This window comes from Dreissena polymorpha, chromosome 2 (assembly GCF_020536995.1).
Source record: "Dreissena polymorpha isolate Duluth1 chromosome 2, UMN_Dpol_1.0, whole genome shotgun sequence".
Classification (NCBI taxonomy): Eukaryota; Metazoa; Mollusca; class Bivalvia; order Myida; family Dreissenidae; genus Dreissena; species Dreissena polymorpha.
Genome location: NC_068356.1, coordinates 105186951 through 105259039, shown reverse-complemented (window position 1 = coordinate 105259039; position 72089 = coordinate 105186951). Strand labels below are relative to the sequence as shown.

At 33.4% G+C, this 72089-nt stretch overlaps 2 protein-coding genes across 2 annotated transcripts; both read right to left on the bottom strand.

The window, feature by feature from the left end:
- Positions 1 to 17451: 17451 nt before the first annotated feature.
- LOC127868369 (uncharacterized) lies at positions 17452 to 51096 on the bottom strand. Its single transcript, XM_052410085.1, has 47 exons — positions 50955 to 51096; positions 50541 to 50707; positions 50201 to 50351; positions 46949 to 47103; positions 46552 to 46699; positions 46261 to 46424; positions 45712 to 45877; positions 45403 to 45572; positions 44955 to 45105; positions 43913 to 44109; positions 43556 to 43706; positions 40968 to 41149; positions 40548 to 40698; positions 40141 to 40307; positions 39875 to 40031; positions 39547 to 39716; positions 39051 to 39264; positions 38489 to 38652; positions 38101 to 38310; positions 37223 to 37384; positions 37046 to 37060; positions 34092 to 34336; positions 33660 to 33906; positions 32732 to 32928; positions 32453 to 32541; positions 32100 to 32169; positions 31632 to 31817; positions 31006 to 31485; positions 30747 to 30887; positions 30341 to 30620; positions 30007 to 30194; positions 29640 to 29909; positions 29218 to 29332; positions 27753 to 27878; positions 27548 to 27580; positions 27291 to 27412; positions 26992 to 27056; positions 26046 to 26203; positions 25752 to 25877; positions 24804 to 24842; positions 24531 to 24652; positions 23648 to 23712; positions 23215 to 23372; positions 20268 to 20385; positions 19936 to 19955; positions 19140 to 19440; positions 17452 to 17926 (listed from the first exon to the last, which is right to left on the bottom strand). Exons 1-47 carry the CDS (start codon positions 51062 to 51064, stop codon positions 17836 to 17838), a joined length of 7374 nt encoding a protein of 2457 aa, XP_052266045.1. The 5' UTR covers positions 51065 to 51096; the 3' UTR covers positions 17452 to 17835.
- Positions 51097 to 54579: 3483 nt separating this feature from the next.
- On the bottom strand, positions 54580 to 66497 carry LOC127869961 (deleted in malignant brain tumors 1 protein-like). The gene is made up of 23 exons (XM_052412619.1): positions 66361 to 66497; positions 65907 to 66063; positions 65103 to 65266; positions 64459 to 64612; positions 64160 to 64308; positions 63793 to 63940; positions 63527 to 63693; positions 63137 to 63284; positions 62861 to 63021; positions 62302 to 62389; positions 61977 to 62057; positions 61540 to 61709; positions 61177 to 61354; positions 60830 to 60975; positions 59364 to 59511; positions 58875 to 59047; positions 57326 to 57479; positions 57042 to 57190; positions 56693 to 56840; positions 55760 to 55923; positions 55442 to 55592; positions 55177 to 55313; positions 54580 to 54602 (listed from the first exon to the last, which is right to left on the bottom strand). The coding sequence occupies exons 1-23, from the start codon at positions 66416 to 66418 to the stop codon at positions 54580 to 54582; spliced, it is 3216 nt and encodes a 1071-aa protein (XP_052268579.1). The 5' UTR covers positions 66419 to 66497.
- Positions 66498 to 72089: the final 5592 nt, after the last annotated feature.

Genomic DNA, 72089 nt, shown 5'->3' with positions numbered 1-72089 from the left:
TTGCTCTTTTTAATTTGTCACTTCATACACATGTGTATGGGGTCCATGTGAAGTTAACTGCAAGTTAAATCCCTTGGTATTTTATTGAGTGTTTTATTTTCGCCAATATGTAATTAAAAAAAAACGTTCGTGGCAACCTATATATACATTCATATATATTAACCGTAAACACTATAATATGATAAATAGTTTACGGGAGTGGTTAGGAATCGTTGTTAATCAACATTCTGATAAACGTGTACATGAATTGAGTTCAAATTTCATACATTGATGAACAGTATTTTAAAGTAGTTCAACAGCTCAAATACATCTTTTCGAGCCGTTTTTTGCGACATTTCTAAGGCCTTCGACAGAGTATGGCATGAAGGACTTATCCACAAGCTCCGACTTAGTGGTATCTCGGGCAATCTTCTATCTTGGTTAAAAGACTACCTACATGAGAGGACCCAGTGTGTTGTAATCTCTGGCTGCCAATCTGACCCATTACCCATAAACGCTGGTGTCCCTCAAGGGTCTATATTAGGGCCCCTCCTCTTTATCATTTATATAAATGACATTGTACGAGATATTCACTGTTCAATTCGCCTTGCAGACGACACCACGCTATATATCATCGTCGACAACCCTGTTGATGCGGCTAATCATCTTAACACTGATCTTGCAAAAATTCATTCCTGGGCTGATAAGTGGTTGGTAACCTTCAATCCATCCAGAACCGAATCTTTGGTTGTATCTAGAAAAATCAACCGCCCAATCCATCCCCCTCTCTTTTTCAACGACTGCCAAATCACTGAGGTTTCGTCTCACAAGCATCTTGGCTTAACTTTTTCTGATACATGTTCCTGGCATGACCATATTGAATCAGTCATGAAGAAAGCATGGCAAAGACTCAATGTAATGTGAACGTTCAAGTTTACGCTCGATAGAAAGTTCCTTCTATCGATTTACACAACATTTATTAGACCAATTCTTGAATACGCTGATATAGTCTGGGATAACATTAATACACAAGATGAAATAGAACTTGAGAAGATTCAACAGGAAGCAGCAAGGATAATCAGCGGGGGGACACGTTTGGCATCCTTGCAAAACCTATACAATGAAACTGCTCTCGAACCATTAAAAAATAGGAGAACAAAACATAAACTTACCCACTTCTATAAAATGTATAATTCACTAGCACCCCCATACTTGTGCACACTTATCCCCTCTAGCGTGGGAGAAAGATCTGCTTATCCACTTCGTAACTCTAACAACATTCGCAGTATCCAATGCAAATGACAACTTTTTACACGATCTTTCCTACCATCAACTATAAACTTATGGAACAATTTACCGGAATCGGTGAGAACGGCTCCTTCTCTCTCTGCTTTTAAAGCAAATCTTAGTCAAGATAAGAAAATAATTCCCCAGCATTTCTACGATAGGGAGCGGACATCTAATATTCTACATGCGCGTTTACGAATGCATTGTAGCAGTTTAAATGAACATTTGTACTCAAAAAACATTGTACAAAGTCCATATTGTCAATGCGGTGCGATTGAAGACACATATCACTTTTTCTTCAATTGCCCCATTTATGCAGAAAAAAGAGTTATCCTTTTTAACAATCTGTCTTGATTCTTACCCATAACTTTGCAAATTCTTCTTTTCGGTGTTAAAGACGGCTCATATGAAGTAAATTCATTACTATTCAAACATGTTCAGTCTTACATCCGAGATAGCCATAGATTCTAACCCATTTCTATCTCAGGAACAAACCATATTCTGCTAACGATGCCCCGTTCCCGCAACTGCTTCCTTTCTTACCGCAACTTCTCTAATTCTGAAACTCTACTCTTCCACTGCTATCCCTTTCCTTCTCCACTTATTAGCTCTTATGCTATCTACATTACTCTGTTATAATTTTTGTATTATAGTTTATATTATTTTTACATTTCTAACCAGTATGCAATAATCTATCACTGTATTATATTGTTCGTAATTTTGACATGTCTTTAAATAGTTGTTATACGTTTGGCTGTTTACACCATTACAGCAGCGCTTCTAACTGACAGAAGAGAGACATAGTATAAGCCTCGAGCTTCCTTCTCAATTCTGTCCAATTGTATTCTACAGCCTTTATGTAAAGCAATACTGAAATTCTACCTGCCTAGCATATTGCTCAAATATAATATGTATGTTTGTATTGTATTGCCTATATGTACTTTCAATGAACTAAATAAATAGTCTTTAAACCAAATACATCTTTCGTATTAACGCTTGTAACATATGAATAATGCTGAATGTATGGATATCTGAACCATGATAGCTTTAGATTTCGATAATTGTTTTTAATTTGTAAATTAAATTCGCGATTAAACAAACCTGACTTTATTCCATCAACCATGACATATGGTATAGTTTATATACACTGTGAGTTCTTTGCAGTAAAACTGTTTTATGTTGCGTTTGATGATATACTCAGTTTTTTTATTACCTTTAATCAATGTTATTACAATATAGCAATGCATAAACAAGTATTTATCTTGTCAACAGATTGTAAAGACCCAGAAGCGTGTAAGAAAATATCCCACTCCGTATGCGAGGTAATTGCCAACGTTGCGAATTGCAATTGCAAAAGAGGCTACAAACTAGAGGAAAATGAATGCAAAAGTAAGATTTGCTTATTCAATTTGTAATTATGATATTGTATTGAAAAGAAATATTAATACAATCATAAGATCATGAATTCAAGAAATGGTAAATTACATTATTTTATTCAAAATAACATGTGCAATTTAATTTTAAGTTATGCATTTACTTTATAATTAAAAGCGGTTGGCGCTTGAGAGATCAAAATAAAACCAAACCATCAAAAACGTTATATTTTAATCCGTGTTAATGTATTAGGTATTAGATTGATGGGAATACGGTCAGACAAAACGAAAATATTTACAGACTGTGTATTAAAACGATTAATAATACATGTTAAAAAAATCAAACCATCAACCGTTCTATTTCAGAAATCGACAATATTATCGATGAACAGACTGTGTATTAAAACGATTAATAAAACATGTTAAAAAATTAAACCATCAACCGTTCTATTTCAGAAATCGACAATATTATCGATTACACTCCGGGTAAGGAAATCATTCAGAATACTTTTTTTTATATAACGAATGTGGTTTGATGTAATTTGATCTCGTGAACATATATAAATCTTCTTGGAAAAATTGTCAAAACAATGTGTCAGTGACCATATAAATATATTCTTCGGTACTTTATAAAATTGTGCTTGACATGGTAGTTTAAGAATAATCGCGACACAATTATGTGAAGCAATATATTTCATACGGAAAATAGTTTAAACCAAATCTATATGTTATGTGGTAGGATACAGTTAATCTGTCAGATTTTTTGCAAGTGTCTTATCTTAAAGAATAGACATAGTGATAAGATAAGATAGATATCCTGATTTTCCATCTGAAATTTCATTCTTATAGTTTGACTTTGGTGAAATAATATGTTCTATGATTTATAAAGTCCCAGACGGCCATGCCAGCTTGGTTGTAGAGATAACTCTAAACTACAAATTTCCGGCCAATATAAATATCGAATCGGCATTCACCTACGAGCGGTATATAACGATATTGGTCGAAGAGGTACTTGCACCGTTTTTTAGTTATTGTTATATTATCACCTGAATATTACATGCATATGAATAACATAGAAAGAAACAAAGTATTACTCAAATATGTGTTTATTTAATTCTTTATACATTCAGAGCTCACAATAATATGTGCGTCACTTGCTTTTTTGCGGTGCGTACCTTATGTTCTGCTTTACTTACAGCTTTCAAGCTTCTACAAAAATGAACTGGGAAATCGACTTGACAAAGTGCAAATAAGAGACATTAAGTACGTATGAAATTACAAACCTCATATGCATGATGGTGTTTTGTTACAGCTATTGTTCTTAAAAGTATAATGTGATTTTAGTGTATATTTGTTTATAAACTAAATCAGATAAAGCATACACCATATTAGCAAAACAATATACCTGCAGGATTGGCAGTCTCATTGTTGATCACCGTGTGATATTTTTTAAAAACGAACATATTCTAAGCGATGTCACCCAAGCAGAAGTGAAACTGTTTCAATCCAACATCACAATAATGGATCAGACTGCTCGAATCATCAGTGTAGCCCTAGGGGAAGATAAAGGTATATTTGATCGTGTAAATGCATATGCATTACTTTCGTAACCGTCAAATATGTATACATGTTACAACATTGTCTTATTGTTTGTTATTTTTACCTAGTTCCACTTGACCAGGGCAATGACGCCAAATGTCGCGCGTTCACAAGTGTTAACCCGGGTCGACACGACGAAGAATGTATTATTGTTGAAGGTGTCCTTCGTTGCGTGTAAGTTCAAAATAATACTGCTGTTCTATAAGTTTCCTTGTAATGTGTATATGTAGTGACATATGTTGTTCATACCAAAGTTTACAAATGTCATGTGTATTAACATACCAAAAGGTATCATTTCTGAAAATTGTTATATAGTTTACCATAATACTTCAATTCTACTAACTTGCCATTATTCACTACGGTACCAATATGTGTCATACCACTTTATCGCAAGATTTTTGTTGCAGAAAAAAAAGACGACTGATTCTGGTGAGAAAATAGTTTTTAATATTCAATTTTGTGTGTATTTGCTATCGTTCTAATTCTGGTTAATTGTTCCGTAAAGTAAAGCACTGAAACTATCAAATGTGTTTTAACATACCATTAATGTTAGATAACTCATAAATACCATGCTAAACTATATATATGCTCCTTTAATTATACTCAAACTATTCTTACACAAATAATACACTGTTTTCAGAGGGAATTAAATTGTCCGTATTAGTCGCTTCTGTTGTTGGGTCACTTCTATTCCTGGTTATTGTGATTCTTGTTGGCGTAATTTGTAAGAAATATTCGCGGTCTTCAAAGTCAAAGATTGACACAACAAACCTGCAAGGCGTTGATCTTTGCAAAAAACCAAGACCCAAAATAACTGGCAGTGGGCTAGGATCTGAGTATAATATTGTAAAGCCGGACGCCCTAAAGAACAGGTGTTACAGCTTTAGTGTTAACTGTCGAATTAATAAGATTTAGTTATTGTATGTATGCCCTCCGTGCTTTGTTTTCATTTTAGAAAATAAAATGTCTTTCAGATTAAAACCCAATCGACTCAACTATATATTTATTAAACATCCAAATCATCGTAAATACACTGAGCATTTGATTGTACGTCTTTACATTGCACATTTATATAAACATATTCTTTATCTTTTTGAAAATCATGAACTGCAATGATTTATACGAAGTTATGATGTAATTTTAGACAATAATATTGTAAATACTAATGATGAGTGTTTAAAATAAACATAATAACCACGACATGTATATTGTGAAATTGCGTTTTCAGGAAGAAGTATCACGTGAAAACACGTATGGGAGCTTTCATGGCTACAGCGGCAGTGTTTCAAATGACAGATTTTTAAACACGGACAAGTAGCAGCAGACTTTTAAGCAACTATGAAACAAACCTTGAAATAAACATTAACTTCGAAGCCTTCTGTGTAAATGCGATGTGTATTATGGGTTTATTTAAGATCTGAATATGAAAATAATTGTATTTCGTGTACAATGAAGGACATAATACAGACAATATTACATAATTTTATGGAATCATTAATTGAATACAAATGTTTTATTTAACTTAATTTTTATCTGAATTTAATCAGGATTTTTTTAACTTTATTTTTATCTATATTTAATCAGGATTTTTTTAAATTTTATTTTTACCTATATTTTATCAGGATTTTTGACTTGTACATTTAACCTTTGATCGATGGGGTTATTACATAGTGTTGAATCATGGTGTTGTTATAAGATTTTTAATTTCACTAGATTTGTTTCTTCATAAATTATTTTAACAATCAATATAACCCTTCGCAGACAGCCCTTTGGAAGAGCAGAACTTTTTAAGTATTGGAAACCTTACTAACTAATGGAATATCCCAGTTATATGCATATATTTTTATTTTAATAGTGTGTACAAATATATATGTTATCATATTTTGGCTTTACTGTTCATTTTCCGTATATTTGTTACATTATGCTTAAACATGTTTCAAGTGATTTGTTATAAAAAGTATTTTCAAATAATCTAGATCAGACTTTGTAATTAATTATTTCATAATAAATTATCGTTCGGTATTAAACTTCTAAGCCGTATAAGACTTCCGATCATTTCAAGTAACGAGAACCCTATATTACACGAATATAAAAGTGATATGTTACCTCCATTATTTTCTATCAATAACTTTACCCACTGTGGCTATTTACGATTCTACTAAAACGTTTATGAATAACACAAGAAAAATATATTTAGAAGTTGGTTCAACAACCTAAAGGCAGTTAAAATTTGATACAATTGCAACTAAAGTTCGATTAACAGCCGTGAACTTGTTCATGTGAAAAAGACGTTTAGGAAATTCTTCACCATAAGAACGTATTTTTCGCTGACACACAAGCAACAGAAGAAAACTTGTTTAATTCTGAAGAAAAAAATATAAAGCATTGCCTTTTTCAAAATATCTAGTTATAAGTCAGATAAGTATATCCAATTAGGATAGTCATCATCATCAACAAATTCAAAGGAAGGACAACTTATGCCATGTTGGTGTTTTGACAATCATTTTTTTCATTTCGATTTACTGACTTGCTACCTTCAAAACCAAAATTGGTGTTCCACGATACAACAATATGGTCGCCAACGACTACGACAATAATCACCTTTAATAAGAATTAACACAACATACTACAACATTAATTTGAATATTACATGTGTGGATGAATGTATTATCAAACCATCGTTACGAGAAATACGACAATTTGGTTTCTGTTCTTTCTTCGCATCTTGTAAACCTTATGTATGTATTCATAGTAGCACATGAAGTGTAACAAGTGAAATTTAAGAAAATTTAAGCACACAAATGCTGTTGTCTCCCCGTAGAAAACCAGCTAAAAAACTAATCTCTAGTCGTAAGTTATTTTGAAAATAATTTATAATAAAAATAATGCAGAATGAAAATATAAACTTTGAGCGTAGAAATGTATGACTATCTGATAAATCTAATTAATAATACAAATAAACATACTTATTTTACCTCACACATTTGAAAGGGTACCCACGTTTTCACACATGACTATGCCATAACCATTCTGTAATTGAGAATGCTAGATAATGCATAAATCGCATAAAAATATTGTCTTTATATACAACTACCATAATGTGTTGACAAGCATGAATAACATATAGTATATCATTTAAAGACGAAAGTTATTGGGTCCGATATTGTTGACATTGATCAGTCCTAATTGCTCACCTACGAATTGATATTCAGAATAACATGGTTTACATACATAATAGTTCAATTGTGCAAATGTATGTTTAAATATGAGAAAATGGTGAATAGTTCATATTGAACTCATACCATAACAAATTAGCTGCAGGCAAACCTCGTGTTACCATCAGCTTATATTGACAACATTACGCTATTACAATTTAGCTGTTGTTTATGTTTTCAAAGGCAGTTGCAATATTGAGTTCAATTATGTATGGTGTTAAGTTCATGCTTTGTTTTAGATAAGTATTCAGATGTCAAAGAAAAACAAGCATTTCACAAGTTGTCAAGATACTTAAAGCGCTATGGCTGTCATTTCAGAGTCATACAAAAAAACGTATTTGAACTGCTCACATTATCTTTTGTGTTATTTTAATATCATAATAATTATGGTTTTTATGATACTTTAAGGGACAAAAATACAACAAGAATAAAATTAAAGAAAACAGGTACCCTCAACTGGCCTCGAACCGCTGACCCCTAGAGTAAACGTCTAACGCTTAGATCACTCGGCAATCTGTGCTGATACAATGTGTGATGTATTTGATACTTTATATAAGCAATCGTAGTGTCACAAAACATTAAGACATTAATGAATAATTTGGATAGTTATGTTGTTGTCTTTTTAATGTTATGATTATATTACGTCAAACTACCTGGTAAGAACATCTGCAGATAAACTAAACTAATTTTCTGCTGAAGAGAAGTAAGTTGTAGATCAGAAAATAGAACACAAAACAAATTAAAGTTGTATATGAGGTGTGTCATGACAAGAAATGACTTCTTTCGCCAATGTGTGAATGGTCGAAAAAGAATCATAGTAAATGAGTGACATTGAAAGTTGAATTAAAAGAGATACGTGGTATCACACCATATCAGCAATTTAATATGGATTTATCATAGTCTGCTTAAACAATTGTACATTAAGGTTGTTTAATGGCATCTGTTGACCCGAAAGGTATTTACATTTTCTGAGCATGTTTAATTAATGGTACATTGCCCAATGGTAATTATTATGCAAATACAATTTAAACCAATTTGATAAAAACAAATATACGTTGTATTACTCGTTCTGTATAAGTAGCCCAAAAGGCGATATATCGTTATAAATATATCGTGCGTCACCGCGACTGTCGCGCAAAATATCGTGCGTCGCCGCGACTGTCGCGCAAAATATCGTGTATCGCTTTGTGTGTCGTGTCTTGCGTTGAAAGGGCGACGCACGAAACACGGAGCGAATCACGGTATTTTACGCGACAGTAGCGGCGACGCACGATATTTTATGACTCAAATATCGCCCATATTATCCGAATCTCGGGTATCGCAGTTTTATTTCAAAACGCGACACAGGACGCACAAAGCGATACTCGATATTTTTCGCGACAGTCGCGGCGAGACGCGATATTTTTTTAACTGTTCAAATATCGCTGTAATAATATCGCCTGTCGACTGTCGCGTTTTTTTAAACGGTGTTACAGTAATATATAACCATTTATTATTGTTATAGCTGCCCTCGACACACTTAAAAAATATTATCCTAGCATGTGTAAACCGAGTACAAATTAATTAATTTTCATAATAATTTTGATATATATTGACAATGATATATGTTTCAATCTATTCAGAAATTTGAACAATTGAGTAAGATTTCTATCAATTTTAAGATAATATATCATTATAATCTGTATCACTTCCAATAGGATTGCAGATTTGTAGATAAAGATTAACTTCAAGTAAGATATCAATATGAAACCAGAAGATTTCTTTTCAGTACATGTGTAATCATCATGTATAGGTTATCCAGATTATTGACGAGCAACATTAATGTCCAGTCTATTGATACATTAATTAGACGGTATTTTGGTTGCTGGTATTGGTTTGCCTTTTAAATACCTTTTTTAATGCTTTATCAAATAAATTATCGGCATAAATAAAACTGCAAACAGTGCAAACAACAATTTTATAATTTTTATATTGGCTAACAAAAACGCTTTTGAAGGGCGCAACACGTTTGTTTCATATTGCTTAACAGGGTTCCAGATATAATATAAATGACTATTATATAATTATATTCAGATAAAGTTCACACTGTTACTTTTGTGCATGTCTAATATGAATTAAACAAAAAGCACGTAATGCACGTTGAACCGTAGAATCGAACAACTCAACCTAGCGAAACCAGTGTTACATTCAAAATCGTTATTCCAAGCGATTTTCCTATCATGAAATATACGTTTATATAAAATATTTATGTAAAATTAGATATTTATTTATGGCCAGATTTAAGTAAAAGAAGCGAATAGCTTGCTATATCAATAATATGCATTTTAATTTCTGATCAGACATAAACATTATTATAAAATAATTTATATCAAAAGATATATAAACGACATGATGCATATGCTTGATGGCGTAAAAATTTCCCCTTTTTGTCTCCACTGATTTTTTGAAAACGCGACAGTCGACAGGCGATATGATTACATAATAAGTTCATCTTCTGGACCCGCCTCTTAACTCGTACCTCAAAACGATAGTTTCCTCAAATCCTAATGTTCGTACATACTCTTTGAATAAATATTTTCATCAATGATATTATCAGGTGCTATCATGGGCGTATCCCTGTTTTGTATAGTTTTACCTATTTCTCAATCAGTTTTGCATGTTGACCATTTCTCAGTCCGTAATGTCCTGTTTTGAATATTGACCAAATACTTAATTCACAAAGCGTTGCATTGTATTAAATCACGTTAGTCCCCCCTTTAACACAGATGTGTATTTTTTGAAAGCTTATGTCTAAACTAGAATTTTTTTCCATTCAAAATATGTACCAACATGGCATATTTATATATTCGTGTTCCCCGCTGATTGCGGAGGGATATAGACTTGGTATTGTCCGTCCGTCCGTAAGTCAGTCAGTCTTTCATACCGTCAGTCCGTCCATCGGTCTGTCACAAAACGTGTCATAGCTATATATCAGAAACTATACAATATATCAACATGAAACTTCTTTGATGTATAGATATCAATGATGAAAAGTGCCACGCACATGAACATAACCCTACACTTTCTTAAATAAGAGTTATTGCCCTGTATTCTTTTTGTATGATGTAACTTGTACGGGCTATATCTCAGATACACTACAATACTTCAATAAGAAACTGCATGAGTGTATAGATATCAATGACGAGAATTGCAATGCATAAAACAATTACCCTACACTTAAATATTTTAGGATTTTACCATAAATCAAGGGATTTGCACCCATCCATTAAAGTATCTATAACGCTCAAAATCAACAAAAATTACGTAAAGTATGTCGTAAAATAAAGTTTACACCTAAACAATCAGTGTTCCGTATAGCAATAGCCACAATTTCAACGCTATATGTGGTTTGATTACATACATTTTTGTAGATACATAATGCGCGTTTGTATTTATTTGTGACACAATCAATTCGAATTTAATTTCCCGCGAATATATCTATTCATACGAGACACGCACACCATGTTAGTGTTCATGTGTCGTATGAATAGATATCGTTGCGGGAAATTGAAATGGGATTAAATATGCAAAACAAGAATAAAAACGAGCATTTTGTATCTACCAACATCTATTTTACCAGACCACATCTGGCGTTGAAATTTCGGCAATTGCCATAAGGAACTCTGATTTTTAATTGGTTAAGTTTACCACATCTGGCGTTGAAATTTCGGCAATTGCCATAAAGAACTCTGATTTTTAATTGATTAAGTTTATTCTACGAACAATTGTATGAAATTTTCGTTGATTTTGAGTAGTAATGTTACTATAAGTTACGACGAGTTTTACGTATACTTATTTTTAGTTTAATACATACAACCATTCTAAAATTTGACAATATCAAATAGGTCTTACATCGAATAGCTAACTGCAAAGAGATGATACCAGTCCAGCGAAATGTTACCGTGCCGTTGTCGTGGGGTCGCAAAAGAAGTCTACGTCATCAACTTTTGTAAAGAAAACATCGGCATTAACGACCGTACATAGACAGACATGACAAAAACGTATGGTGGTTTGAATTAGCTAGACGCCCATTCATAATACGCAAACCGGACGCTTTACACAAATCTAATAATTTAACACCGTGACTGTTAAGTGTTAACTGAAAGGTCCAATTAGGCCCGTCTAGTACTACAGTCGGGGCTATAATAAACATCGTCAACAATACAGTTAAACTTGTCATGGATGATAAAATAACATTTTTGCCCAACTCTACTATTAAAATCACCACATTAATACACTGATCCACATTTATCGTAAACGTTTAAATCAATTCCCAATATATTAAACAGATCAACATTAAAAGTATTATAATCGGGCGAGTCATCGCCCCATATATAAGCACCACATAAATATACATCTTTTTCCATGTTAAAAAATACATGATCTAATTTCACCCAAATAACAGAGTCAAAGTGATTTTTTACAATCTTTATACCATCTTTTAAACATTCTCTATAGTAAAGTATAACACCACCACTACTACGCCTAGCATTTTTATGTTGCAATTTTCTGTAAAAGTTATGTGAAATGTAACCATTAAGCTCAGTGTTACAGTTAACATTACACCATGATCCATATAGAAAACATATATCATTTTTGGCTAAAATATCAACAAAACATTTACATGATTTATGTCGCTTTTAAGTCCATGTATATTTCAGGATAAAATATAAAGTTTATCTCCCACGTAATCCTAGTCCCTGACGGGCTTGCCGTCAACGTACAGCGTGTCGTAGGAAATCCATGCCCGTTTTCCTTCTCGCTTGGCAGCCTTCACTTTAGGGAAAAGTCTGGCCCTCCGCGCTTGAACTTCCGAGGTAACTGCTCGTTCACATAAAATTCGTTCACATCGACTGTCTCCCTGGCGATCTTCATCTTCTCATGCAAAAAGTCCCGGAGCTTGCGTTCAGTTACTGCCGGGGTCTCGCATCCGGTGAAGTTGTCTTCCGGAATGCCAGAGAAGATGAGGTTGTTGCGCATCGACTGCGCCTTTAAATAGTTAACATCTTCACTGAGCTGCTGGCGTTGACGCTCCAGATCGTGCACGCGGGAGCTAACCTCACCGACTCCAATATCCGCCGCTTCCACCTTGTCTTCCAGGCGTGTAACTTCGTCCGTCTTTTTTGCCCGATCATCTAGAGCGACCCAAACCTTCTTCAGCTCACGTTAAAGTCAGTCACTTTCTTTTCCAGCACTTCGATGGAACCTAACTTCCGTTCCATGGCCTCTAGTCAGTCCGAAATACCTCTCATATTGTCTTTTAGGGCAATCATTAAGTCCCGGTTGGTGGGTTCCCGCCCTCCTTCGGCCACCTTGGATACTTCTTCCTGTCCGCCCGTACCGGTTAGAATAACGTTAGAAGCACTAGCCATATTAGGGTCTACACACTCCTCATACAGCACTGTATTTGCTCTACACAAAACCTCACTCACGGAAATATCACCAATCGAATCGTCAGACGGGCCTCTTGTCTTGGTCGCCTTACACTTTAAACTACTATCCGGACCATCCGAAATGCTACTACTGCTATTCAGCTGTTTTTTTTCTTTTGTTCCACTTTTGGTAAAATTCACAATACTTCATATCCAACTATTAGTATAACATTAACATGCACTCTGTAAGGTAATCCGATAGTTTTAATGCCAATTAACACCAAAAAAAACTTAATTTTATATTCCCGCTTTGAAAAACACACTTGTTCGCTCAATATCACGTGACCATAGACGGTATCAACGTTTGAAAGGGAATATTAATGTAATTTGAATATATATTTACTGAAGCAAAAGTGTTCTATATAGCAATATTATCAAAAAATACAATACCCGTGGTTTTTTATAAAAGAATGTCGAAAAGTGAATTTTTATATTCTTGATATATCTACCGCATTCATCCGCATAAGCAGCGCTTCTGTGTCTATCCGGGCAAAGGTTATTGGATATATATTTTAACCCTTTAAACAACGGAAACTTAAATAATAATCCAGCAGATTATTTTACAATCACGACGCTTTTGTTAATGGATAGACAGTAAAGAAAACGTGCCCATGTTTGCTATTAAAATTTATACCATAAACATCCTTACTCGTTAGTATTTCCAACTTGCAAGTGCAAGATGAACAATATTCGAAACAGTTACTTTACATTTGAAAGGCGTGTAACTGGATATACACGAGGATCAGGCTATCGCAGTTTTGATTTAGATACGATTAGTAAACCGGTTGGTCACTTAGCGGACAAGTTAAACACATACTTATCGATTAAGAGTGACACAACAGGGCAGGAGTAATATTACTCGAGTAAGTAGCAAAATACATTTATAAATTCTGACAATGTTTATATGGATATTTCATCTCCAACAGTGCTAGAATGTCTTATACATACTGTTTGTCTTTTCATAAGCAGTATTTGTATATATGTAAACGATTAACAGATGAAGAGACACACCAAACACGTGGTCATTCGAAAATATCAGGCTTTATTGTAGAAGCCAACTGGCGACGATACCGACCCTTTGCAAAAACAGTTTCTAAACACCCGCAAAACTAGACAGCTGTGTATCAGATGTAATGGTAGCAATTATTAACTAGTATGTATTTATACGCATGTCCTCGTTACTTTTATATCGACGTTGCCGTAGGTTGACATTATAAAATTGTTGGCAAAGATCGAACTGTGCTTGTACGTGGAGAAACCGAATAATAGGAACGACTATTTTATATTGTAAAGTGATTACGACAACGTAGAACAAGTACAAATACGCTTATCCTTGGATTCAGGGTATCTATCAGCAATAGATATAATGGATATAATTTCAACGAGGATGACCCTGGATCGGGAAAAAATCTCTGAATGTCAGATGTGCTCCACTAATTCTAAGACAGAATCATGGGTAACATTTGCGCTTAACAGAACAGAATAGAACAGATAATTTATTTGCGAATAAAGCATAAACTGCTCATCGTAAAAAAATAAAGCAATAACGTCAACACGAATACACATGAGGTTAAACAACAAAGCAAGAAACAGAGAAATAAAAGTAATAGTAAAAAAAAGACAACTTAATTGTTTTGCATTTTTTTTTAATATATGGGTTTCGTGAGAGTGTAGTATACTAGAGAAGGCTTGTTAAGTTTTAGCAAAATTATGTGAATGTTTAAATTCGTAATTAATTAAAAAGGAAATATACACATGTTAAAGTTTAGGGGAAAAAAGAAGATATTATCTTACGAAACTATATATTGTCATATTGTCGGTTCAAAGTTTAAATACTTTAATACAAAAATTAGCTCGACGCATCAGTATAGTTGTTCTAGTCTCGTTCAATATTTGTGAAAATTTAAACGTTCTTGGTATTTATGTGAAAAAGTGTATGTGTATTTCTTAAATCATATAAAGGACATATTAGAATAAAATGGAACTCATCTTCAATTTCATTTAGTGTACACAATTTAAATATTCTCTCATTTCTTGGAAAGTTTTGGTGCCTACTATTTTCTATAAATAGATCATAAGGACAATCTCAAAATTTCTATTATGTTTCTAAATTTCGATTTGCCAATTTTGTCTTAGTAAATGGATCTTTCGAAAATGGAGTTCAATTAGAGGTAAAGAGAGTATGTTGAAATGTCATACACATTAGTTCGCCATTTGAATCGTTTAATATATTGCGATTTATTATAAAAATAATATTAAATAAATAAATAAAGCTTTTATTGTAAAGAAAACATTACAAATATGTTAACGCTTTTTGTGTAGATTCATGGTGTTCGGCTAGATAACAATTTTTGTCGACGTTGACTCTTACACTCCACTTCTTGCAATACTCCAGCAAATCGTTAAGGGAAGATTGTAAGCCCTGTGCGGATTCTGACATTCCCACTGCAAAAAATAGAAGATAAATAGATAGTTTAGTGTAATAATTGAAAATTCATTTTACTTTTTGTTCAAGCCGATATGTTCCGTTGAAACTGTTTATTGAGTTATATTGTTGAATGCAGTTCATTTTAACTTTAATGTTATAATACTACATTTCATTAAGGATCATTGTTACGCAAGCTTCACTTAAGAGTTTAGTTGCCATAATGAATATTGTATATTTAAAAGCAAATGTTACCAAATTCGTACCCTGTATATTTCGCAGCAGTTTATATGTGACTGAACAGACGTCGTTGACATGATAAATGTCTCCGTTGGGTTGACGATTTATTGAAGCTTATTCAAATCAATAAGCTGTATCAATTATTCTTATTATTTGGTGTATTAATTAGCATATTTGTCCGATTTTCGCCCATCCGTCCGTTGGATATCCATTACCTTACCGGCGCATAAATTCCATACTTTGTTTCGCCCATGGTTTATTTCAGAATTACAAACTCTAATTTAGTTTCGTTAGAAAGTAAATTACGCCTTGTGGTAAAATAAACGGCTTTGGTTTGCTATTTGGCTATTGTGTTTTTATAATGTCATGAACAATTATAATTGTCATTAATATTCTTCTGTAAACTAATCGAAAATTGTGTTTAAACGTTAAGTTTGCGATCCGCGGCAGGCATTCAGAAGTTACTGAAGACGCCTCAGTTAACCACGGTCAGTGAAATTTATCGTTAGACGTGAACCAATCTGAGGATCAAGCGTCGATGGCAATGGCAAATTAAACCTTTTTTTTATAAACTTATTAGATTATTAAAAATGAAACATTTTATACTTTGTCATATATTTAGTGATATTTTATTATAGTTGCTTATTATATAAGAGGAAATGGTTTATCACACGTTTTACCTATCTATGTAATATAAACATTACATTTTTATTTAAAAATGTATTGATCGTTAATTTACGTAATTCAAACTTTTACTGCAGTTTTTCTCGCAGTGAATGTTAATATAAGTAAAGCATGTGTAACACACGTTTTTCAGCGTATTTATCGGGTTCTTGTTGATTGAATAATAAATCGAGTGACTTTATTTTAATGAAATAAGGTTGCAACGTCAAGAAACGTCACTTAATTTAAATACCCTTCCGGATGTATCATGACTTAAACGTAAATATTAATTGTCTCTGCCAGAAGAAAAGCATGTGAGGCTAAATATCTCACACCTGTTTTCATCTTATACCATGATTTAATAAAGTCGTCAAGGAAATTTGTTTGGAAACTTGCTAAACGCTCGATTACTAAAACAAAACCTGAAATTAATTTGATGAAATGAGGTTTCAATTTCAAGTGACGTCACGCGATGTAAATAACTTTCCAGTTGTATCATGACGTTAATACGGAATATTAGGCTTGTCAATTGTTCCATGTGTTTGTATCAGTCGAGTGGCTTGTGTGATGACGTATATCACGAGAGGCGGGCGCCTCGAGTGTGATACGAAATAGCGCAAACCACGAGACTGATACAAACACTTTTAACAATTGACTTGCGTAATATTCCTTTTATTATAAACAACTTTGAATCATTTAAGTTAAAAAAATGAGTTTAAGCGTTCATAATTAACCAATAATGCTCTTATAGTTTTCTGCATTCAAAGTGGCGTCATTAAAAGTAGTCCGGCTAGTATGGTAATACGGAATTGGAAAACTAGCGAGTAGCATAATACGGGATTAATTTATGTGCAGTTGTATTTTACCGATTGATACAACTTGTATTTTTGGAAAACATTCAGCAGGTATATAATAAATGTAAATATTTCTGTTTCTGCAAGTTGCAAAGGATGTGAGAAAAAGACCTTAAATGTGTTGTCATTTTATACCATGATTTAAAAGAGTCGTCCATGAAATATGTTTTTAATTTGCTAAAGGCTCGATTATTAACACAATACCTGAACTTACTAAATTAATTATGGTATGAAAGTTCAAGACGTGTCATAACCTCTATTTCATTGTGCCATTAAAAGTAATAAGCCGTGTAAATAATTATTAATTAAGGATTCTCAAAAAGATACATAAACAAAAGCAGGAAGGAAAAATTTACATTTATTTTTGACGCATATTAATAAAATGATATACGACAATTATGAAGAATATGTGTCGTTAGTATAATTTGATGGATATAACGTTTAAAAATTGTATGTCCGCTTTTATTTATTTATTTACGAATCCTAATTGACAACTTCATTTATAACGCTAACAAAGATAAAACATGTGTATAGGTATTGACTATTTCAAACATAAAAAATACAACAAAATCAAAGTCTGATTATATGCATGTTCACAAACAAAAATTAAACATATTCGACTTTGCATTTCACAAAATTAGCAAAAAAAAAACACTCTTGGATACACTTAATGTTAAACTACATTATTGTTAAGGCATTTAAGCCACACACACAAATAACATCCACGTGTTACAACTGCATGCCAGTATTGTAGTAACTTTGACCTCGTTGTGGCAGCCCATCATATCGGTTTCTATCGGCCTCTGTCTCACGGCGATTTCTGTGAATTTAAAACAATAATTATGTATCATAGACAAACCATGCACCATAAATTAGAAGTAATAAATTGCTATATTCATAAACAATGTAAATACTACTCGGCTTAATTATAATGCACTCGAAATGCGAAGATTGTTTCCGGCAGAAGTATAATAATCTAATAATGATGAATGTATCAGGTAATGATTCTTATACGCACACACATCTAATTATTAGACTGTTGTGCAACTTTGTTAGATGAATTACTTAAAATATTCATGTAACTTTCTTTGAGGTAGTTATTTATTACATGACCATCCCTCCCGCAATTAAACCGTAGGTAAATATAGGCTAACCCCACCGTCAGTCTGTCTGTCTGTCCTTCTTTTCGTCAGTCCGTCTGCACAATGTGTTCCTGCCTTTTTTCGAAGAACTACAGACTTCGTATACTTATAAATGGCTTTAACAGGTGAAAACACGATATTATCATGAAACATTGCATAAACACGAGGTATGGGTTTCAAATGTCTTTCAATTTCATCTACTATTCATCTGAATGTCCGTCCGTCCGCAAAAATCGAAAAATATATATCGTAAACCGGATCCTGCGATCCGTCAGCATTTTCTGGAGATTCTTGAAGGAAACCAGGAATATTTATAAACGACCTTGTGGACATTTTGCGAATTTTAGTTGCCATCAGAAATGAAAGGTCGGGACACTACAACTCAAATATATGATAAAACTTAATACTGCAGTAACTAAAACATTGCATTTATTATCATGAACGTTTGTATACACATTTTGTGTGCTTTCTGTCATTCCCTTTTTCTGTTTTCCAATCTGACAGTTTGTTTGTTTGCAAATACAATTAAATTGAATATGGCCATGATACATCATAAAATATTAAAATAAACGAGAGGAATATGACAGGATGACCCTTCATTTATGCAAATGTCAAACACGTTTTTTACCAACATGTGCTTTACAAATTGATTTATTTCATAATTAAATATGGCCAGTAAATAGTTTGAGGACATTTGCACCTAATGCACATGTTGTTGTTTTTTAAACGGCAAAATACTCCTGTTTTCAATGCATACTATCCGAGCCTTTTTGTCAATAATTTTATATGGCTTTTTTTACGAAATGCCATTTGTTTACACAAAACGCTGTTTACCACAAGTAATATTTTCTTCTGTATGTAAACGCATCTCGTTAAATGCAAATGTATTACCTCTCATACAGAGAGCTTGGCCTGACGTCTGCAGCTAGACTCTGTTGAAAGGCAAGCTGGGACCCAGACAATTTTGCGCGAGGGATCTTGTACACATCTGACTTGTCATCCTTGAACACGGACATTTCCCGTGCGGAGATGTCTTGGTACGTGTTGTCATGCACCTTTGGTTCAAGATGGTCCATCTCCAGTGGCTGCTTGGCTTTCTTTTTGCACACAATGATCACCAGCACGACAATGATCAGGAACAAAACACCACCAACCGCAGCCGAAACTATTAAGAGCATTTTTGAGTCGGCATCTGTGAGCAAATATAAATAATAGATAACATCGAATATAATAATGCAGCCCCTCTTATACAAATTAAGCGCATTATACTTTTATTTAGAGAACAAAATAATTGTTAGTTACAACAATCATTTAGAGAAGAAATTAACTGTTTGTTACAACAAGTATACATACTTTTAACAAGCATTCGAAAAGTTAACATTAAAATAGAACAAACAAGACTCTTGCCAAGCAATAAAAGTCTCCTACCGGTAAGACTCCACCATTTTCAGCAATATTTCTAGTCTATTTGTTGCCATAGCAACCAGAATTCTTGACGTAGGAACAAAATGAAATGACGTGCATAATCTCCATATTGCCATCTGTCTATGTTTCAAGTTTCATAAAAAAATATAAACTTTAAAAGTTATCACAGGATCCAGAAACGTGTTACAGACTTACAGACACACTTAGCGCAAACCATAAGTCCCCTCTGGTTTTACCGGTAGGGGACTAATGAAAAACTTACCCTGTGTAATTTTCTTTTTACTGAAATTAAAAAAAGAATTGCTTGAGTACCGCGTGAAAATATAAATGTTTCAAAAAACCTTCTTGACTTAAACACATACTATTTTAAAAATTCAATATAAATGGTAAGCTACATCACAGGACACACTATGGACCTGATAACAATGCCTTCGCAACATTTGTAGAATAGTTAATCAAACAATATATATTATGGTTATTGTTAAGGAAAACATACCAAAAGTTCTAAGATATAATTCTTAAGGATAAATGTCATGGTGTTAAATACGGTTCAGCTTTACAAAATAAAAAATATCAGTTTGTCTATGTACTTACACACAACGAACGACCGTAGCGTCTACCTCACATTGTTCGTCATCGTTACATGGATGGATACTAGTATATACACGGCATTTTGCAGACTTCTTCTCTTCCGAATTGTCGTGTACGGGAGCTTGCCAAAGAAATTTTAAGCAAGATTATTTTGATAAGTTCGTTACAATTCAGATACTCGTGCCATAGTATATATTTAAAATGGAATATGTCTTCCTGTGTAGAACAAATGATCAACGGCTTTCATGTGGCTAACACGTAAAAGGTAGAATAACCTCTTTGAGGAAGCGCACTCGTAATGGGCACCTTTCCAAATATAATCTTATGTATTATTTTCTTAATCAGCATCATTTCACAAAACTACATGCAAATGTTTAGGTAGGCTTTCAATGCTTAAAAAAAATATACTGATTTTTTTTTAATACCACCCCACGCTCGGCTTTTGTCCAGTTTATTTGCAACCCTGTTGTATATGAAAATTCCATAATTCATCCAGATTTCCAAATATGGGCATGCAGTTGGTGTGTACAGATGATGTAAATGTGTTTAAAGTTTAAACAAGATGAAATAAGTATTCTTTTACAGACATTTAGTTTTTATAACTTGTTATCTATGGAAGAGCGCTATGAAATGTAAGTGGTTTCAGCCACGTAAAAATTGGGTTGGTTAAAAACAAAGTGTCATAAAATTCAAAATAGTATCATTTAAGTAATATTTTGATCTTAGTTTTTATAGATACACTATATACAGCGAAAATACCAAGAAATATACTGATTTTCCGTTTACTTTTTGAAATAATAATAAAAATGCAACATGCATGATTCGTATTTTCAGTAGTAAATCACCCAATTTAGTCATGAGGTTGTTTTAATTTTTAAAATTGAAGAATGTGCATAAAAATTGCAACATATTTAACAATAAAAATAGCTTAAATGCTATAATAAATAAAATTACGTTAGAAACGAAATAAAACGCGTCGCAAAAAGTATGCGTTGTCGGCAGGATTCGCACCTGCGCGGGAAGATCCCAAAATATTTTTTGTTTATCGCCTTAACCACTCGGCCACGACAACTTCACATTAGTACCTGCTTAAATTAGATATTCATAAGTAAACAAATAAAAAGGCTCTTCAATCTTCGAAGAAATCGTGGGAAATCATTACGGGTGAGTTAAATAATATACACGTGCAATTCAACTTTATTGCATATATGCATACGCATAAAAACACCTTGGTAATAGTGGATGTAGTATTGTTGTTAAACCTTTAACATTCATATACGCATTTGTTTTATGATGTTGTTTTTGTTGTTTTTTTTAAACTCCAAAATTTTATTTTCAATATATAGTATTACATACATACATGTTTTATATGTAGCAGTTCATGTACATGTACTTAAAGTGAGTATATAAACAAAGTTGTGTTCAAAACATTCATACACAACACATATTTAAAAAATAAAACACTTCAAAGTAGCTGTTTAACATACTTACTAAAAATAATTTTACATGAACGTACGTGATTATTCTTTCAATATTATATTGCACATTTGTTTATGAAAGATAACTTAAGTGTTAAATGGCATTATGTATGACTCTCTGATTATGCAGATTTAACAAAATACAGAATTGATAAAGGAAGTTTTCAATACGTTATATGTTAAAAACTAAAACAAATATAATATTAAATCATAAACACAATGATGTGATGCAATCAGAGATGAAGAGATCAAAAGCAAAAATTAAAGTAACATTCCTACTCAAAATCAAAGAAAATTTCGTACAATATTTCGTAAAATAAACTTAACCAATAAAATAAAAATCAGTGTTCCTTATGGCAATTGCCGAAATTTCAACGCCAGATGTGGTATGGTAAAATAGATGTTTGCAGATACAAAATGCTCCTTTTAATTATTGTTTTGCATATTTAACTCCATTTTAATTTCCAGCAACGATATCTATTCATACGACACATGAACACTAATGTGGTGTGTCGTATGGATAGATATATTCGCTGGAAATTAAAATGGAATTGTGGCACAAAAAAATAAAAACGAGCATTTTGTATCTGTAAAAATCTATGTAATCAGACCACATTTAGCGTTGAAATTGTGGCTATTGCTATAAGGAATCCTGATTGTTTAGGTGTTAACTTTATTTTGCGAAATGCTAAACGAAATTTTCGTTGATTTTGAGCGTTATAGAGGCTTTATAAATGCAAAAAACTAAGGTTATCTATATGATGCTTTTAATTTTGTGTTTAAAAAAATAAATAAGAAAAAGAAAAGACATTTTCCAATGTATATATATACGACCAAGGTTGTATAAATTTTACTAACAGATGTAAGGCATAGAGAGAAAACTTAACAGGTGTATTTAATGATATAGTATTTTTCAGTGTGTACAGATAAACAATGTTGTATAAATGATGTATACATTGTAATAACAGATGCAACTACAACAATCCTCACGTTTAATTTCTAAGTCTTCGATAACATGGTATTAAAAAGTTCCTATTCAGTCTCAAAGGATTCTTAATTAGTTTTTGAAATTGAAATTTTTTCAAGTTATCATATTCATAGTTTAGGTATTTCTTGGCTCCTGCTATGCTTGGAATGATTTTATTCGTTAAACACTTGTATAAGTGTAGCTTTAAAAATAAAATTACATTATTTATGGTACTAGCAGACTTTGTTAAATATCCAAGAAAGAAAGTTGTCTTATCAATGAAAGGAAAAGATTGTCCTGGTAACATTTCGTCAATAATTGTTTTAGATATCTGGCATTCCCAGAATAAATGTTTTAAAGTTTCATCACTTTGTTTGCAAAAAGAACATAATGGATCGTCAGTAATTTTCATTTTGTTTTATGATGTTAACAACTTAATAACCAATGAGTGTAAAAACTAAAAATCGAAATTAATGCGTTATTGTTTCAGATACTAATAATTTACCTTTATCTTTACCGATGAAAGCATTGGTGACGTTGTATGTTTTACTATAAATTACAAGGCCGTTCTCGGCCAATTTCACTACCGCATGTGTCACATCGCTCAAAATTTGTTCTCGCTTTTGATATACAACAAAGTGGTCCACGTATAGACTTCCTGTTCTGGGAAAACAAACAAATTATTAATTGTTAAATGAAATTAACATAAATATACAGAATTTGATTATTTTGATTAATATTTAGATGACATTCACACTACATGTATTATACGTAACTGGATTATCGTGATTGATATTTAAATTACTATCACTATATCGCATTTAACTTATTTATCTTTTTACAAAATACAAAAAAACTCTATTTTGTGTAAATGACTAACCGTTTTCTATTGATATTGGGTAGATAACTTTAAAACAAAAGATAAACTTAATAAATACCTTATATCTCGAATTATTACTTTTGAAAGCCAATGCCCTAGTTCGTCTTTGTAGAACTTGGTCAACTACATTATGACAGCACATTAATATCAACAGAGATTTTATAGTAAAAAGGGTCATTTTAACCATAAATGTTCTTAGGAATAAAACCATATACATTATTAAAAAAACAAAACAACAGAAAAAAACAAAATAAATTGCATATAGTTGGGGTTATAATAAAGATAAATATGTGTGTGTTTGTTAAAGGAAATTATTTTTTAATCCTAGTATAGTCCTTTTTTTCTTTCATTTGTTTGTGAGAATTTGAATGTATATATCGTAATTGTTTAAGTATATGAATTTGTAAATTGGAATGAAATGAATGTTTATTCTGCTAAAATAATGTTGATAAAATATAAAAAGATTAAGTCTGGTCAAATATTAATGATAAGCGTTCATTATAATTATGGAAATATATTAGTACAGGGTGGGCTAGAGGTTTTATTATATATTATAACTGTTTTAACATAAAAACAATATTCGAAGACTACCAAGCGTTATTTTAAGGAGTCAATTGCAATGATGACTAACGTGCATTGATTTATACTTTGCTTACAAATTGTACAAAATATTTTACGAGTTCCGTGTTAAGATGTTATTTTAAATACGACTTATACATGGACTTATGATAAAGCATACAGAAAAGAAAACTAATTATAACAAAATCTAGAAAAATCTTCAACATTAAATTAATCAATATTATTCTAATATTTAACATGTACGTAAGATGTTTTCGCGTATATTAAAATATTAAGATAAGTTGTTTTGACAATTGAAGGTTACGAGTGCTAAATAAGAACTTTAACATGGCAACCTCTTCAAAGTTGATGCAATTACTTACCGATGTTTTAAGTTCTTTTGCATACTGATCGTAAGTGTCGGACGTATTTAAGGATTTGTGCAGAGGTAATGAGTATCCCAACTTTATTTCCACTTGCAAGACCCCATGGGCGTCATCAGACACTGTACATAAAATACATAGAGTGGCAGTATTACACCATGAAAACATCAGATAACCGCGATCATCTTAGCAATTTGCCCTTTGTTCAAATATGAAATATTTGACAAAGCCCACGAATTAGAAACATGCAGTAAAGAATGTTAAATTTCTTACAAGCGTTTTCGTCCGGCACAATGATTGCATGGGTATTTTCTGCAAAGAAATATATTAAACAAACATCAAACAACTAGTTAATTTACATTATAATTATTGGCACAAGTAAGTGACAAATATTTTCGAGTACATTTGAGTATACGATATACGCTCACAAGCAAATAATAATAATAAATTATGATAATAAGCATTCGCACGTTTAAAAACAGTTGAGCGAAGCTAAACAATTCCTTGAAAGGCCAAAATTAAGTTAGTTAATAAATAACATATGATTTCGTGTTGTAAATAACACATCTTTATAATAAAAGCACATTTACAAATCAATAAATAGCATATCATCTAGCATTCAAGCATAATTATGCGTGTTCAAATGCAAAACCTAATAAAATGTTACATAGCCGAAACCCGTTCTCGGTTTGATAATTAACATACATGATTGAGTGTGTACTTATGTGACTCATATAATTATTTAGTGCATTGTAGATGATCTGGTTTGGTTTCAATTTAAATGTAAACAAAAATAGCAAAAATTAAATATCGCTGTTCTTGTCACTGTTTTGTTAAATAGTGGTTTCAAGCGTCGCATCTTTCGGCATATTTTTCACGCTATAATGGCAGCCGCATGCCGGTTAAGACAATTTTAAGTTCAATATTTTGATAAATAACACAATAAGGTTGTTAAGCTGTTGTTGTTTTTAAGGTTATGGCCTAATCTATCGAACAATATTTGTCTCTATATCTGACTTGATTTTTCATCGTGAACGTTGGCATCAAACATTGCATCTTTTATGTAAAAACTTAACGCGGAATTTAGTTGCAAATGTGTACCATAAAGAAGCTGCTCATTCATTTGTATTACACGACCCACAACCTTGTTTGGATGCTTTTCGTAAGAAAATTCTATAGAATGACTACAATGAAAGAATGACTACAATGAAACATCCATACCGACACATGTGTTTGGGGTAGTTTCACTTTCGATGTAACCTCGAATGCATGAACACCGCGTTACACCTTCCCAGACTTCGCAAAGAGAGTTCTTCTTCTTGCTACACGTCATAGGCGATGTACATCCTGAGTGGATCGAAGAAACAATTTTGCGTACAAAATTATCAAGTAAAGTATTAATAGGATAAAATAGTAGTAAATTTTTAGGATAATAAGTAAAATATAATTGTGTTTTGTTATTGGTTTCATAGTCAGGGTGTTTGTATCCAATATTAAAATAATACAAAGATGTACCTTCGTTGTTAACAATTGATACATTCAACACGTGTACTGTCTGATCAAAGATCACCAGCGGCCTGTCCGAATGACGAGTCAACGCGTCATAAACATTGACAGTATTATGCTCATTTTGTACGTAAACCACCCAATGTTCTACGATTAAACTTCCGATTCTAAAACCAAACATGCATCTTCAATAGAAAATAACTAGTATTATCTTCAAAAGAAAAGAACTATTATTAAATTTGTTAATAGCTTCATCACTCTGTAATTAAAATTAACAAGCATATATATATTAAACGACCACATATGTTTATAATTCATTAAAATAATCAAACGAAATTTTTTTATCAAAGGATGATATGTTGCGTTATAAATAAATTGTTTGCGTATAATATAGCGCTCCATAACTTCAGTGTGTATCAAGGAAATTACAAGAGATACAGACAGTGGCAGTGGAATTTAACTATCAACCAAATGCATGAAAAAGAAAATGCTTCGTTATGTGATATAAAAAGAATGACTTTCATATGAAAACTCAAGAAACCCTATCAGAAAAGAAAATATTGTTACCTCCCACTAGTGTTAAATGTAAGGCAAGTGACCAATTGCTAATTCAATGCAGAACAAAACATACCATAAACCTATTTAACATAACAACACATGTATGCACACACATGCTTTTAGAAGTAAAAAAACAGCATATCAAACGTTCCTTCGTATGGAAATGTTTACAAATGTACATACATTGGGTTGTTCGTTTTTTTAAGTATTACATTACGTTTAAAGGATGCAAAAAACTGAACAAAATTTGTTTTTGATTTACTCTTTATTTAAGTGTTCTAATCGTTATTTTACATGTAATGGGAATGTATTTGGTGTTTGTATCAAAACAAAGTTTAAATTAAGATCATGCCGTGAATATAGATCTAATGCCAATGATTGGTCTACGTATACGTACTTTATTTCTTTAATAACCACTTTGTAAAACTGTTCTCCAAGAAGGTCTTTATAGTATTCTGTAAGCTAATGAAAGAACAATGGCGTTTAATATTAGACAAAAAACATCATGCAAATGAATTACACCATACATGTATAACAGTCCACTGAATAAGTCAGAGATTTAATTGTTAATGAAAGCATCGCATTTATGTAATATTTCTAGTATGAATGTTATGTCTCTAAACGTGATTTTATTGTAACGTGATTGTAGTAACGATTTGCATAATAAAGGAACATGAATTTTCTTAGTGACCTTACCTTGCTACTAAGTTCAAGTTCGTATCGTTCGTAGGTACTTGATGAATTCAATGTAAAACCTTGCGGTAAAATGTAGTCCAACTTAACTTCAACAACAACATGACTGTATCTTCCATCATAAACTGAGGGTAGAATAATAAAATACTTTTTGACAAATATTAACTTTAGAATGTAAATATCAAGTAACTCGTTTACTTGTTTTATTATTTGAAATATATAAATCTAGTTCTTGTCAAAACAAGTAATTCATCGCTAACCTTCATCCGTAACAGTATTTGTCTCTGAAATTTCTGAAATGAAATATATATTTTAAATACAAATTCACAGGCTTAATTATAATCCATTTCAACCGAAATACAGATCAGTCATGCGAACTAAATAGTGTCTAAGAATGTAATGGTATCTTTGATTTTTGATAAATCTTCAAATCTAGAGAATTCTCAAAGTAACAAAAAATCGGACCTGCACAGTTGCTTGAATCGGATTCATTTTGTTTGTAGCCGCGAGCACATGAACAATGTACTGTGTTGTTCATAATTTCGCAGACAGAATTACGTTTCGTTTTGCAAAATTCATCCTGTTTGCAATCTGTGGATCAAAAGCAAACAGATACAATTCAATGTCTTAAAACCGATGATTAACATGAAGTGCCGACTTTGAACATGAATTTCTATTATTGTTTTAATATCGAACAAGTTGCCATTCCCATTTACACATGCTTCAGTTAGCGGATAAACATTTTCTCTTTTTTCGGGATGTAATTCTGATTTGTCTAGTGCAAGTATGATGACGTATGACACATAAAAATATGCGTATAGAAAACTGTATGGATCCAATTGAAATCCATCGATACACTAACATGTTTTATTTATTGTAATGTAATGAAACATGCTTAAATCGAAGTAAAAGTTAATTGTTTACAGATAATTTACGGAAAAAAGCGCTTTTAGACGCTTTTATTACAACAAAACCATATACATTTTGCCATTATTATGTATGACCTCTGTTGCAAAATAACGTTGCTGCCATATAGATTAATTCAATTATTGAATTGATTATCGATCAAATAAATTAAAATATGCCAATAAGATAGCATAATGGGACGCCTTACATAAGCCATTTACTGATGATACAGTACATACAGAACATTGGTATCAGCACTACTTTAAAAGTGTTTAAGAAGCCTAAGCAAATGTCTTTTTTCTGTTAAAACATAAATAAAGATCACAGGGAACACAAATACATATCGGTTTAAAAGAAGCTATAATGTTCAATTAACATGTGTTATTTACCATCTCCAACACTCTCTCGGGCAGGAATAAATATGATACAGCTGAAGCAAGCAACTGAGAGATGTTATAAAAGTATTGCAACATTGAATGTCGCCTATTGACATTTGAGCTAGACAAACGACGATCAAATCGACCCACGACGCAATACTCGACAATTTAAAAACGAAAAGCAACAATTGAAGACGACACGCGGAATTTGAACATAATCTTGTTAGCTCTTTAACTAGACACAATCATCATTCGCTTCATAATCAACTGACATACCGGTCGACACTCTACAACGATTTTGTGCGTGACATTTGCTTCATATAATGCTGTGCGTCGTTTAAAATGTCGCGCATTGCTTTAAATAACGTTTGTCGTTCTCCGTGGGTGTAAGTCGACAGTCCACAAGTGCACAACATTTGCGCGAAATAATGTTGCTTGTCGTTTAAAATGTCGCGTGTCGTCTTTAAATGTCTCTGTTCGTTAAACATTGTCGAGTTTCATTTCGAGCGTCACTTTTATTGTGGTGTACCTCAAAATCGTGACTGACTATATTCAATATAGCATTGACCGAATACCGTGTAATGCAAATTAGGAATATTATGTAAGCTAAGAATACCGCAATCACAATACGATAAATTAATTCATACCAGGTGTATACGGTGTCCATGATGTTTGGTTTGCGAGAGGATCGCATATCATCTTTTGTGAAATGTGAAAAGTGCCGTTATAGTAGCACTGGCCTTCGATAAAGCAGAACCCATCCTGTTCACGAGTATGGATAATAAATTAAATCGCATGGCTAAAGAATATACGGATTTTGTCAGTGTTGAACTTGCCAAATTGTATGCTAAATGTATTTTACATTGGCTTATACTAGAATACCGTTTATTCATTTATCCAGAAACATTATTAGGGAGGGAAATTCCTATTAACATCTTTTAGTCCTACATTTACGACGACTTATCAGGTTTTCATATATTACAGAATATTACACACAACAAAACACGAATTATTCAATGATGATAAAAAATGGACCAACGAAAAAAAACATACCACATTTGCATATTACCTTCAGTGAAAACGTGTATATCCATTCTGTATCTTTTGCATAACCAAACGTCTGGCATTGCGAGTTATAGATGTAGGCTAATCCTTGTTTGTCGTCCTCGTAGTTTTCACCGTCGTTACTTACGGATACATGGAATCCGACAACAAACCTATTGTCAATCGATCTACGTTGCCGTAATCCATGGAGAGGACATATTGTCTCCACAATTGTTTCGGCCTGCCCAGGAACTTCATGTCTACTTTCATTGTGAGGTGTCCCGTGTATGTCAAACTGAAACATATTATTGCAAAATAGTGAGGATCGATATAACAGACCCAAAAGTGCAATCACACACAATTTGAAATCCAACAATTGAGTAAAGCCTTACATAAAATGTGTTCAATCGGCAAGTCAAGTTAGACGATGTAAATTCTCCACCAAAGACAACAATCTTAGAACAGTCCGTCTTGTTCTGGTCACAAAGCCCATGATCTAATATCCCAGATATAATTGGTGGTTTTTTAAGATCAATGGAACAATCGACCGCGCCGAAACCCGAGTTACATTGACACGTGCCTGAAAAGACATGTTTTATAACAATTAACTTTGCGTATACTTGCATTCATGTTTGCATTCTAAGTATATTACAGAATAAATAGCATTCCTATGACGTTAAAAATGTTTTTTAATTTAAAGATATCACTAATATAGTTTTATGTTACCGTTGACGCAAATACCACTTCCACTGCAATTATTCATGCAAAATCGTTCTTCAATGGTTTCAGAGGTTTTTAAAATTTCTTTCAAAATATTCAATTCTGCGAGCGTCGGTGGAGCGACAGTTGTTATATGTGTTTCTGCTGCCCCTGTGGTTGTTGTGTTTTTGTTCTCCGCTCTTTCAATTAAGTCTTTAATAACAGTACTATTACGCTGGATCTCATTTTGACAAGTTTGCAACATGGACTGCTTTGACATCGCTAACCAGGCTGATGAGTTGGTTATCTAAAACATAACAAGAACATTATCTATTTTCATAAATATATTCTCTTACTTTTATTGCTAACCAAACCTTCTTAACGCTCAAACTTTCTGTTAATCTTTTAATTGTATTTTTATTCATATACATACCTTTATATCCAGCACGCAATTTTCCAAAGACACGTTCGTGTGTGTGTCTGGAATTTTATTACACATGTCCTGTATTGTTTTTAATTGCTGCTCACAATGACTTCGAGCGTCCATACCGTCCGTCCATACGCCTGCGCTTCGCTGAGGTTAATCAATATAAAAATCTTTATAAAGTTCATATTTAATTGTTATACATTAATTGTTTCCCTATCTTTATATTAGTTTAACTCCCAAAAACGTATTACAAAAAGCTACTTACACGATTTCGGACATGGAATCGCTGGTGCAAGACTGGTATCTTTATTACTGGTTTTCTTGATTGTATTGTCGTGGATCTCACTGGACGACTTTCTATCAGCTCACCGCAACTATGGTAACCAGCAAGCGTCCCTCGAGTACATCCTGCGATACTCCTGTCACACGAATATGCGCCGTTTCCTCCGGTCGTTTTCTTGCATGTGCACGTTGGAAAAACCCAAGGCTCAAGATCTTTATGATACGAATCGTTGGTGAACAACGATGCATTTCTTTGCACTTTCCATTCGTTTATAAATTGCGATTCATTGTCAAAATCATCCGCCGAATTACCATTAAGGGATCCACATAACCCTGTACTATTTCCACTTCTATCTTGAATCGACGGATTTACGGAAATGTCCAAAACTCTGCCTCCTTGCGCACCCATAAACGGTGCGCTGTCTATTCGCGCCCTGACTGCAGTGCCGTATGGCAAATAGATCTACAATTCGAAACGAATGCATTATGAGTATTAAAGGATACTTTCAAACAAGGCAAGTGTAATACTCCTATTAAGTAAAACAATTTTAAATGTATGCATTACAAATAAACGTAAACTATTTCGTTTATATAATAGCATAATTTTACCGTGTATGTGTAGTCGTTTTCTTTTTTCACTGTTAACGCCTTATCCCAGCACTGCCTGTAGCCAATGTCGAGGTATCCATTACACACGTTGATGACGTAGACGTCACGTCCAGCCCTTACTGCCACGCCACAGTTACATTTCGCTCGACTTTGGCCATCCGTGCAATTTGCTATTCTATGCTGGACCTGTAGAAAACATCGGTAACAATAACATCAATTACTTCAATAACATAAACGATAATTAACGCGCACTTATAATATAAATTAGTGTTTGAAAAAAGGATTATTCATGATGAAAATTCAGTTTGAAACCCATCTGTTGCATTCGTAACATTTATTTTAACGTTGTGAAGTACTTCTTATTATGACGAAATGAAAGCAAATACAATATCAATTACAAAACCAGGAAGAAAATAAAGTGGTTCCGTTTTTATGTCAAATATGGATAAGGATTATGAGTAGCATCACCTCGACATTTCCATACACTGAGTGCTTGTACAAGATGTAGTCTCCTTCTTCAGCGTGATGTTCATAGGACCTATAATTCATCGGTATAACAATACCTCAAACGTAATTATATCCATTGTCATCCAGAATATAAATGAATACTTTGACAATTAACAACCTATATAAAATTGATTTCTTGCAAAAACAATATTAGTTTTATAGAGCACTGCTTACAGATCTTAGAACATTCTTGGAAAGTTAGGATGTTACAAAGCATGGCTCTGGTTTTAAATGTACCAGCTTAGAAGTGATCTACGGCAATAGCATTTATAAAATGAATATCGTATTTTACTGACCATAAAAAATGCACATACCTGCCATCAAATGTATACATATGTGGATCATTTCGGGCTGTACATAGTTTTCCTCGCCATTGTCGATCCATCTCTGGAAGTACTTCAACCTAAACGGAAATTAGTCGACACATGTTTTCTTTGCATAGTCCCTCTTGTGAAAATATTTGAACTTAGATTAAAAAGTATATTTATAGTTTGGTACAATGAGAATATAATTAGTTAAATTGATAAAGGTGTGTGCTTTGGACATTTTATTGAGAAAAATGAAGAGAGAACAAAGAATATGGTCACGTTTACCTCTATTGCAGGCAGTTTGTAAGGGACTGAAAAAAAGGCGACTCCTCTAGTTCTGGGTATTTGTAAGAACAGAGTGAACTTCCCGGCAACGCCGTACTGTCCTGTTTCCGCAGCACTGACGCTCACAGTTATCGTCCTGTCAAATGACGTGTCGTTAACTGCCACTGAACATCCGCCTGGGAAGTTGCCTTCAGCATCTGAACAGTTTTGAAGACGTATTATCAATAGTTCTTTATTTCATATCATAAAGTTATGTTAACGAGGTAGGCTTGGTTCAATTTTAATGTCAATATACGTTAATATCATTAAATGAACGTTTACTATGAAGCAATTTTAATGCCACGCGCACGACTGCTATTTTTGTAGATAATAACATTAGAAACATACACAAGATTACCTTTATTAATTTTAGTGAAATTTACAATAATGTAAGACGCGTGCATAACGACGTTTAACACGCTTATGATATCTTCGTGAATAATATTATATTTTATTCATAATGTATCAAATGTGTACCCAAAATAAATTTCTATTTTTACAAATAATAAATAAATAAATAATTTATTTAAAGAATTATGAAGAAAGTTGTCTTCGTTGACAATTTCAACGGGTGCGGGAAATCTGTAGGTGAACTAAATTCGTAAGGAATTTAAAGTAGATTATATATCAAGTATCGAAAACGAGATATCAGCATAACAGATTTTGTTGAAGTAGTTCATTTTTGTACGTGTAAGCTTTTCACTACAGATATTTGTAAAACACATATGTGTTGGCATGGCATGCATTTTATGACTTTTATCAATTAAAAAATAAATTTTACATTTTATGTATACATGTATACATATCTAACGACAAAGGGGGAATTTGCAAAGTTTAAATAACTGTCTAGATTCAGAACAAAATTATTCAGAACCGGTTAAAAACTTACTGGGGCAAGTTCCATAATCTGGTGTGAAGTAGTCAATATTGACCCCACATGCGATGTTGTTGGAAGGTCTCACATTGTCGCACACTATCGGAACTGTTAATTGCATTTCCACAGACTTATACTCTCCTCGACGCAAGGAAATGCGAGGGGTTAACACTGTGATACCCAGGAAAAATGGATCCGACATCAACGACAACTGGCCCGGCTGACTGTTGGGTTCGTTGAATGCACGAACAGCGCATGAAATCTATACAAAATATTATCTTTTAAAACATGTGTGCTTCTAATCGGGTCATATTTAAATGCCAATGAATAACCTATTTATAACGTTTCATGCCATGTATTAAACAAAAACAAATGCATCAGAGTGAGTTTGATATTTTAGATGAAATCAAAACATTTGCGTAGGAAATTCAATATCATTCAACTTACATTTGTGCCCATGCCGATATTCATATCTTCTAGATCCATGTGCATCAGATAACACGGTGACATGTCGGTCTTGTTGCAGTATTGTTTTGTGATTACATGCTCTGAATTTCCTATGATGCGCCACTCTACTTGGTAGTAGAGATTTTCGGATTGGTCTGGGTCAAACTTGCATTTAAACCAGATTGATGTTTTATTGTTGTCTTTAACAACACCAACCTCGTTCGCAACAAACGACGGAGGAGGAACTAGTATAAGAAAATAAGGCAAATTTAAATTAGTGTGAAAATAACAATATCTTTGTTTGAACATGTTATATTAGCATTTGTCTTGAATAAATATAAGGTGTGAACTAAGAAGAAAATAGATCTGTAGAAATAGACACTAATTTTGACTTTGGATAAATATCTTTATCTTTAGTTTAATGTAGTCTTAAAGGTAGCTCAATATTTTGAGACCATAGAAAAATGCATCTACATAATTACTTACCTATTTGCACTACAAAGCCCTATCTTCATTTTTGCTATTCTTTTTCTAACACACGCAAAATTTTAGGTTGATCCGATAATAAAGAAATGCATCACAAAAAAACTCAATAACGATACACAATAGTCTGGCTTGTATTTTTGTACTTCAATGCCGAAGGGCAAAAGTTTTCTTAAAATGATTGTATGTGCAGTCAGAGCCCGAAAGCGGGTTTTCGTATTGTATCTATTGTTGTAAGCTTTTGTACTCGCAAAATAATGTATCGCTTTAAAATCGCAGACAAAAACTGTGCTAATATCTATCCCGCGTTTACCACAAAAATGCAGTCAATAAAATAATACTTTAACATTATTTTTTTTCTATACAAGTTGACCCAGAAAATCCAGTACTGGTTTTCTTAAAAGTGGGTTTAAACTTAATCCGATTCACATGGGTACCATTATGAAACGGAGAACTTTCAATCCGTTTGTTTACTTTCCTTTACGTCAGACTGTGTACACAGAGTATTTCTTGAAAGACGAATATGTCATGCTTCGAAAATTTGAAAAAAATATATGTAAAGCATATTTAAAGAAAATACCATCGCCGAAATGAAGGGATCATAAGAAAACAGGGTTTGGAAAATGAAATTCCTACAAAAGCCCAATAACTTTATAAACGCACTCTCGTGTAAATCTCAACGTAGCACTAAATGAAATGCACGAAATGTTTGAATTCGCATAGGATACATAAAATATTCACAAAAGGCATGTTTGTTAAATGGTTTTTAAACCTGAAGCAAAAAGGAACTCTGTAAAAATAAACATTTCTTAATGTTTATTTGAACGAATGTTATATTGAAGAAAACTCATATTTTGTGATAATGTAAAACAACGTCTCTATATCTGGCTTTAAAACACGATCGTTTTTGCAGTGAGAGCGTATTTTTCTTTCACTACTGTACCCGAACAAATCATGTAGCTCATAAAAAATCATAGGAAACTTATATATTGTGATATTAATCATTATGTTCAGCCGCTAAAGAAAGCAATCTATAAAATAACGCAGCTATGTGATGATGGTATACAAAAGTGGACTCTAAAGAGCCGCCAACTAATTTTTGTTACAGTTAATTTATTCCGATTCCGATTCCAATAGGTTCCCCTTATAAAACGGTGAATTTTCAAGGCTGTTTTCTTGCATAATCATTTTATTGGATTGAGAAAACCTTGTATATATTTAAAAAGAAATATGATTTTGTTTTCGAAGTTTAGGGGAGGAGGGAGATATATCATGCATTTTCTCAGAATATTACATTCACCTAAATGCAGGCATCCCCAGCAAACAGTGTTTTGGCAGTGAAATTTTGACAAAAGCTCAATATCTAAATAAACGCATCCAAAACGTTAATCTTTTGACGTAGTCAGAAATGTATAATGAATGCACCAAAACATGTGTGCAATTTATAAATGGCTTGTATAACAAAAAAGAGAAGGACATTTTCACATATAGGCGCGAAAACTGTAGAGTTCAGCAAGCTAACACGTGTTTATATGCCAGCTGCGAATCAATATATCTTTTCTTTGCACCTTTTCCCATACGTTTTCCGTTCTAACTAAGCGATTTAATCAGCTGGGTACAGACGTCTTATTATAAAACCCACATTGCTATAACGGTTGGGATTTTGTTAACATTGACATAAGATATCAACAAACCTAGTAACCATTGAAATAGTTTTATCTAGCCAGTGACTGGGTTATGGTAATTCAACCTCTTTAAGTCGTTTCTTTACTGAACAAGAACGAAATTTAGTAAATTGGTAATGTTCAATTAGTTTTTGCTACATTAGAAATTATCTGCGATAATTTTGAAACATATACATTAGTTTGTGTTTCATTTCATCGGATTTTGTTTCAATTGCTTTTCAAATAACCGACAGCCATAAAGAGCTATTCGAAATACAATTTTTTAAATTCACATGTTTTCAATTATAAGTTTTAATAATCAACGTCTTTCTACTTCAATGCGTGAGTAATGCGATTGCATAACAAACGATTGTTAAGGTAAAGATTGAATTTAGTTAAAATACTGCAATATTTCTTTACTGTTTAGGAAAATCTTATTGGGTTTCTACTAGAAATATATTATGTTGTTAGGAGCAGGACCCTGCATGAACATTAGGGTAAAGGGACATAAACACTTTCAAAAAATAACTATGAAGTTATATAACGTTATTTTTGTACTACAAATATTTAAGTGTTGGGCCGTACTAATATCTGATGTCCAGTTCTGTTGAATTACTGTATATATTAATCAATAAATGATGTGAACATGTTTGGGATTTTATCTTTTGCCCTAAATAAGACTCACTGTAAGCAAATTTGATACAAGGATTGTAAAGTCAAAGTATAAAAATGATTGGATATGGTTTCTGTATCCAGAGAAACGAAATAGTCTTCAAAAACGTAGAAAGTTAAACAATAAGCACTTACTTTCCGAGCCAATACCTGAAAAGCATCAAAATTTACATTAGTTGTGAAAAAAACATACTACTAAAAAATTAACATATGCGCAATAAGCGATTTAAGCAACAATAGCAAGTCCGCGCAGAACAAAAGTTCAACAAAATTATGTATTCAACAAAAACATTTGTGTTATAAACATATTACCAAAACAATAGGCACTGTCTTTTGTTACGGTTGGACCTAGTCGATATACATAGTAACCTCCGCAGTTCTTTGCTTGTAAGTCATATGTTATGCTGGAATCTCCCGACTGTTCTGCCTTGAAAGACTTGATTTTATCCTCTAGTTTGGGTACCGCGTTGGGATCTGATTTTGTTTCAAACATAAAAAGTATGTATGCACTTTGTTATAGTGGAACGCAAGTTTACGAACAAAACAATGGAATTAATTAGTTATGAAGTCAAGTATTCTGCTGTTAAACCAAATAAAAGCAAGAGCACAATTTCTTTAATATAAGAAAAACATTCTTAGTCTAACTTATTTAATAAATATATGTACAATGTATTCAGGAATTCTGTCTGCATTTATTTTAAAGTAGGTTTACAATTCCTATAATTTTCTTCGTCTACGTGGCGATAAGCGAGTAACACATCTTTAATATATTGAAAAGCCGACCTCTACAATTAAGCTAGGGTCACCGGAGCCCTAGTAACGTAATGTAGAGCGCACGCGCGATAAGGGATATTATACTACAAATATGTGTTGGGACGTTTTAAATTCTTACGCCGTGTTATAATTCCTAAATGTATATACCGGCTAATAGAAGTAGTTGAAAATATTTTCTCTTGCCTGTAGTTTTTTCCCTCGTCTTTTTGCACAACGTGGATGCCGATGAAAGTATGTACTCTTAAGTAATCAATACTTACGGGTACATACAATTCATAAAGTTATATCAATATTTTACAACAACGAAAATTTTGCTTATTTAATAAGTATGAAATTAAGGACACAAATTTGTGTTGTAAGCGTTTACTACCGTTAAACTTTGATCATAAAACAAAAATGAAAATTAAAAAAAATACCGTTGCTATACACCGGGAAAATTGTAGCACATCTGTTCATCGGAGGTGCTTGATCTGGCAAAGTGTTGTTGCCAACATTGTACCAGCCCAAGGAAAGTTTGTTGTCATTAATGGGATTTGACTTTGTTTTTAAATTGACCAGTCTCATTTCCAGGCTAGGGAGTCTCTTGTAGTTCTCTTTGTCGCAGGGATCAATGTTGTCTTGGTAGTCTGAATAAAAAAAATAATATAAACAACAGGTATTGTAAACATCACCTATTGGAAAAAGGGGACTACAGCGATAAATAAAAAGTAGTTCTTAGCGACACATGGATTTGCATATGATTGATTTGTATGAGTACTGACAGTAATAATTTGTAGATTTTTACGTGACAAAGTATATACGCACTACAATAAATGGCTACGTCTTCGTCGTGTACGCAGTCATGGGTGCCCCACTCTCGTGCTTTACACTCAGACACATCTCCTTCAACTCCGAGACATTGCAGGTCGTCCAGTATAATTGTCTCATTGCCAAACATGGGATATTCTGCCTCGGGTCGGTAAACCTTACTGTAAGATGGTATGTAGTAAATTACTGTCCATGACACGCAGTGAAATATATAGAGAGGAGTTAATGGCATCTAAACTATCGGTTAAATCTGATTCTTGAAAAACTAGTTTTATTGTGTCAATCTATTTTAAAAGTTTGACAATTTACTATATATATTGTTCATTCATTTATTTGTGTTATGCATTTTCATTGTGTAAATATTTTGTTAATTATGCGACATCAATAATCTCCCATTTTAAAGTATAAACATTTGTGTGTAGCTAAAACGAGTATTTATGTGGACAAGAAGTATTATAACATATTTTATGCATACGACTTGCTCACATAGCTCAAATGTGTAGCTTAATAATTGTGAAATATGGATATGGTATTTATAATAGTAAAGAAGAGTCCGTACCCAACAGAGTATCCCATCATAGAGCACAGCACCAAGGCATCTTCATCTCCAAACTGATCATCACAAATTGTGCCCCAATGATCATCACGGTACTTCTGTAAACTCTGGTCAAACCTCCTATACTGGATTTCTACCTTTCCTTGTACAGGCTTATGTAGTCCACTGCCTCCTGCCTCATGCAGGCCATCCATTAATCTTACAGGAGTTTGAGCACCTGATTATATACATTACAAGGTCAGAAATGCAAAATGAACGCAACGAAAATGCCAATATTGTGAACGACAGGTTTATATTTGTTTATATTATCAATGCTGATGTAAATTCTACCCCATGAATTAACTATTTTTGCTAAGTAAACTTTTTCATGAGTGTTCAATGTATTTTAGACATACGTACTCGTTATGCGGGACGATAAAAACCAACACTAGAAAACAGCTGAATAAATTAACTTCTAGAATCTGCGAGTAAACAAAATGTACACGTGTTTACTACTCACGGCAATTAAGAGCTACGTTTTCTCCACTAGGACAATAGTGTGTTGACTCAACCCACTGTCCGGATCCACAATCGTATAAATCACTTTCGTCGCCAAGACAACCGAACCCACCAAGAGTCGTATGTTCAGCAGTAATATTTGCGAAATATTGATTGTGAATTGAGACATTTCTGCAATATAAATTTTTTATCGTCATTATAAGTCTATATACATGATGTTGTATATATAACGACCAAAGTCGTATATCGATACAGGAAACATGTTACTTATTTTTTAAAGACGCTTTATTCTGAAAGCAATTTTGATAATTGTATTTTATGGTACTCGCCCATGGTAGTTGTCTCTCTTTCCTGCTTGATTACAAATCGCAATCGCATCGCCCATTGTAAAATTGTCTTTGCATACACGCTGCCATCCGCGGTTGATATAAACCTCAACTATACCTGAATAGAATGTCAGGCCTTCCCGAACTCGAACAGGTGTGTCTATTAAACAACAATAAGAAATATTTGAGAATAAAAATTACAGTGCATCTCGACGCTTTCATTAATATAACATGTCATATGTTAAACAGTAATAAAAAAACAAACGTACTACACTGCACCGCTACATCGTTGTTGTGAGAACAATAACTACTGCCCCATTGGTAACCAATACTACACTCGGAGATGTCAGGCTCGTCGCCACGGCAGTTCAGGTTTGATAACAAAATACTTTCATTCCCCATCCCGTAAAAGCCGTTCGTTCGTATCGCTAAGCTCCTAAACAAAAACAAGACATTTAGAGACATCCAGAGCAAACGGTACACTGGTTTTTTTACATCTTGTTTGGATTCGGCGTTTGCTTTAAATAGACAACAAATTCAGTTTTTTGTGTGATTATATATAGTCTTCAGAACAAAATTATGCATGTTTTGAATTTATTTCATACAAACAAATTGCGTTGCAAAACAGCCGTTTCAAATACTATAAGTTGACACGTCTTATGTAAGAATAAGTTACTTTGTATTGAGTCCTTTCATTCTGCATATTACTTTAGCGTCGTTTTCATCGAAGTAGTTGTCGCAGATCGTGCCCCAAACTCCTTTGTACTCGATTTCAACTCTCCCAGAATAGTTAGTTCCACCCACAAAGCGCATTGGTGTTAAAGGTCCTGTGAAGAGAAACGCATGTATTGATACATGTTCAAAGTATTTTTAATCCGTATTTATAAATTTATGGTTAACTTTGTTCTTTCATGGTATAAATGTTAAGGTATATGAAATAAAAGCGTTTACAGTCAACAGGGCTTATTTTTATTATTATTGTGTTGGCTGTTGCATATATATTTATAATTAAATGCAAGAGAGATATGCAACACATACATCAAAAATAACAAACCGAAGTCACCGAAGTGTATATTTATCCGCTATTAGTACTTACTACAATTAACGCCGACATCATAGTTATGCGAGTCACACGGTGTTTTTGCAGAATTTTCCTTCCATGGGTACGAAGCACATTCATCAATGTCCGTCTCTGTTCCATTGCACTGCAAGTCTTCAACAATCAGGTTACCTGACCCTGGTCCGTACTTGTTTGCATTTGTGTGTATTGTGATGTTACTGCAACCCAAATAGTTTCGTTTTCAATTAACTCATACAAAATCAATATGAAAATTTGAACATATTTTCCAAAAAGTAACACATAAGCTCTATTTTGTTTTAAACACACCAAAGTACCAACTTTAAATAATCGATAACCATAGAAGGTTGACAAAACTTGAAGAAATTCATAGATTTTAAATAATTGTATTAAATTCCCTTAAACAACCAAAGTCAACGAATATTTCGTAAAATATGTCGATAAATAAACTTAACTCGCGGACCTAATAGAAAGCACAGGCAAGATTATCGATTTTAATTCACGAGTGATCATAAAAAATATTTTCACGAGTGCCGCCGCCACGAGTGAAAATATATTTTTTATATGATCACGAGTGAATTAAAATCGATATTCCACCAAATCCAACAATTTTTTTTTTACAGTTTAGTACATTGTTAAAGAGTTTAACTAAAGAATTTCGCTGGGATAATGACGTCATTTCGTAAAAAAATGACGTCATTTCACAGTAAACAGTGAAAATTATTGATAATTTTCACTATTAATTTTCACTGTTTGAAACAGTGAAATTATCAGTTTTAATTCACTGATATTTCTCTATAAACCACCGAAAAGAATAAAATAATAATCCATAAACACAGTTATGTATTACCCCGCATACCCTTTCATTTGAGAACACTCTCTTTTCTGTTCATGTTCTTGCTGAACCGTTTAGAGCAGGACGACCTCGCTTGAGCTGCATTTATTATTAACATATTGATTATTCATGAGAACTACGTCGTGCTTCCGACGCTGCCAGAAGCCAACGTCGTGTTCGCTCGTAAATGTTCGGATATGGTCGCGAGCAAATTCACATGAAATATATTGTCACACAAGAAATAACGATAGCGCCGATGGCGTTAAAAGCATAGGTGCAAGATACAGGTAAGAATGGCGTCACGTGGTATAATGTAGTTCGATATCGCCATCCGCGAATTTCTCAAATCAATAATTTCAAACAATTACCGACTATTTAAATAGATAATCTTTCCATTTATATCAGTGTTTGAAACGCTTATGAAAAATAATTACCCAAGCCTTTCAAAATTTAAGCACGGACAGATCTGTATCGAACTATTCTTTTCACAAATGAAAATAGACGCTACCCAAATCGTCTGCGTCAAGAATTTGTCGTAAAACTTGTGGCAAGCGTTAGATGCAGACGTGCACAACAGATTGAGTTCTGAATACAGATTTCTGAATGCAGATTTTTATAGAAAATCCTCACAGCAGTTACTTCCCTTGCTTCGCCCGGTCAGTAACTTCTAGTATAAGGGAGGCCACTGCGTAGGAGATTGAGATTTATAGTCCAGATAGAATTGTTTTACGAACGAAATTTGTTTTAGGTTATAAGAAGATTTTTTGACATAAAACGGTCTTAGAAAAATTCACTAAAAACGGTGTCAGCAATATTCTTGGAAGAAAACGTTAGAAAAACGTTTCAAAAAAAAAATGTAAGAATGACCATATACTAAATTAAATAGATATTTCGTCTGATTTTTGATCAGGTAAGGCTTCATAATGGGCAACCGATCGATGTGGATTTTCGAAATGTGGTATATACCATGAGCATAGGTGCGTAAACGCACCTATGCTAAAAACGAGCATTTTGTATCTCGTTAAATCTATGTTACCAGACCACATCTAACGTTAATAGTTTGCCTATTGCTATAAGGAACACTGCTTTTTACGAAATATTTTACGAAATATTCGTTGATTTTGAGTGTTTATAGGGCTTCGATCTACATACAATAAACCATCTTCAGTATTGTGACAAACCAACGTCACAATCTAGAGTACACTTCAATGTGAGCATTTAAGAACGATCACTTATACTGTTGAACATTATATTTTTTAGCTATATTTAAGGGCCAGTCATGCGTTGCCACAGGGCTTGCAAGGTGTAATTAAACTCCGTCAACACACCATGTGATCGATGTGAGAAATTGCTCAAAATTATAAAATTAATATTCTGTAGCGAGAATTATACTATGAATATTCTGTAGCGCTCAAATAATGGCCTTGCGACTTTATTACTGTATACTGCACGCTTATCGCGATCTTATCATATCTTTAACGCTACGAACATTGCGGTTTGGCAACGGCGTGCACATAAAGCATTTGCAATTTAGGAAGGTTTAATGAACTGTTAACTTTAAATTGAACGCAGTGTAAAGTAATTATTGCTAGTTTGCTTTCGACGTGTCAACATCATGATATGAAATCGATGCAAAGCAAGGAAGACAAGGTCATCTTCTCATCCATCAGTGGCAGGCCATACTTGTGATGTCTTTGAACAAAATGATCGCCGCGATCATTAAAATATTGCTAAGTCTTTATATGGTTTTTAGAATGTTCAAATAGCGTACCTCAAAGTGTCATACCCAGCCAGTTTGCATATGACACGTGCATCGTTTTGGTTAAAGTTTGTATTACAAACAGTTCCCCAGACTCCGAAATACTGGAACTCTACTCGTCCCTGGTAAGTGTTGACGTTACTGACCAGCCTTACACGGTTGTCTGAAAAGATCAAGTTGTTATTTTGGTTATTTTTTTTTATATATTTCAGTTCATGCGTAGTGTGCATGTAAATTACTACATGTATGTGTACGCACCGCAAATTTATCACATGTCATGTGTACCGACAGAACAAACGACCGACAAAATATAACCGACAGTTTTAATTCGTTTGTTTTCTGTTTCGGTATTATTATAAGTCAACGTACTACTACATATGACTCCTGCTCTCTGTGTGTATTCCCTATCTGAAGAACTTGATGAACAACGTCTAACTGTCCACGGATATGTGCAGCATTCTGAAGGGTGTAATGTAAACTGGCACTGGGAAATATCGGTTTCATCTCCATTGCACGTCATGCCATATATAAGAGCATCTCTGGAGCTATGCTGAATATCAGGAGTCCTGAAACAGTGTATAGAATATGACAATAGCTGTTCAGAAAAGTCTGACACAACGTCAAGTATGGTCTTATTTATTTGATAGTAATATAATTTACATAACACATTCCCAAATAACTTCTAGTTGTAATAACTTCTGACATGACTTAATGCATATTTGTCATTAATACAATTCCATAAATGTGATTAATGAAATATCCTCATAAATTGTTACATGTTTAAATGTGCTTAACCTTTTTATTATCAAGAATGACGATGTAGGAGAACGAATTCCAATAGGTATGTCTTATCTTATGTTAAATATATTGAACTCTAAGTAAAACGTATAGTTTATGTTTAATTTAAGAATAAAGTTTCATTTGTAAAATTCAAAAAAATATAGTTCTTATATCAAAACCGAAATAAATCCTTGCTAAAAGTGAAGGTGTCTGTATTTAAACATTTGGAAAAGAAAGGTTCCTATCGTTACGCAATACCAGAGCGACTGAAGAATCTTGAGCGCTTCTGTTCGAAATGCTATCATAGCTTGCCAAACGTATTAAGTACAATCTCGTTACAAACAATATTTACAAAATAACATAATGCCGGTTATGCTTCATATTTGAATTTGAATCTACACGTGGTTTTGTATATGACGTGTTTACAAATGTTAAATTTCATAATTGATCCTCATATCGCTAAATCAAGTACTGAGTATTTCATATGAGTTTTATATAATCTCATAATGTAAGAAGTAATATTGTATTTTTGCGATCATCTGACATATTTTTTACAATACATTGATTATTCGAAACGTTGTCAAATGTGAATACTAAAATTTCCAGTCGATATTTCATTATTACGGCATACCCGATTTTGTATCCAAGCTTTTTGCAAACTACAGCAGCTTCTTTGAAGTTGAAGTTGAAGCCACACATAGTATACCACGTTCCGTCGAAAAACACTTCAACTAATCCCTTTGTTAGATCATTCCCTTGAAGTCGGGTTGGCGTGTCGGGCCCTGAATAAAGCGCGGGCAGAAGTTTATAAAAACGTTGAAAGTTTATCTTATTATGTAATCTTTTTAATCTTTATTGTTGATTAAATAAAGGTCTGTTTAAGAAGCCTGCATTGTTCAGAGTGTGAAAGTGCTTCTTGAATGTGACATATAATCACACATAGATACAGTGTCATTATGTATGGTTTTGTTTGATTATAGCAGTAAACCAAACAACATAACAATTTGGTTTTGTTTGAAAACTGCAATGCTAAACATACATTGTAATAAAAAAAACATGAAAGTCACGTTGAAACGTACGACAATTTATTGCAACCGTTGTGTAGTTAGAGTTGCAAGTGTGAGAAGTCTCTGACCACGGTTTGGACTGACATTCTTGCAGATCGTGTTCTCTTCCTGAACAGTTCACTTGTTCAATAACAAAGCTGTGATGAGATTCAAACTTGTTCTTCGGATAAACAGTTGCGTTTCTTAAAAAAAGTTTGCAACTTAAAAAGTCAGCATGGGTATGGTTTTGCATCATGGTTCTAAACACATATTATTTAAATAACTTATTTGACTATATACGTTTCCTTTCCATTATAAAAAAATGCTTAAAATATCACTTACCCAAAGGACGGAGCACCGATCAAAGTACAAACAACATCAGCGTCTTCAGAACTAAAGCCAGATCCACATAACGAACCATACTTTGTTGTTGTGTATGGATCTTGGAAATTCAGCTGAACCCATCCATAGTATTTACTAACACCGGGTTGTAGGGTAATCGATGTCCCTGTAAATGAATGTCAGTATACTATGAACTATCTGAAGGCACACACAAAACATGCAAGTTCAATATAATTAAGCTAGATCTGCCTGGCTAAGCTGATACAATTCCGAGGATCGCTGGTTAATTGCCCGGACTCGCCTCATAATTCATAACTTGTGCAGGCATTTGGCATGAAATTGCTATATACGTCCATTCTTATACCTCTTATTCAATTAGGCAGTTGTCAGGTACGAGACCCTTATTCTGGTTAACCAGCTTACCAAAAGTGCGAGTTGGTAAACTGATCGGCGTCATATGACTGAAATAATGTTGAAAATGGCAAACAATCCACCTAAACAATCTTACACAACAAGACAATATGCCCATAACTATAAATCCATACATACTGCATTCCAACTCTAGCGGTGCGTCAAAGCAGGTGTTATTCCACCATTCATTAGCACTGCATTCGGTGATGGTCTCTTCGTATCCGGTACAAACAAGACCAGATATCATGTATTTGTTGAATGTTTTGTTGCTGTATTTAAAACTGTCCTGTACATGACCATATCTAAAACAAAATATTTGACAGATGTTTGAAAGTTAGATTTTTACAAAACTAATGAACATGTTTGCGTGATTTTAAACGCAGAACTTTTCATTTATTAGTTATTCTAGTAAAACTTTATTTGACTAACGTGTATCTAAATCCAGCGGATCTGCATATAACATTTGCTTCATTTGTTCCGATTGCGGATCGACAAACCGGACCCCAGTTGCCATTGTAAAACACTTCCACTCGACCTTTAGTTGAAGAGGGACCATCCGCTAGTCGAACACTGGTTTCTTAAATACAAGTGTTAATTGTTCAGCATAAAAATCATTTAAAACAAAAATCTTAAATGTTTGCCAAATTATAATTTTGAAAAGTACTTTGCTGAATCACAAACATGTAAGTTATAAAAAATAAAGTTCATAAGTATAAGTTACATGTTATAGAGCTGTACTTTTAGTGAATCATTCAACCTTATTTGATATGTATTTCAATTGTGATGGTTATTGTGCCTAAAGTAAATGTTTCCATATATCTCTTACGACAGTTAATGGCAATGGCCTTTTGGCTGGAGCATGATGCCACGGTTTTCCCGGTGTGTCCAGTGCATTGCGAAATATCATCTTCCTTTCCATTACACACAAAACCACCATCTGCGATGGACCCGATGGTTGCTTCTAGCATTATAGTTGCGTTTCTTTAGACAGGAAAACGGGAATAACTTGTCACTCGTTTACCGGATATAAATGTTTACATAAGAATATTCATTTAGATTTAAATAAACTGTAACTTGTTTAATTTAATAAATTAACTTGAAATGTGTGCCTCTACAAAAGTCTCTGTATATTTCGGTTTAGTGTAATTTAATGTATATCCTCTGTAAGAAAAAAATCACCGATAGTGCAAATGCATTGTAAAAATGTGTAAAGAATTACAGCATTGAGAATGTCACCAGTATTTTTCGGTTACCTCAATTTTGGTTGTCCACTCTTCAGTGCACATTAAACCTTTCAGGTATAACCATTAAGTTTATTATATAGCTAGTTAAAGAAAGATAGTTATTGGGAAATGTGGGTTATAAAATAATTAAAGAAATTACAATGATTGATCAGTTTACTACAGTCGGATTGAATTTCAAAAAATAAGAACAAGAACTTGTTGATTGTAATTGAATTGTACACTGCTATGGATGTGGCATCCGAAATAGAGTTTTCTTCGTGTGCTCACGTGTAAGTCTCACATGAAGTGTGCACATGAACGTCTTAATGTTTGCACGAGCAAGTCTACATGTGCGCATGTGCAACACTTCTCATGCCATGCGTAAAGAGGATCAACGGACGTCATTGCGAAAACATTAAAACCAAACACCGTAAATATGTAAATACAAATAATGCAGTTAACGTTTCTTACCGACCAACATTAAAAAAAACGCATTGATATCGGTAAATAATAATGATTTGGGCAATTTTTAACCGTATATTTTCTAAACAACCTTAATACACCTTAGCTTGTGATACGTATGGAGACATCGTCATGTAGAGAGTGTTATTCTTTTCGTCAACTGTAACGGTTACCTGAGCTCGACTTTGCAAGTCTTGTGAATTACTTAGTCATGTACACGATATGTATAAGTAGTGAGACGTACACGACGCGTTATTAACGTATCGGGTACCTGACTGAGATAAAGATCTTTCGAAAAGATAGCGATACGACTGAATTTTGTAGTAAAGATAATACCTTAAAATACAGATATTCATTAAATATAGATGTGTAAAATATTCTTAGGAATGGAATATACTTTTGAACATTATTAACATATGTATTATGTGTTGCTTAGCATTGATGCTGATGCACATTCTGAATGTAATGTATCAAACAGGTCTCAGGATAAACATTCATACAGTATAAGAAATTTTTTATGAAAAATATGTTATTAACATTTCGAAAATATTGATCGTTGATATCAAAGCTGTGACTCGCGAAGAGGAAATTAATTACATGTAAGGAGAGGGTTCATGTACCTACATATTATATGTATTTACCTCTTTTTATTTCATGATATCATACCGTATTTATGTTGTCTTATCGGACAACGTATATAAATATGGTAAACATTTAGTAACTTTATGACACAATCATATTGACGGTTTTTTAAAACCACTAAATTTGTTATTTTCGCGATAGAAATATAGATAAAAAGTTGATGTCCAGTAGTGCTCTGTGTTTATTTATAAGGGAGAGTGACAATTACTGTAACGGAGAGATGTATTATTTTGTGTTTTTTAAATAACGGAGATTGCACTTCAGCGCTTCGCATCGTGAATATTGCATAATATGATCCAAAACTTAATAATTTGTGTTTCTTTAAACCAATACTATATTTTTATTTCATCCTCTTTGTGGAAGGATGGGCGGGCGGCAAATTCATTTTCCGCTCTCAAAGTCGTACGGTATTCATCGAATCTTTACCAAACCGTGATGTTAACATAACATATTTAAGCCAAGTTCGCTAAAAAGCTAACTTGCACCAGGAACTTCCGAGTTATTGCAGTTTATATATATAGCGAGCGCGATGTTCGGTTCAAAATCGTTCCAAATTTATAGCGTTTTATCCTAAATTTCTGAGAATATTTGTTGACATAAAATAAACGGTAAGTTCGATTATCAGTTTATGCCGTTTATTCAAAGAAAATTTCCGAAATTCCCCGTTTCCGCTCTCTAAAGTCTAAACTGTTCATTGAATCTCCACCAAACTTTCTGGTAATACATTGTGACATAAAATGGAGGTCAAGTTCGATAACCGGCGAAAGCGCATCTCGAGTTATTGCTATTTATTTATACCAAAATGCTCAATTGGCCGTTTCCGCTCTCTTTTTCTGTTGTCATCGAATCTTCACGAAACTTTCTTCAAATGTGTGTTGACAGCACATGGAAGCCAAGTTCATTGACAACATGACGTAAAATGGTGTGTCATATCTTTGAACACATACCCCCTTCACAGTATCTTCCCAAAACCTTCCATACATGTGGTACAGTATAAATAAAGGGCGAATATTTCTCGCCATGAAATTTAACATATGGTAGTAGATGTCTTAACTCAAAAACTTAACACCGATCATGCTAGCTAAGTTAGTAGAGTACTGGAGGATCCGAACTAGCGGGTTCGATTCCCGGAACGACAAGATTACTATTTTGGTTCTCGCTTGTACAATTATTTTTACGGCCATCGTCTCAATACCATTGGAATCAAGTGGGCCAGTTATTTATAAAATTATGAGCGCGTCATTTTAACTTGCAAACAAGCTAACCAAGGAAACAAGAGAGTACATAAAGTGACCGATATTATGCATTTGTATTATGAATTAAATATTACCTGCAGAAAACGGCAAAGAGTCCAACAGTTTTAATACATTTCGATATTTTGTTTTGATTTGTAAACTAAATTTTTATAATTGAATAAGAACAATATGGTAATAGTTTATCATGTAGTCAAAAACGTGACAGGCAAGGCTTTGGCAATTATGGTAATCATCAAAATGTTTAGCCAACAGCAACAATACCCATATCTTTTGAAAACTCGGCGAAACTAAATATCTTTCTACGACAAAACATTTCAGAAAGTTCTTTGTACAAAATAGAATTGACGAAGTTTGGGATAGGCAAATTGTATTTTTATAGTGGCGTATTCAGAGCTGTGGTGTTAATAAGCGTGTTTGAGTAACAGATGACACTTTATGACTGAATGTTGCGTTTGGTTGCGCAACGTTAATTCACATTCTGATTTGAATGATTACCTTACATGTTTGTGTCCAAGCATTCGACATATGACGTACGCATCGTTGGAACTGAATCTGTCCGAGCATACTGGCAGCCATGTTTTGTTAACATTAATTTCCAGCTTTCCGGAAAGGTAACTGTTTCCATTATCTAATCGAATGGGGGTTTCTGCAAAATACCAGCGAAACCAGCGAACATTTACATATGTCATACACATAATATATGGGTTTAAATTTTATAAGTTGTTGCATTCTTTTTATTCTGCATGTGTATTTACAAATAAACACCGTTCAAATGGGGTGTTGAGTATTATAATACTTACATCGATACCGGTTCATTAAAAAGTATTAGACTCACGACAGTTAATCCCTGTTCCTCTCGTGTAGGTGGCTGTTGAATAAACTGTACTGTTTAAACATTCAAGTATATCAGTTTCATCTCCATTGCATTTTAATTTGGAAAACATTTCATAAGAGTATGTGTTCTTCTGACGAAGAAATTCCTCAGAAGATAATTGATAATTTCTGAAATAAAATAAAATGGTGCAAAGAGAACTGTGTCAATGGATAAAGACATTCTCAAATACTACATGAACAATTTTTTGCATAGAAAAAATTGCTTTATCGAATTTAAAGCCCAGTTTAAGATGCATATCAAAATAATAATCAATAATCTATTAATTACACAGCACATAAAATATTTTAACAAAAAGCAACAAATGTTACACTATTTTATAACATAAACATATTGTTTGGCTTTTAAAATATTTACCCAGTTAAGTTGAACAGCAAAAGTCTACATACAGTCTGTATAGTAGCTTCGTCTTGCAACTCACTGACCGATCGTAAGCTATCACCAATGCGTATTGTCAATTGGCCCATATAATTTGTCCGTCCATTTCCTAGTTGTATCAGAGATGCTACAACAGGCGTTAATACTTATTACAAACAAAATATATTCACAGTCTCCATGTCTTAAACGTTTCATTTCATTCTTAAATAAAATACATTTAACACAAAAAGAATGTCGAAAAAGGTATGTTCTATGCGGCAATCAATTAATCCTTACCGACATTTAACTACGACATTCGGGTTAACATTAGGTCTTTTCGTAATTAAGAAGTTGTCTCCCATTCGGGAAGGTATCACGAGTATCCCGTGCAAAACGCGGTCCGTCTAACATGCGAATATGACTCATATCCGCGGATTGACCGAAAAGTGCGGATATGGACGAATACAGGCAATATCGACACTTTGTCTGCAATGTTTAATAAAAAAAACACAATATGGGTTAAATATGTTAGTATTGTCTCAAAATATAACAATTCAATAGACATTATCATTTTTCCAACTCTTAATTCATATCCGCGAACATGACGAAGTGCCAAAAGATAGTTTTAGGGCTACACACCACAAACAATATAACCATGCCGACACCACATATGTTTTGTTGTATAAGTTTACATAATGTTTATATTATATACAGTGTATTATTATCCTTGATGTCGTCTCAAAACTTGAGTATTTAGATAAACAATATGCTTTAGAAAATATTAAAATATTTTTGGGCCGATTATCGCCAGACCACAAGTAATTAATGATGTTACTTTTCCCTGATTATATTTTTATTTGAAATAAAAATGTTTATTTAAATATACTGAATGTTATGAATGCAGTAAATATTGTCTGAAATGTTACTGTTTCAAGTGGCATTTTTAAATTGAAAATAAATGATGATTTCAAATGCGCGAATATGATAAAATCGACAAATGTGGTTTATCCAATAAAGGATCTATATTTTTAGTGCTATTATAACTGTATGCAAGGTAAAAATATCTTATATTTGATTGTTACTATTTATTTTATGCTCTCCGGTGGTTTATTGAGAAATATAAGTGAATGAAAACTGATAATTTCAATGTTTCAAACAGTGAAAATTAACAGTGAAAAAAAATTGATAATTTTCACTTTTTACTGTGAAATGACGACATTTGTTTGACGAAATGACGTCATTATCCCACCGAAAATCTTTAGTTTAACTCTTAACCAATATGTCCCGATTTTCGTTATTCCGTCTTGACAGAGTTGTCGTTCGTGCGGGTAGGTATACCTACTTCCGGTGTTAAGAAATACAATGGGGAAATACAACTGTTCCATCGTCAAATGCCTTAATTGTAGCGGTATAATAGGTACATTTTCAACAAAAGTAACATTACATAAATTGCCTAAAGACTCGTTGCAAGAAAAGCTTGGATGACAACAATTAGCCGGAAAAATTGATTTCAAACGGCGTATACTCAAGTCTGTTCCGACCACTTTCGAGACGGAATCGGTCAAAACTCTGTTGACCGAAACAAAATTCCTACTGAAATATACCTCAGCGCAAAGTAGTAACAAAACATGAAAGAAAGCAGTGTATATTAAGACAGCCACTTTCAGAAAATATCCCTGTCACCTCTGCCCTACATTTCCATTCGTAAGTACCAGGCAGGTAGCATGTTTTGTAGTCATAATCCAAATTGTCCACATCATGTTCATACAACCATTATAGTTGCACTGTTATTAAAAAGCAATGCATGTCCCGCTAAAATATATATATTATGTTTTATAAGTGAATGTAACAGCTGTAATAATAATCTTAAACATATAGGCTTCGTATTTTAACTTTTCGGGATATTGGATATGAACTGTTGAAATATTAACGAAAAATCTAAAAAATTGCGGGACATGCATTGATTTTCAAAAACAGCGCTAATAAAATGGTTATAATCTTTCTTGAAACATTTAAATGTAGCACTTCGATATCCTTTGTTCATTTGAATAAATACAATAACGTGCTTATGTTTACGTACCAATAAACTATAATATATAGTAAACAACAAATATAAGATATTTTACCTTGCATATTTAAAGTGGCCTTTTCACAGATTTTGGCATGTTTTGAAGTTTGTCATTAAATGCTTTATATTGTCAAATGTAAACATTAAATTTTAAAAGCTCCAGTAAAAAATCAAAAATAAAATTTAAAAAAGGAAAAAAGTAGCCCTCAGCAGGGCTCGAAACAGTGACCCCCGGAATCCTAGAGTAAAAACGCATTAGCCAACTGAGCTATCTTACCAAGCATACATTTTATACCTTATATAAGCAATCATCGTAGTTTCACAAATTTACACGACAACAACAGAACTCTCCAAATAATTCAATCGTTTCGCGTTGCAACGCTTTATAATTTTTAGGTTTTTAAATCGTCAAACGATGCATATAATGGCTATATTAGAGCATGGAAAATGTTCAGTAATACTGACTTCTCACAAATATCATAACTAAACCGAAAATTTGCGAATCTGAAACAACTTTTTTCAATTTTGTCAATTTACCAAACCGTGAAAAGATCCATTTAATACATATTGTGTATTATTCATTTAACATTGAAATGAACAATGCAGAAAAAGTGTCGATATTGCTTATATTCGTCCATATCCGCACTTTTCGGTCATATCCGCGGATATGAGTCATATACGCATTTTAGACGGACCGCTTTTTACTCGGGATACTCGTGATACCTTCCCGAATGGGAGACAACTTCTTAATTACGCAAAAAACCCGAATATCTGGCAAGCAGTATAAAGTGGTAAAAGGTTCAACATTTTCGTAATTGTGGTTATAGTATAACTATCTTTTTGAATTTTATTTTCTATTCATAAAATGCAAATATAGATATTAAATATATCGCATCATTTATCATTCGAGCTTAAAATAGTGATCAATCATTTAGTAACACATTTCCGGTAACTACATATATATTCTATTTCATTGGCAATCCGCTTTATGCTACAAGCTCATCGGTTATCTGTAAATTCTAAGTTCTGAACTTCAATATGCTAAATGGTGTCGCTTACGAAACTAACGTAAAAACATTAGCTCTGACTAGAACTAGATCAGTGCTTAGCTCGTTCATGCGTTGTTGATGTTTTTTTCTTCAATGTGTCTATGTTGCCAAATGTGAGTTATTTTATAAAGCTGTTTCTATTTTGTGCGCGTGTGAGCGCGTTTGTTAGTGTATTTTTACTTCGTGAATTTGATAAAACGCTTTTCCATACACGAGATAGTTACTACAACCATTCGCGAGAATTCTATATAACTTGTAGGTCGCTAATGCCGTTGATTTATCTGTAATTCACGTAAGAACAATTAAATTACTTAATATTAATACACAAATGTTATTTGTTAAACTTAATAATCTCGGCGTCGATTTTCTGCAGTTAAACTAGTTCGTTAAGGGCTACATTAGTTTGTTATTAAAAAGCGGAATAATCTGGTCGTGCTCCTTAGCCTAGTAGTAACATTCTAACGCCAGAACTGTGGATTGGCAGGTTTGATATCACGCACGCTCAGCCTTAACCAACTAACTCGTCTTTCTCTTGTGGGATAGAGGTAGAATTATGCGGCTTGTTTCGTTAAAATTAAAGTGCAAGCATTACTTTAGCGTATTGATGTTAAGAATTGAGCAACACTTAACCAAAACGTCATTGCGAAAATGGAAATACAAAGCGCAAATAACAGTCAATTCGAAAATTAATAGGTTCAAAAATAAATTTACAATTTACACAATATTTTTATAAATAATGTATTTAGAAAAAAAACGATTAAAACATACAAACGAAGTTAGTAAAATTTGAAAAACATTTGAACCCAGATAGCTCTTTAAAGCATTGCTATATGTGTTTAAGGAAAATGTGTGATTTGTTATCGAAGATGAAAACCCATACTTTTTTTATATAAATGTAACCAGTTATAATAAAATTGTAATATCGCATCTGTCAATATGTTTTTCTGTTTAATTTCGTGAATCTTTAATATAGCAACTTTCATCCAAACAAACCGCACTACGCAGATGTTTAACTGGAACATTTGAAAGATAATTAGTATTTGCGAATAACATGTTAAACAGTCAACTGAAAACAAACACAATTATACTTTATAGCAACACTTACGACATGTTATAGCCAGAATCGAGTCACAGAAGCTCTTCTTTATGCTCACACATTTATCGATGTCTTCAGTGTTAGCATTGCAAGTCAGGTTCAGATTAGATTTAATGTATGCAGTCACGTTGCGAGCGTTTGCCAGTCTGAAGAGCAAAAATCATTACTATCTCTCTAGAAACATAAATAATGAATTGCAATACCCCGGCAAATATCACAGATTAAGTGCATCTGAAGAATATCTGAAAGCTTGTACCACCGCTGCGTTATTTACCCGTAATTGTATCCCAACATTCTACAGAACATTGTCGCGTGTTCATCCTTTCGTATTGGATGAAAGCATATATTTGACCAAGTTTTGTTTAAGTAGACCTCAACAGTCCCTGTATACATGTTCTTCTGATCCGTAAGACGCACTGGTGTATCTTTGATAGAAACAAGATTCATAAACGTATAGGGTTAATGTAAGTCATTTTAGAAAAGATGCTGCACAAGATTCATTCGAAGAAATGTATACAATAATGAAAAATAATATGAGCTGAAGTTCAATATACGTTGTCATCGATGCAAATATCGACACACGAGCACATACTGCATCTTATTAGCGCTGGATTCTTGCATTTAGTATTATAATCCCAATTCGAAGATGGACACATCTGATAGTCTTCCTCTGTACCGCTGCATAGGATATTATCTACTAATATATTGGTGGCGAATCCAGGCTTGAAGTACGGTTCCTTCACTACTTCATAAACCCTGAACGTGTAAATTACGTAATGCCGTTATGCATCATCCGCATATACATATCAAATACGGTTGTAAGAACAACTTAAATTGTACAAAATTGCAGTATACAATTTAACCTAACAACTTTATAAAAGCAACGAGTATTTTTAATAAACAGTAATTGTACAGTTATAACGTTTTTGATAAAACTAACGCGATTAATTTAGTCCGTTAAAATATAAGAAAGTATGAATGGCTTGTTGTGTTCGCCTTATCTAATCAAAGCGCTGAAGGCAATGAATTTGTTCGCTGTTGTATAATCTTAGACGCAACTCAGTTTTCAAAATTATGTTATAGCTTTTTATATCGCAAGTTTGAAATGACCACAACCCATTCAAATTTATCAAGAGTGTGTCTTAAAACACAGGTCGAGATGTGTTGTTTTTTTCAAATCATTGATACAGCTAATCAGTGTGCAAATGCTAATATTATTTGACATGCATTAAGCCCCGTTTTCCCTGAAAGCAGCCAATATGTACAGATTTCAATGATAAACACTAAACTGGCCTACGTTGTCTTACAAGCTGTTAAATACACACTATGTACTGTACCAGTGAGAACAGGCACATGCAGTGGTTAAAGCAGACGCTTTAAGCATTCTGTCGTCTGCTAAATTTTACTGGAGTAATCCACACAGGCAGTCACGGGTTACGGTTCCTAGCGTAGCTAAGGCATACTGATTTGCAAAATTCGGTCTGCATTATTTGTGAGCTAACGCTCACAAATAAAAACTACTAACCTGGTGACATTAAGCAGCATTTTGCACATAACAGCCTGGGTCTCTGCAGTTAAATTATCAGCACACATATAATCGCTAAGTCCGTTCTTCTGCACACGTGCATATCCCCCATGCTGAGTAAAACCGCCATCAATGTTTATAGGAGACACTGAAAATATTTAATAAACATGTTCTCTTAAGAATGTAAAATAATGACGTAATGTTTTTATTTATTTAGTAAATATGAATTGGACGTTAAAATAATGTGTATTATAATTTGATTGGTCGCATTATAGTATAACTAAAAGGCACATACAACCAAAGGCAAAAATCTACTACAAACCAGAGAACAAAGATAATTGAAACATACAACAATTGATTGTGAGTCCATAGTAGCTGCAATAAGTGTATCCCCAGTCCGAGGAAGGGCATAGCGAGATGTCAGATTCATTTCCAACGCATTGCAGGTCTCTCAGCAAGGAGTTGGAATAATCAGAGTTGGTTGTATAGGTTGAATCTCTGCAAAGTAAATCAAAGAAACGGTATAAGACCAATAAATTCGTAAAAGGTTCTTACCCTCCCCCCTCCATTGACTTGAACAGATTTGTGTCATGGCGTTATTACAAATAAAACAATGCCCTTCATATACACTACCTTGAAAAATTATATTCTAGCAAATGGCAAAGTACGTCTGTGCTGATCTTTCCATTATAACCCCTATAACATATTGGTTTCCAGTCATTTTTAAATTGCAACTCAACCCGCCCGTCGAACGGTGTTTTGCCTCCCAGAAGACGAATTGGTGTTTCTGTAAATAAGAACATGCAATCAGCACGTGTATGTTTATTACGACCCAACATCTATGTGTGCTACGGAAATATTCCACCTGCAAGTGAACGTTTAAGGGTGAATTCACGATAAATAGTGAGTGAACATATACTGTTCCGCATATGTGTAAAAACATGCTCTAAAATCGGCAATGATCCTATGATCCGTTGAGTCAATGTGAGCTTTTATATCACTATACCGTACAAATGATTACAATGGCGAAAATATGACAAGATATAATCTTCTTCACAGAATTGTAAAGAATTACAATAGAGATTAGCCAAAGCATCATTACATTCACGTGTTAAAATGTAAACCACAAAACTGCTTCTGTTTAAATTATTATAGGAGGAATCAATCGGAAAGAGCTTACATATAGAATTAGCGTGGTAACATTTATTGATGTATTAATAATGAGCGTATGAAAGTTATGCCACACTTACTACCAAGGTAAAAAAATCATACAAGTTTAGTGTATGCTTCACAATATAACGTCTAGAATGTATCAAATTGAAATAAATGGCATGTTACTTTTCCAGTTGTTGCGGGGACATTGATACATATAACACGGTTACATGACACAACTGTTCAACTGATCTATAAAATAATAGCACCGTCTACCGTCTACGGGAACTGGGAATTGGCCAATATCCTAATTGACAGTACTCTAAAAATGTTCTTCTACAATGATTTCATCACTGAAACAAGGTATGCTGTATTTAATCGAACATTCATCAAATAAATATTCAGGAACCTTTACTTAAGCTAAACTAAAAATAAGGGCAACAACTCAACTAAAAGCCCAGTCAATGCCTGGCAGAGTATTTGGAATAAGTTGTGAAATTTCGTAAGGGCGTAAAGCGAAATGTTCTAATACTTACATGAGATATGAAAAGTCCAGAAACAATAAACTTCTGAATGGAAGCAAAAGTCAGCACAGTTAAACATTTTTTCTGCGTCTAAGTTACATAGAGAATAAAATTCACATTGACCCAAACCATTCAATGTAGCAAGAGGTAACAATAAAAGGAATTTATGCCGACTGTTTATTTTTTTAATCACAGACGCTGACGCAGTCGCAGGCATCGGTGCGTCGACAAAGCTTGATATTCGAAATGAAAAGTCGTTCTTATAAAACCACTTAAAGCGCTTATCGTTTTTTGTTGATTTCCATCAGTTCCCACCAAAATTTACTAGATACATTACGCAAAGGAAACATATGAATATGCAATAATATGAAATATTACTAAATTGTATGATCGCATTTGCGATTCTCATACGGTAACATTCGAGTTCAATTTCATATTAGCTGCATTATGCAATGCCCAACAGTTCATTATAACGTTAGCAATATCGCATTGTATATTTTACGCACCGAGTACTTGACAAAAAACAGTTGCCACGTTTCCATCTACGCAGGATGTTTCATTCCATGGGAAACTCTGACACTCCCCTATATCGTGCTCGCTTGATTTGCACGAAACGTTTTTTAAAAGGTTTCCATGATTACCAAACCCGAATGGGGAATCGTCGAGAACTGATGCATTCCTGAAAATTTAAAATGCTTTACACGAAATCCATGCTCGAGCAATAATTTAAGCTTTTGGCGTAACTTAATGTTAAGTAGGTTATGAACTGTTAATGAATAAAAAATATCGCGCTAATAATTATTTGTATGAATTTCCTTAATTATTATTATTTCAAGGAAATCAAATGTGTATAAAAACACACAGCTGATGACAAACCTTGCTGGCGTCTATTATCTCGGATTACTTTTTTTTTAATGACATTTTGTAAATGAGATAAAATGTGCTATTGATGTCACAACATAAATGCGTAATGTCAATGTTTTATCAAATCAAACCAAAGTCGTATGCCAGCTTTTCTGCAGACAACAGCAGCCTCTCTGTTTGTAAATTCGTCAGCACAGATGGTTCCCCAGCGTCCCTGGTGCAGCACTTCCACACGACCGGATCTCTCACTGCTGCCGTTCACTAGACGGACGCTACTGTCTGAAAAATGTTTATTATCAATTTATAGCGTCTGTGGTGGAAGGATTCTTTTTATGTTTATTTTATCGTATACTTCACAATTCATGTTTGAAAAATAGTATACATGGATGTGGTTAGTATTGACGTGAACAACCCTGTCCTAAGAGCACTCATATATTAACATGAAAGTAGATATTCCTCATTCTTAATGTTCATGGACTATCCCACAGATAACACATAGTGACACATTAGATATTGTATACCTTTGTGGGGAATATGGTTGTTTCTGGTTTATTCATATCGCCGACACATATAACATTCTTTATAAAAAATTACTGACACTTTGGAATTTAGTAGTGATTTGAAATGAAATGTTTCGAACAACGATAACATAATTTTGTCAGAAACATAGTATTGGTCAAACATATATTTTCTGATAAGAGTTAAGTCAACTCGTTTTGATAAATTTCGATGTGTGATAAAATTGTATGAATATATTAAATTACAAACTAAATAATTGATAAAAAATTAGCTTTGGTCTTTTAGTTATCTTGATTATCCATATCTAGAAGAAAATGAATACTTTATTTTGCGAAAATACGGTTTCGAAAATATGTTACGGCGACTATTAAAGGGGTCTTTCCACAGATTCTGGCATGAATTGAAGTTTGTCATTAAATGATTTATATTGATAAATGTAAACATTTGATCTAAAAAAATCCAGTAAAAAACAAGAATAAAATTTAAAAAAAAAAAAAGAAAAAAACACACCCTCAACTGGGTTCGAACCCCTGACTCGTGGAGTCCTGGAGTAAAAGTCTTTACCGCTTAGACCACTCGTCCATCCGTGCTTATACAATGACGGACGTATTTATACTTTATATAAGAAATCCTCGTAGTTTCACAAAATATAACGACAACAACAGAACTCTCCAAATTATTCATTCGTTTCGTGTTGCAACGCTTTCTAATTTTCAGGTTTTTAAATCGTCAAAAGATGCATATAATGGAAATTTGAGAGCATGGTAAATGTTCAGTATTACTGTTTCCTTAAAAATATCATAACTAAAACAACAATTTGAGAATCTGAAACAACTTTTTTTAATTTTGTCAATTTACCAAAACGTAAAAAGGTCCCTTCAATATACGCATATGCACATGTGGGTTTACGAGTGTGTCAATAACTACCTTGGCCGTTTTAGTACATGGTCTGTATGTTTTTTTTTCTAAGCGTTAACCCGCATTCATACATAGTTAAGTTTAAATAATTCAATACGAATTTAATGTTTGGACTTGTGGATATCGTTGTCTGGTGTTACAATTGATGAAAAACGCTTACTGCATACTATGGCTGCCTGGTCACACGGATACTCAACACCCCATGTGTCAGATTTACAATCTGAGATGTCCCCTTCTGTACTGCTACAGTCAAGGTTCCGAACGACACTTTTGCTGCGTGGCTGTACTTCGCTCATCAAGTACCCACTTGTAAAACAAAAATAAATTAACTTATGTTATGTTTGATAGAGAGGTATTGAATATAAAGATTGCCAGTAAGATACTGAGCAAAAAGCATCATTCACTTAGAAACGATATTTACTTTTATTTTTACGGTGATTAGAACCGTAACTTTAGACATATATGTCCGCTTATAATTTTGATATGATTATATTTAACCGTGCCAACCTTTGATTGTAGCCCAGATGTTTACAAATAATGTTTATATCATGTGCCGTGATGTCGTAATAATTATAATTGATTAATCGTTGACGACAGATTCCCAGCCAAGTTCCATTATACAAGATCTCGACTCTTCCAGCTTTTATTGAAGGTCCATCTGCGACCCTGACAGTGGATTTTTGAGCTGTAAATAAGAAATTAAAAAGATTTAAATAGGTTACAATCTGCAAATAACCATATATATTCGTTTAAATAAGACGTAGTTAATGTTGTTATCAACACTGAAGTCGTGGTTTAATGTTGTAAATATGCGTACAGAGGTATATAATGGAAAACCTACGAGGAAAGATCGAAAAACAAATAACGTACCACAGTTAATTGCAGCACGATTGCTTGTGCTACAGTATGTCAATGCCCATTGGTTGCTGGGTGTGCATCCACTTATGTCCGTTTCGTTACCGGTGCAACCAATACTGCTCATTGCAGAAAACCTTCCATAAGAATTATATTGACTGTACGCGTTAAATGTTCTCGGATGCCTAAAATAAATATAGCAGTTATAGAGATATCGTCCAACCTGTATCACTATTTATAACAATGCTCAAGTTGTCTTGAATATTGTAATCATTTGAAAATGATTACATTAATATAATATAGTTATTTGATTAGGAAACACTTACACAGTATGTTGAAAAGCCTCAACACACAGACGTAATATTTATACACACAACGTTAATTGATAATTTAATGATATAAAGCAATCTAATATATTCTGATATGCTCATTTACATGTGCAAAATACGTACACATTAGGATGCCCAAGCATTTTACACAAAACCATCGCATCCTGGATAGTCAATTGATCGTAACAAATTTCCCTCCAGTACCTATATAAGAAAAGGAGAGTTTTTATAATTTCGTGTATATCTTTGATGAAATGAACATGTTTAAATATAGAACAAAGCATCAACAATAATTAACTTGAAAGAAAAAGAAAGTGAATACAAATGGCGTGTGCCATATTCATATTTTTTTCTATATATGGAATTGTTTAAATCTTGGAAAAGTCAGAGCAGCAACATACTTTCTCATATAATTTTGAAAATCGTTAAAAAGAAATTTGAGCAATACCCGTTTGCTGCGTTTTCTCGTTCGTAAATCTCAACTCTTCCATTAAACATCGTCGTCCCGTCCTGAAGCCTTATTGGTGTGTTCGAATCTGTTAATAAAACATCTGTTTTAAACGCGTACATTCACGTGGACACTTGTTACAGAATGAATGGAAACATTACACATAAAGGTATTTTGGCACGTGAACTATTTAAATCGCCATGAATACCATAAGCCGTTAAAATGCCAGACATGTAATAAAATATCAAAACTGATAGCATCCACTAGATGTTTTAAACAATAATTATGCACACACCTTTTACTTATATTAAGATTTTCGGTAAAAGATGCAATAACACAATGTGCTATATCAAAGCAATGACAACTATATAAAAATAGTTTGATGTAAAGACAATATTCGAATAAATATTAAATTAACTCAATAGTTGTTCCTCTAAAATGTACAATTACTGTATTAGCGTTACTGTCTCTTAAAATCGCATGCTAATCATTATCATATTGTGCTTGATATTAGTCCAAATGTGCAGACAATTAAGCATAGTAAAGCTATATATCTTACAACAATTAAATGCAGCGCTAAGTCTTGTAGAGCATGAAACGATAGTTTTTGTTGATTTGCAATTCGCAATATCGGTCTCGTTCCCTTGACAGTCGTATCCATGCGATTTCATCGATCCGCTACCATTTTTGAAACGGCCATCGTAATAAACACTTATGTTTCTGAAAGGTATATTTGAATTTCACAATCACCAAATGAAACAATCATTCTATGCGTTTGTTAAATTATGTGAATGTATAATTAGAAATTATATATATGTTCTACACATATACGAACCCTCCTTCAAACCCTAGCATCCTGCACACGACCACTGCCGTCTTGTTATCTACGAGGTCAGAGCAAACTGTCTCCCAAACAGAATTATTCTGTATTTCGAGTCGACCTGCATACCTTGTGGGTCCATCTGATAAACGAACTTCCGTTTCTACAAACAACAGTTACCGATTGATTGCTAATCATATAGGGCAATGTGCGTCTACTTGTACACGATTGACATGGTGGTTTTAGGTTTAGTGTATCGTCCCAAACAGCTTAGAGTTATACCCATGAAAGTTAAAATCCTTTTTTATTTAAAAAAAACTACACCATTTTGCTCGTTGCAACCAAGATATTATGGTGTTAATGTTTTGTTTCTTATATAGATAAAACAATGTATTTTATACGCACTGCATTCAACCGATGCATCTTCCATATGTTTGCAGTTCGATTGAGACATCCAGTCGCTTGATTTACATTCAGAAATGTCATTTTCGTTACCAATACAACGCATTTCGTTCACTACTATATCCCCTGTGCCTTCACCATAATTACTTCCGCCCAAGGCTTTGGCATCACTGTAAGATGATAATGTATTTATTTTTACGTGATATGGATTCTTAGGTAAAGTATTTATAACTATACTAGTATTTTATTCGATATCTGAAACCATTTACTTTGTGCTAAAACCAAGCATGCGACAGATGACTTTTGCTTCAAGGTCATCGAAGCCGTCATCGCATATCGTCCCCCAGCGACCTCTGTACTCCACCTCAACACGTCCTGACTGGGAACTGGTGCCGTTCACTAGCCGAATTGGAGTTCCTGAAAAACGGAATCTAAAATTAATGATATACTAGTTCTTTATTCCTCTCATAAAAGAGTTTGATTTTTTACTCATACCTCGCAACGCAAATAGCATGTTTGTGTGTACAGACATAGGATATGTCAACAACAATCTTGTGCCTGCATACTTATCTTTGGCACATATAGTGACTACCTTCTGCATTTTTCTTTGTATTACTTTGTACACCTTGTACGTACGACAGTTTATGGACGCCGCAGAGGATAAAAAGCACGTGCTAGTATTCCTTCTCACACACAAGGAAATGTCTTTTTCTGCTCCATGGCATGAGTAGGATATCGGAGAGAATGTATTTCGGTAGGTATGTGATGACGTGAGCTGTGCTCCACTGAAAGTTAATGTTAATGTTGATGTTAATATACAATTGTTGTTTCTTTTTGTCTATACATAATTCTTTTTAAAAAATGCAATAAAAAATCAGGATGTATCAATTGAACGTGTGGGCAAGCATATTAACAAAACGTAAACATTTTTCTACTTGAAACTGAATCCAATCATTCCGCAGACGACCCTGGCTTCTGATAAGGTGAAGTTGTCGGAACAGATTGGTTCCCAGACCCCAGAAATGTTCACCTCCACCTGACCGTCGTGTATGGTTATGGCATTACCGGATGTCAATCGCAAGTGTGTTTCTAAATAGATGTATCGTTCATATGTGAACTCCAAATGTACATAAAAAGTTAAGATGTGCGCATGTAAATTTAAGTGGTCTACTTCTCCAGCGTTTAAATATTAAGCGATAACTCATTATCGGACACAAGGCGCAATCAATTTAAAAACGTAATGATATAATTTCCATTATCGAACGTGAGTATATCTATCTAGTTCATCGGCTAATTTCGGATATAAATCGTATCATTTAAGTGATCCACCCATTACAAATGCAAGTAATGCATATAACCTTGATATGAGTAAAACAAACCATGAGATACAAAATAAGTCGCCTTTATTGGTTTGTTGAGTGGAATTCCCCACATTCACATTCTTTTTCATTGACACTCAAGAATTACCGTGTGTATTTTAAATGTTCTCAATGTTTCGTTATTTGGCTAACCTTGATGCCGTAACGGTAACTTAAACAACGCTATGCAATATGCAGAACGCATAAATATATCAACGTACGGCAGTTGACCCCGATGTCTTCTTTGTGTGAACAATCAGTAGTTTGCCAACTATTATGCGAGCAGTTTGCAACGTCTTCTTCGTGACCAGTACAGTTGAGGCCGTCTAGCATGATAACTCCACTTCCTGGGCCAAACACGCGTGGCGGGACAACTTCTGCTAACCTGTATACATTTATAAGACAAATGACGTGATCTATTATTTTATTATGAATATAAGTGGTATGTTATTTCAATAATGTTAATGTTTGTAACTGATTGCTTAGTTTTAAAACAGTGTTCGTGGATTGCAGATAGCGCATCAACAGTAGATGCGAATACTAACTTTTCTTCAAACGCTTCAAAAAGTATAGTCCAGCACAACTTAAGTTAAGTTTAAACCTATTTATTTTATCTCGATGCATCGAAAGATTAGGGCTTATATGAAACGCTCTCGAGTCCATTTCCTGGGCCTAGAACCAGTACTTTGTGTCTTTGGGGGAGATCTTAAGAACGCTCCCACAGTTAGGATTGAACCAGGGACCTCGCATATCCACTACGCAACGGAGACACCTTAAGAGCCTTTCAATATTAGTTTGACCAATATTTTGTTTCTAATATGTCAGGTAAGACGCCCCATAAAACAAGTAAAGCTGTACGGTTAAGCTCCAAACTAAAAACGAACATTTATAAGACCCACAATCCTAAAAAATACATGCATTCATTCACTATATAAAAAACACCATGATTGCGATTGATTCTTATCTTAAAATATTTAGTTATCATACGGTTTAGCAATAAAGCACGTTTAAGGTAAATCTCGTACCCCATGTCCGTGAATCCGAGCATCCTGCAGACGACCTTGGCGCTGTTGACAGTGAACTCATCATCACAGACTGTTCCCCATACTCCGTTGTGCTCTACCTCCACTCGACCAGAGTACGGCGTCTTTCCGCCCATAAGGCGGATATTGGTGGCTGACACTTTAATACAAATATCATTCCTTCAACGGGAGAACAGTTAAAATGTCTTTGATACGACTTGTAATTGTCCTTCCTAATTGGTGATGCATTAAAATTAAATTAATACGAAATAAGTTATTTATGGAGAAAAATTGTCAAAAAATAATAATATATTATTTTATTTTATTTTGTTATTATATGTTATTATGTAACATTATATAATATTAATATAAATACGTTTTTATTGGGCATAAATATGAATACTATTTATACGTGTTTTTGTACACATTAAAAAGCAAATAAAATATGGTAGCGTACCTATTGGTAGCGTAAAAAGCAGCCAACACAAAATCGTATTAAACTGACACGCCGGCATTGCCAATCAGTGGTCAATGCATTTAGAAAACAGAGAATCCAACGTTTGAGCGCGATCGGGAAGATGTTGGTTATATAGTTACATGTCACGTGATTTAATTTATTCGTGGCCGTACGATTTGCCAACACTTCCTTGTTGATAAAATGTCGGTTGACAGGCCAACGGGGATTTTTTTCAATCAAGCTATATGTTTACACAGGATCATCTTCGATAGCATAAATGATTAAATGATTGTCTGCATTACAGAATCGAGATATTTTGAAGTGCGTATTAGATTGATTGTTGTCTCAAGTGAATAAAGACGGTGAATCCCCGTGCTTAAAGAACAATTGATCTAGTCTAAAATTGAATTTAAGAGGAACCATGGTATAAGTGCAGTTTGTTTAAATTAAAACTAATTTAAATGATCCACAAAACTATGGTATACAACAATTGTATTATGGGAACGAATCATGAAACAACATCAAATTCAATAATATTGGTTACTTCATGATGACCATGAAATTTGATAATTAGATAGTATAAAATATCAAATGACCTGATATATCTTCAAACATCCCGTTTTTATTAGATGAAAACCGTGTTATCTGCAAACAATACAAAAACCTCAACCACTCGAATAACATCAATCATTTTTACCGGTCTAAGATAACATTTTAAAAATACGGTACTCCACGACCTAGCAGCATGTCTCTGTATTAAGTGCAAAAGCATTCGTGATAAAAAAATAAAGACATGGAATTAATTTAGACTGTATTAAAAATTTACAGCATACGTATGATAAATTAAATACTTTATGTATGATTAGGTATCAATATAATTATTCATGAATAAATAAGTGTGTGCTTTTCCACTGTCATAAATGTCAACACAATGCAAATCAAGTCAAAACATATACGATTTCATTTCATACCATATATTAGAAAACGAGTTAAACAAATCATAGCATGACCACGTGTATCAGATCTTTTGTTATCACATCAAATAAGCAAAGACGAATTATATTAACGCTCACTCCATTATAAAACTGGAAAGTTGTTGAAATTGGTTGACGTTTTTGCCGTTGCAACGCAATTTCAGCAAAACCAATGTTTCATATGTTTCAGATAAAAAAAGTATGCGTAATGCATATACAAACATGTAGCATGTTACAAAAAGTTGCAGAATTGCAAAGACATATCCAATACACAAACAGACAAAATCTGGAAAGAAAATTATTAAGAGTTCATTAATTAATTGCAAGATTAAAAACAACATGTTCAGTTCAACATAGTACATTTCTGAATTTAATGCTTCTTCATTTCCATTTCTTGATGTTACAACGAGGGTATAGAGCCAATTAAACTGTGTATCGTATAATAATTCGTATCTGCCATTTGATAACTTTGATACATACGAGCGTGAGGTTAAATTTACTTCATATGTATGTTGTCAATCTTATGGTTGAAACGTATTCTAACAAATAATTTTAATATACATTACTACTTGTTACAAGCCATTGCGTTTTCGTTTACTCGTTTCAAACTTGACTGCGTCATCTGCCCGTATAATTGAACAAGGCTTACATCGCACAATTCAACAAGGCTTAAATCGTCTGAGATCTGAGAGGGTAACGTATGTTTTTGCCGAGATACCTCTCCTATCGTGAATCATGGCAAAAAGGCGACCAAAATAAAGCATTCTCAAGTAGATCAGGAAGAAATAATAGCGATATCGAAGTGTAAATCTGTAAAAGTGTCAAGTTGATGGAGTTTATGTAAGGCTTCGAAAACTACGTATTGCTGTTTTAAGAATGCATATGTTCCCTTGATTTGATATTGAGGGATCAAACAACAAACTTAAATATTCAGCGATTAAACGACCTAACTTTTTACCAGATTTAATAATCTTTATTAATGTTGTAGACGCTCGTAATGTACTTTATAGCTATAACGTTTAAATAACCTTCCTGCAATATGTGTGACTCAAATCGTCATTTTCTGCTTACATCTACAATACTACAATGTTAAAATAACATTAAGTGAAGAAGTAGATAATTACATTTAGTTCTATAATTTGTGACGCATTATAATACCATATTTTGAACAGATTTTTTTCTTAAACATGGTCGTAAAAAGATTTAAAAAATGTATTGGGTCTAAACGTGTGTTTGTTCATATTCAATTCACCCGATACGACTCGAGTTATGCTGTTCAAGAGGCCTTTGGTTAACGGAGTTACCCTGTATGTACAAGCAATGGTATCACCATCATACCATTTGGTACGGGGTTAGCCTCTAGATAACCTGGCTCAAAGATTCTATAAATAACACTTTATTTAAAGATAAAGAAGAACACCGGATTAGGCTACGGTATCTCGATCTTCGCGATTATCTATTAAAATGATGAAATAAAACGCCCTTTTAATTAGGTCTTGAAAAAAAGTGAAATATTAAATATAAGTATTTATTTTATTCAAGGACTTTGGATCATTTTAAGAATGAATAGAATACATACTAAAGTAAACCTTGTTACCGCGTGGTTTATGTATAATAGATTCATAATTTTGAAAACACTAGGGAACTGTTGATAGTTTAATTATATTTAAGTATGCAATACCAAAAATGATAACAAACAATAAGTGTGGACGAAACAGGATTTCATTCATTCATTCGTTTCGTTTTTTCGTTCTTTTATGCGTTCGTACGATTTTACGTTCGAGCGTCCGTGCGTTTGTTCATTGGTTTGTTGATTCGTTCGTTCGTTCTTTTGATCGTTGTTTTGTTCGTTCGTTCGTTTGTTCGTTTGTTTGTTCGTTTTTTTTTTCTTTGGTTGGTTCTTTTGTTATTTCGTTCGTTCGTTCGTTCGTTCATTTATTCGTTCGTTCGTTCTCACGTTCATTAATACGTTAGTTTGTTCGTTCGTTCTTTCATTCGTTTGTTCGTTCGTTCGTTCTTTCATTTATTCATTCATTCATGTATGTATTTATCTTTTTATGCTTTTATGTTTTTTATGTTTGTATGTTTGTATGTTTTTATTTCTTTATTTATGCATGCATTCATTCCTCTGTTCAGCCGTCCGTTGGTTCATTCGTTTGTGCATTCGTGCGTTTGTTCATTGGTTCGTTCGTTTGCTCATGGGTTCGTTCGTTCGTTCGATCTTCCATCCATGCATCCATCCATTCATCCATCAATCCATCCATCCATCCATCATTGATTCATTGATTCATTGATTCATTCATTCATTTATTTATTTATTTATTTATTTATTTATTTATTTATTTATTTTGTTGTGAACTTTAAACTTTTTAAATTAATCAATTGTATTTATAATCTTTTTCAATATATGTGTGAAAAATTCAAATAAAACATAAAATATTAATATAAAAAACTTTCTCCATTGAAATACTGCTAATAACTAAAAAAATATATATAATAGAAAAGCGCTTAGACCATCATGGTCATTCGTTAAGATGCTTAATAAATATATTATTGATACAATTATTTTCCATAATTATGTCTATGTGCATGTATGTACATAAACAGTATAATAAAAGATAAAACTCTCAAAGACGAGAAAATATTTCAAGGCACGTTTTGCAATAACTTAATAATTTATGCGCAAATTTGGTTTCTATGACAGCACATACTACATGTGAAATAAAAATCCGCTTGCGAAACATCTAATGGAACAGAGACGCAATTATATTATATTCCTTTATAAAATACGATTTTTAGTCTGAAAATATCTGTTGACTTTTTAGTAACATATTAACTGCCTCCATTTGATGCGAATTACTTGTTTTATTAATTCCTTAATTGTGTCTTCCGTTAACTCGATGTGTCTTTTCTTCTTCCAGAAAATCACTCTTTTGACCTTGATGTCATCTAAACTCGTCAATTAAAAAGTCAATGGCGCTATTTTCAGACTCTTAATACGTTTTTAATTTCAAAATTGGATTTCAAATGATTTTGCCTATGCTTTCTAAACAATCATTTTACCACAATAAAACAGCGGAAGTCTACACTGTGCATAAGCAACCTGTTGTGATGATCCGTTTCTTATCCCTTTGAGCGTCAAGTTATCTCATATAGATCAGACATCGGCTGGCTCCCTAATAACTTAGTCTGACTTAAATTTTCTGTCGTAAAATATTGTGGTTAGATTTTTCATTTAGAAAACGCAAGGAGTCATAAATGTGTAATTGTAATTTGTGGAAAGACAACTGCGTCTAGATGAAATACGTCCAATCGTTAAGAACAGACGTATGTTACATACACAAGATAAATATTGATGCAAAGCATCAAAGGGCGCCGGGAATTTCAGTCTAAAAGGCACTCAATGAAGTTACATGGAACGATTTTCTTTCTACTGTAAATATTAATATATTGATCGATTATTTTAAACAAAATAGAAAAAGATACTGATATAACCATTATCTATGATTGTGTGTTATAACCCCCAAATAACCATTATCTATGATGTTGTGTTATAACCCCCAAATAACCATTATCTATGATTTTGTGTTGTAACCCCCAAATATTTCATGGTTCATTTTATTTACATTGGTTTCCTTTTTTTACTGGCATCCGTGTGCAGTTTTCATTAATGGAACAGAACTGTGTAGGTTTTAAAAAATATGTTTCATCTTGTAAGCGTAATTTCATATTTTTCTAAACTTCAAGGGAAGAGATGATTCTGAACGTATTCTTACGTTTCTCATTTACGATAGGGGTTGAGTACTCATTAATATGAAAACACTGTAAAAGTTTAAATGTGTTTACGAACCCCCACCCTCTCACACATATATTTCATGGGCATAATAAAAACAAAAAATGGTTACAATAAAACAGCATATTTATATAAACTAAAATGTCTACATCAAAACAAAAAGTTAACATAGAACACAAATAAAACATTTGATTCTACTGGGGCTCGAACCTTGGGCCTCTCACATGTGAAGCGAGCGTGTAACCACTACAATACGGAACCGCTTGAAAAATCACCTTCTAACTAAGTTATTAATAAGCTATTAATAGTCGGTTTAAATGTAAACCCGTTAGTTTAAACGCTGGATAGTGAGCGGGGTTAAAGGTCCATACTAAAGGGTCCATACCACTGGCAAGATACGGGTCAGGCATGCGGCCTTCTATATGTGGTTCTTATAAAAACCTGTAGGAGGACTTGATATTAATGAGACTGGGGTGCTGTGATGGTGCTCCTCATTGATAAGCGGCTGCTTCCTTAATCAAGACTCATTATTACAATTTATAATACGTGTCGCGCTTCGCGCTCTATAGCGCCTTTATTAGTAACTAGGTGTTGATAGGATAGTGGAACAAAGAAGGTTTTAAATCACCTTCTAACTAAGATATTAAGGTAGTGGGAGCCTAATGGATACTTTTCCAGAAACACTCTTTGTTATTATTTCCGCATAGTAAATTGTATATCACAACTAATTGCAAAATTTTTAAACTTTTTACCAGCCGGTTAACTTTGTATACGTGGTTGAATACACCTACCCCCTTGACTCGGTTGGGCGTTTTCTCTGGATTTACCCTATATCCAAAATATATAGTTTTTTGTAATGGGGTATACATATATTTTGACAATTAACTTAATAAACGTACTCGTCTGGATTTTAGTACATACAGAATTTAAAAAAAGTGTCATTGAAAGAGAATTATGCCTTT

Bases quoted from the DNA above. Each gene is read 5' to 3' on its own strand.
- LOC127868369 (XM_052410085.1), bottom strand. From the start codon at position 51,064: ATGGGCCAATTGACAATACGCATTGGTGATAGCTTACGATCGGTCAGT. The intron at 38,653-39,050 runs GTACGGACTCTT...ACCATCTTACAG, and splicing joins ATGATGGGATACTCTGTTGG to TAAGGTTTACCGACCCGAGG. The intron at 30,195-30,340 runs GTAACATAAAAC...ATGTCTTTTCAG, and splicing joins AAGTGGTATTTGCGTCAACG to GCACGTGTCAATGTAACTCG.
- LOC127869961 (XM_052412619.1), bottom strand. From the start codon at position 66,418: ATGCCGGCGTGTCAGTTTAATACGATTTTGTGTTGGCTGCTTTTTACG. The intron at 63,285-63,526 runs GTGCGTATAAAA...TGTTGTTTGTAG, and splicing joins AGATGCATCGGTTGAATGCA to AAACGGAAGTTCGTTTATCA. The intron at 61,355-61,539 runs GTACGTTATTTG...TCTTATTTACAG, and splicing joins TCGTGCTGCAATTAACTGTG to CTCAAAAATCCACTGTCAGG.